We start from the raw sequence: 62093 nt of genomic DNA on the forward strand, positions 1-62093 counted from the left end.
CACTGGAGAACAGATCCCATATAGATTCCGTAGGCTGTACATTATCCATGGACATCTCCAGGCACTGCTGAACACCTCTGCTGCAGCAGGTTCTGTAACTGAGTGCAGCAGCACACTTAGGGAAGTCTTGTCAAGAAAGCTCTGGAAACTGGGATATTTAAACACAATAGCAGGGCCTAACCTTCATGACTGTGGGCACCTATGTGACATCCTCAGCAGTAACTCTCCATGAGAGTAAAGATGTGAAAATAAGCAATCTTAGATTTGGGTAGCAAAGGAAGTTTTATAACATCCATTTTAGTTATTATAGTTCTAATGGAAGTAAGATGGTACCTCTGATATAAATGAAATTATCTGATACCCAGATGGTAAATGGCTGCTCCTGTAAAACACTGGATGTGCTGTTTTCTCATGCCTGTTTCTGATGCCTGGAACTATTTCATCTCTCAGGTCCATGTGGATCTTGCTGTAGCACCAAGGACAGCTGAAATCAACATCACTAAATCCAGCAAAGGTGCAGAATATTACAGTAGTTTTATAGCTGGGATGCCTCCTCATCCAGTTCTGGATAGGGATAAGGAGAAGCCTTTGGAAACAAAGTGAGCTGCTGCTCATGGGACTGCTCAGATTTCAGTTGGGACAAATTGGTAAGTGCTGCTGCCCCACATTTACCTATTTTTTTTTATTTCTTTGGATATCCCCAAGAGAAATGCAAGTATTTTGCATATGGGATGTTTAATCTTATTAACCAGCCAGGCTATTAATAATAACAAAGTAAAAAACTGAGAAGTTAGCTTTTTGTTGCAAAATAGGAAGATAAAACTGTGACATTCCAAGATTTTTGAATGCTCCTATCAAATCCTGAACTAGGTGGAAAAGCCAGTGAACAAAATCCATTAGAGCTGCATTTATTAAATGTCCACTTGTATAAAAAGCTAAAAATAGTGTTTGAGTTTTTCCAATTTTCCTTTGATAACAGTTATTATGATTTTCTGCTTCATCTCAGAAAGTCATTTTGCTGCTGCTGCAGTGTATAATCTGTGTGCCCTTTCTTGGTGCAGCACAAATGACAGAGCACTAATCAGATCAGAACAACAATCACGTCATCTTTGAGTAACTAGCAATAAACTGTTTTTATAAGGAAGAAAGATGAACTATTTTTAGGGTAACTGAACAGAAAACTAGAAAATGATTGTACTCAGTCTTACTCCTCATCATTGCTGTGAATTTCCAAGGCACTGCTTTATCCTGGGCAGCAGGCTAATCCTTGTCATGCATCTTTGTGTAAATGGTCCAGTCAAATAGGATTTCTAAGGTTTGGGTAAAAGTTTTGACTTCAAGTCTATGAAGTCCCCTCTCTCCCTGCCCTGTCTAGTAACTCTCAACCACAGGCTGATTCCTAAGTAACCTAAATGTCCATTTTTGGTGATTATCCCACGTTTTCAGCATGTCTCATATCTCCTTGTCTGTGTTATTTTACTATTGCTGTCAAGCCTTCAGCAAATGCCTCCGTTGGAAGTCCAGGAATGGGACTGCTGTGGCTTTTCCAGCTCTGCAGCCCTGTGCAGGTGCTGTGTGGGGATGATGGCACAGGGCAGGAGGCACAAAGCACCCAGGTGTCTCTGGAGATGGCTGTGCCCACCCCACACAGCCTGGCCTTAGGATCCTGAGTTTCTCCCTGCCAGAGATTCCTTCCCTGCCTCACTAAATCCTGCAGCAATCAGTTCCTGGAGGCAGGGGGTGGTGGCACAGCTCTACCTGTGCCTTCCTTCCACCCTGTGCCAGGGGCACCCTGCTCTTCTCCCTGGCCTGGGGAGGGTCAGTGTGCAGCTGTTGGGAAAAACTACCCCCAGCTATTTGGCAGTGTGGGAGGGCTGGCATGAGGATGTCCTGGGATCTGTGGATGTGAGACCCACTCCTCACACTGTGAGCCCTTTGGAGGCTTCTCAAATAAATGTCATTAAATAACCCATTTTTCCTGTGGCCCAGCCACCAAAAATTTCCTTCTTTCACCTAAAAAATTTTTTAAAAAAAGAATACCATACAGTCAAAATGTAGTTTTGCCAGCTTTTATTTTAGTCCTGTTAACAAATATATTTATTGCAAAGGAAAATCAGGAACTCTATAATTACCATACTCTCTGGATATAGAAACCAGCAGAAGATCTCATAGTTAGGTATCAAAGAAAGCAAAATAACTTCTTTTATATCATGAAAAAATTCATTCTACTTCAGGCAGGAAAAACTATAAAAAACTCCACCAACCTATCTAGGAATCCAGTAAGCCAAAGGAGAACAGCAGGAGTTCTGGTCCCACAGAATTATCTCTGTGCTGCTGATGTGTGAGGGGGGCCAGGAGCTGCTCATCCGGAATGGTGACAATGGTGACGTGTGAGGGACACTCTCAGTCCTCACCTCCATCCCTGTGCCCCTGGCTCAGCCCTGGGGCTCCTCTGAGGGCAGGGACAGCTGCCTGACACTCCCAGCTCAGGGCTGTTCCTGCCAGATGGAGGAACCCCTGGGCCATATCTACATCCAGGGATAACCTCCAGCCCTGGGATGACTCTCTTTGTGTGTGTAGTCCCTTAGGAATTGCACTGTGGAGACAAAACAGCTCAAAACTCCTCCCTGGGGAAATGCTTCCCTTTGCATTTTCACACCAGCAACTTAGAAGATATAAAGGAGGTAAACGTGCAAGAAAAAAACCTTCTGTTAACAACAGCAAAAGATAATGGAAAAGCTCAGAATCCAAGTGATTGTTCTGCAGGCAATCAGCTGAGCTCAACCGTGCAAGGAAAGAATGAGCAGGAGTGTCTGGGGCCAGGCTGACAGCAGCCCTGCTCCTGCTGCCACACTGCCTGGGTAAGGACAATGGGGACAGCAGGGCCAAGCCAGGAGTGCCACAGTTACACAATATCAAGTCGCAGGCCTTGCAAAAATGTAACCTTATCGATTGAGAATAAGAGGCAGAGCAATTAGGTGAGTTTTCTGTGACCCTGCAGAAGGATTTGTTTCCCTTTGATCTCCCAACAGATGGGTGCCATTCCTGGCCTCATAAAGCACGGATTTACGAGCAGGTTCACCCCAGTGCAGCCCTCCCAACAGCTTCTAACCATGGCACATTGTCACTGAGACACTGGAGCAAAAGCTTGCAGAGGGGTTCTTTGCTCTCTCTGTTTACGCTCCAAAACCAAACCATGTACAAAAATTGTAGAATTGATGAAAGCAACAGTATTTAACAAGAGCCTCCCTACTTCATGTGGATATCAGGAGGAAGAATTTATAACACAAGCCTATCTTTACCTCCTTCCTGAATTATCTGGCCAATGGCTGCTTGATTTTGTTGTTTCAGAAAACATTCTCTCTTGCATTCCATTAATTGCTCAAAGTCCTGCCACATTTTCATTTGCTTCATATTTGGCCCGTGACTTTCCCGTACAACTTTCTGTTTCTCTCGTAGTTTCTGTTAAAAAAAAACAAAAATACCAGATTTCTGCAACAGCTTTACACCACAAAAGTTGCTCATATAAGCTGCTTGGAATGACAGATATTTTATATGCTATGGAAATATTGTTTTATTCAAAGTGATAACACTCCCTGCAAGTTCTAAAGGCATTAACACCTGGGACTTAGATCTTTGTATGGATTGACAACTATTTCCATGGCTTTTAACTGTCTAAATATTAGTCTTATCTATTTGAGAACTTCTGCTAAAAATCTGACATCATCTCCATGCAGAACTCTTGCAGTATCAAGGTGCAACCCACAATGGATTCATATCATGAGACTCTAACATGAAATCAATGTTTTACAATTAAACCCCCTCCTAATTATTAACAGAGGCAGCCCAGACCTGTAAAAATCACTCAGACTGACTAAGAAAAGGAAATTAATAAAAGCTGTTTGGTGTGACTTGCTAAGCCCAGCCTCGTCCCTGCTGATCTGAGCTTCAGACAAGATTAAAACTGGACAAGTGCTTTTGTCTGACGCCGCCGATCCCCTGGCCTTTAGCAGCAGTGATAAGGGTGACAGGCTCAGAATTTATTGTCTTCAACAGGTTGCTTTATATACAACAGAAAATCTGAGCTGGCACACTTCGTTATGCCCCTGTTTCAGGGTCTTATCCAAATGGTTTTCAGGGAATGTGCTGTCACATCGAGCTGTTTGCCTATCCCTTACAGCAGCTCATGCTGTTCCCTGCAGGAAATCAAGCCCTGAGGAGGGAGCAGGATCCTCTTCCAGGGTATTAATTACCAATGCCAGCAGTGATGGAATTTTCTTTGTAGGCTGCACAATGCTTTTTATAAAAGACTGACCACAGCCTTTGGGAATAAGCCCTACAAACATATGAGCTGTACAATGGCTGTACAAGGTAAAAATCTCTTTCTTACCTTCCCAAGGTTTTCTTGTTCAAGGATTATTCGCGTATACTGTTCTCTGAAGGAAACATAAAATTATTTTATCATGATTTGGTTCTAGGACAAAATTATGATGCAAACATGGAAAATTATGGAGATATTGGGAGGTTCATAAATGAGATAAAAGAGGAAACACAAATAAACCTTTTTGTCATTGGACATCACATCCCTTGGTATGAAGGATCAGATCTCCTTGTCTCAGCTGTGCAGCTGAGAAAAGTGATACTGGCTAAGGTCTCTTACATTTTTGAAGCAGGCATGGTCACTGCTCCTTCCAGCTTGAGGGCAACAGGGAGACCATGCAGATGAGATCCTGATCCTTTTTGTAATTAATTTATCCTGGTGACATCCTGAGGGGAGCCACGGCCTCACTTGTGCAAGTGTCAGAATTTACAGACCCACAGCCCTTAATTGCTGTGAATGCAGTGTTGGAATGAGTGGGAAAGTCCAGGAATGAGGGGGAATAGCATTTCAGCCAGGCCTGACAAGTCCAGTGAGTGCAGTGGCAATGTTGCACCTTCCTCTCCCAGAAATCTGCCCTCATGTTTCAGGGCTGAGAAGTGTTAATGCTGCCATTCAGCATGGAAAATTCTGGCTGGCCACCTCTGTCTGTACCAAGTGGCCACATCACTCTGCCATACCCAAAGCTGACACATGACCCCTGACAGTAAAATATGCAAACCACAACAGCACTGTCCACAGACAGCACAGGGACTGATTTATCTTCAGCTTTTCTGAAATGTGACAATAGGAAAAAAATAAAAATCTATGCACTGAGGGAACTTGAAAAAAAAAATCAATTATATTTTGGGTGTAATTATTACATTTCTCTGGTGTGAGAGTCAGCTAGTGGAATTCAAAATAACCCAGCTCATATAAGGAGGTTTCCAAAGTGCTCAGGGTAGACGACCTCTGAGAACAGAAATCCTGATTTCCAGAAAGAAATGTCAGCCTTCATGGTGCCAGAGCCTGAAGGTTTCCTGGAGTGTGAGAGCAGCTGTGTGGACCCAAAGCATTGTGTTCCCTTATTCCTTCCCTTTCTCCCAAGTACTCCAGGACTTTGACTGGAGCACTTGAGCCTGGGGCCATCTGGTCCTGTCTCCACAGGAATGGAGCTGGATCACTTTAGGATCTCTTGCTCTTGGACAATTCCAGCCAGAACAGATCAGAGCTGTGCTGAGGATGCTCCAGGTGCTGTGCTGTCCCACTGATCCCAGCAATCCTCACCCAGCTGGAGGTGAGGTTGAAGCTGTTTCTTTGGCCTGGCACACAGCATGTATTCTCACACATTTGGCCTCTAGAACACCCTCCCTTTTTTTCAAAGTAGAGTTTTCAGAGTAATCATCAGAAGATTTTATGTCTTTCCTAGTAAGTTTTTCTTTACTATTTATAATGATGACTGGAAAGAATGTAACTTAATAACTTTGTTAAAACCCCACAACTTTCTATTTTTAGAAAAGAAAATTAACTTTTCACATTCCTAACAAGTGACTCCACGGAACAGAGAGTTTATATTCAATAAAGAGGGTCTGAATTAAGACATTTTTTGTTCAATACGTTGTTAGGAAACTGCAATTCTATTTATGGTTCATTTTTACTCCGTTTACATTCCAGCCCTTGCTGAAAAATACGTTCAGGTTCTAAAGGGATGTCTAGAGAAAAATGTAATGTCTCATTTTATATTTTGCTAAGATCTCTCTATTGAATTTTGCTGCAACTCATTGAAATGAGACAGCTCTGTGACCTCTTAGAAAGGTCAGGACTGCGGCTGGTCCCTGTGGGAGGATAATTTCCACAGTCGGGAGTGAAACGGGGACAGCACAGAGGGGTAACCTTGCCTCTGCTCACATTCCCTCTCCACACCTGGGATTGCATAGCTGGGCTCGTGCTCCATGCCAGCACTGGCCTCTGATGGCTGCTCCGTGTGAATCCCCACATCCTGAGGTTCAATTCCCAAGTGTCTGAGTTGGAATGAACCAACCTGAGCTCCCATTCCCCGTTGTCTGAGCCTGCTGCCTCAGCTGCTCCTCATCTTCATGAATATTCACATCATCTCTAAGGTTTTATCTGTTCAGCCTTCTGTTTAATTGTGCTGTTTCATCTTTCCTTCATTAGATACATGTTTATTTCCTACAGCCTTTCATGATTTTGTGAGATGGAACAAGAGCCTTCTCAGCCTCCATCACCTTCTCTCTCCTCATCCTTCTCTCTCCACAACGTTTGTAGTTTTGTTTCTTTGCTTACTCTTACTTTCCTACACTCTTTACTCCACAGTGTTTGAGCACTCCCATGCCTCACATCCTTGCAGAAGGTCTCTGTGATGGATGTTATTCTGGTCCTTTCCTTCCTGGTGATCTCTGCCTCCTGTTCTAGAACATGGAGATACAGGGCAAGGGGCTTCAGGAAGGGTCTGATGGATTCTCCTGAGAGAATCCCTGGAGTTGTCTCACTGTTTGACACATTTCCCTATCAATGGCCATAAAACTAAGCCAACACAAATTTTAAAACTGTTTTGATAAATGTTTTTGTGCCTGGGAAATACTATGATGGGGAAGCAAAGACCACCTTGTAAAACTACTGACACTAACTGGATTATTTTGTTGACAAAAAGGATCTAAGATTTACTTTTCTGGAAGACAGAACTTCTATTTCATGCAATATTCTGGAAATTTGAAAAACTAATGATGAAGAATAAGCCCTGGATATTCTGACACTTTTACCAGCTGGAAATTATAAATGTTTTGGATTTTCCTGATGCTTAATTTTAAAACAGTTTGTTGACTGTTGCCTGAATTTTGTTTCAGCATTTGCATTGTATTAGAAGATTGAACATACACAAAATTTTCAACAGGATACTTTTACAAAAATATTTAGTTAAGTTACACTTAGTTAAGTGTAAAAAATCTCTATGACGTGGTAACATTTAGACTTCTTAGCACAGATAATGAATCAGAAATATCTCATTCTCAGAAAACATTTCCATCTTTGGCAGGAAAAAATTCTATTTAAAATAGAAAACTACACCAAAAATAATCAGCTGCTCAATTTATAGTATTTCCTGTTTCTCTCCCTGCCAGTCAAAGGCAAGGGGTCCTGAAAAGAGTCATGGGATGAAGGAAGTGGCTTTTTACTGGAGTCAGTGAAACTGAGGGTAAGGATGGAGGTTCATGAGAAGGTGCAGAACCATCCTCAGAGTGTGGGGCTGCCAGTTAAAGCCTCTCCTGGGCTGAGAATCTCCAGTGGGAAGGGCAGATCTCCTGGTATGTCTGAGAGAACTCGAACATTTACAGCAGTATAGGCTGGAATCCGAGATGCTTATTTTTAGATTATTATAGTGTTTCTAAATTTATCAGGTGAACTCCTCCAACCCAAATGCCAATGAGAAAATTCCTGACTTCAGCCTCAGTTTGTGAATCTCCTTCAAGTCACCCCAAAGGGAGAGAATCCTCCCTTGGGGAGTGCCCTGCCCCGCTCACCGAACCGCCCTGCGCCGCTCCTGCGGGTCTGGGGACATGTAGGCCTTCAGTTCCTCCTTGGCACGCTGCAGCTGGATCTCCAGGTTCTGCAAAGAAATGGATCATTTAAAAAGATATATGGGTGTATGTGTTACAATTGCCATTTCATTTCACAGTGCACAGTTTGTGCTCTCACCCTTTTCATGCAGTTAATGTAATGGTAGTTGCTCTCTTCCTGGGCACACTCCTCAAGAAGCCCTTTCACTTCCTGTGGGAAAAGAGTAAGATTCCAAAGGACATGGTGACTGCAAGTTCCCAGGAGATTCCCTGTGTTGCCATATAAACTATGAGATAATAATAATAATATTAACAATAACGACAACAATAATAATAATAATTTGATAATTACTCAAATATATTATTATTATATATTATTGTATGATATTATATAATTTGGGCTTCTCACAAGTCTCTTTTGGAGTGAAAGACAACCGAGTGGTTTTAGATTTGCAGTTTCAGTCACAGTCAGAGATGCAAAATGGCTGTTAACAGGTTTTTATTAATGCCTGACTTCTAACAGACACTTCAGCAGTGCTGCCAAGATTCCTGTTCCTCAGCACAGCTGAAGTGCCAGGCACAATTGTGAACAAGCATTTCCTGGAACACAGCTGCAAAGTGCATGTTAGCAGCTACAGACATGCCAATAGTATGTTAATCACCAATCAATAATTATGTGGAGGAGTCTAGAAATAGCGGGTTCCTTCCATCTCTAAACGGTCCATTCCCAAAAAACCTCATGATCCCAATGGAATTCCTGTGCTCATTCCAGGCTGCACATCATTTCCAATTCCAGAGCTCCGTCACTGTGTGATTTTCAGACCATCAGCTGGAAAACTGAATTCTGCAGTTCAACTCATGTCCAGCTCAGTCAATGGATGTGATTGTCACCACATGGTAGAAAATGACTAAGAGTTGTCTGCCAAGAAGAAAAGCCTCAATTGCTGTTGTAAAATAGTTCCTTTGGAAGGTCCATTTCATACCAGGTCCATCTGGCATGAAGGACCCTACAAAGGAACTTTTAAAGCAGGAAAGTAAATGTCTTTATATCCACCCCACTTTAAAGGTACTCCTTGTTTACCTTGAAGTGTTTTCTTCTGAGGGCAAGGTCTTGAGAAACCAAGCCCAATCAAAATTCACAGGAGTGATGGAGTGAGACAAACAGGAATACAAGACAGTCCCATTTAATGAAGTCTCCACACCACCAGTTTCAGTCACTAATTATCCATTGAATTTGTTGCTAATGCAGTGAAACTGCTAACTGCATATAAAGATTTGTCTTGATCAATTAGTCTTTATTTTATGGTCAAATTCTTCCCTAACAGACACTGTCCAGAGCAGCAGGATTTCAGATCAGAGCTGGATGAAGCAACCTGAGTCCATGTGCTGCTGTTCAGGATCTGAGCCACCCCACACAGCAGCTTCAGGCATGACCTGTGGGTCACACTGACTCACTGACTGGATTTGTACTTTCCACATGCTGAGGGAGGGCAGGAAAACACTGTAGCACAGCATTTGTGGTATATATTTCACATACACAATACAGCACAGCATCTATGCATGTGCAGGAGCCAGCCCCACTTCACCTGCTCCAGCGCCGAGCGATTGGTCTCCAACCCGGCTGCACAACTGTCATACTGGATTTTCTTCTCCTCACATTCTTGAGTTAATTCCTTGGTGAAAAGGACAAAAGGGCACATCAATGAAATCTTCCTTTGACTGGCATGTGACACTCAGCCCCTCACACACCAGCCCCAGCTCCTGGCACGCTCAGGAGTGTGACCCTGGCTGGCACATGGCTGTGGTTACACAGGGAAGCCACCAACCCCCTCACATTCTGGGATCAGAGAGAAGGAAATTCCCTCTGTACCCTGCCAGGGTAACAAGGCTGTGTTTGCAAGAAGAAAGAACAAATAATGATTAAAATAGACATTAAGAAAGGATCAATATAAGTGCTCCCTATGAAAAGCCAGATTTTCACTTGTGCACAACCAACACCTTTGCTGGATTTCATATGCTGACATTTGAATGGAACCATTAAAAGTAGGTTTTTCTGGAAATTTCATTGATAGATAAATGCATCAGTTTATTTAATTCCATGGTATTGAGCCAACTTATGCCAGCTGTAGACCCAAAAGACTTTTTTCCCCAGCTCTCTATAAAATTTTGAGAACAAATGGACAAATTTGTCAGTGCCACAGACTAATGCAGGAACTAGATCAATGTAGCCAACATTTGGATGAGAAGTTATCTGCAGTCCACTCAGAAAGGACAGTGTTGGTTGGGATCACCAGTGCTGAAATACAGAAATAGCTTTGCAACTAATCTGAAACTAACTTGGCTTTGGGTTTGAACTATGACTTTTCACATTTTCCCCTGATGTAGTAATTTTTAAAATTGCTGTAAAGGACTGGATTATGTGCCTGCACTGTCAGCTTTTACAAATCCCAACCTTTAGCACGTTGCCTGCTGCAAACGCTGTTGACACATTCTGCTATTTCCAGCTTGCCCTCAGAGTTGATCATGTCCTTGTAGAGCACTTCAGAGATCTGTAAATTGGATTTATTTGTGGGTTTGACTGGATTTAAACAGAAAGAGAGGGGTATTTCTACAAACCTGGCAGTTCTGACGCAGCTGCCTCAGCTCTTTGATGACAGGAGCAAGGCTTGCCTTCTTCTCTGCCACCATGGCATTCAGTTTCTTCACCTGAGAAAGGGACAAAATAATATTCTTTAACTCTATGACCCTAATTGTACATTTATGTAATTAGTAACGTGACAAGAAAGGGAAGTAAACCAAAACATAAAGAGAAAAAAAGTGTGATGAAACCTTAATTATACAACTGAAGTTCAGGCCTAATTAAGAAAGGGGAAGAGCCCATCTGGCAGTGGGGTCATTCCCACAAATGAGGCAAATTCTGTTCCCATTGTTCCAACTGAGAACATCCCAAAGAAGTCCAGGGCACTGCCCATGTGCCACACACCAAAGAAGGAGTAGGGGAGGTGAAGAGGATGCACAGAGGGGGCTCAGAGAAAGGAAGAAATCCTTAAGAAAACAAATACGTTTGCATAGGTTAAATAAAGCTTGAAAATGCTAAAATTGATATATTTGGACTGAAAATTCAAATTGCATCCACCTTTCTGTTTGAGAGTAATTCTATTTTAGTTGCACCATTTTATTTTAAAAGTGCCCTAAAGAGTTAAAAAGATGCTATTTTGCTTTTTGCTTTCTTATAATAGTTTTAAATTAGAAATTCAAGTTCTTTCTTGCTTTTATGGCTATGTGGGCAGGTAAATTAAAACATGACAGTTCTAAGGGCAATTGAAAACCAGGCTATAAAGAAAAAGACAAGCTGTTTAGTTCTTTAAGCATATTAAGTATCTTTTCAACAAATGCTTAACTCCAGTGATTTACAAACATTTTAGAAAAAGCCTCCATTACAGATTCAAACCATTCATCTCTTTCAAATAATGTGTCAAATAAGAACAAATATGAAACCACTTCTGAAATCACAAAAAAAAAAGTAAAAAAGACAAGAAGATGTGATATCCCTGAAGTTTCTGAAGGGGAGAAAATAAGGATTTGTAGGATTTTAAAGAAAAGAAACGCATATTTTACTAAACTCTCTCAAGATTATCTTTTCAGATGTGTTTGTTAGAAATATTTATATATATATGTATAAACACAGATTAAAGGAACATTACAAACCCAAACAAAAACATTAAATTGGGTTTTATATGCTGAGGAACCAGATACTCAGACTGAGGAAATGCAATAGATTAAAGCTAAAATCACCATTTCAGACATGTTATCTAATGTCTGGCCTTTCACTTCATCCATTTCACTCTTCACTGCAGAGACTCTTTCCAGCTCCTCCTGGGTGTAGCTGTATCCAGAGATTCCTTTCTTCTCCTCAATTGCTTGCTGCAGACACAAACAATAAATGCTGGATGTGAGTCCATTAAGCAAGAAACAGCAAATTCCTTCTTGGAGCCAAATATTGCGAAGAAGTGAAAAGGGTAAGTACGGTAATGAATTTATTTTATTAATCAATGTATTATAATTAATCTAGCTTCCAGAAAAGTAGATTTTATCTCGTGCCTGAACAGCAGGACAATAAAAACCTGCTGTAAATACAATATTTGGTCATCCAATGCTCAATGAACTGAACAGAGAGCTTCCACAGAGTAAAGTGGGCTGGAGGTCAGGCTCAGAAGAAGTTCAATATGTAAAATCTGTCTGCTTGATCAGAAGATGCAGTTAATTATTTTGTAAAGTATTTTTGGTAACAAGAACACAGGGATTGAAAGAAAATACCAGAGAGTGTTCCTGCATTTGGGATGCTTATGGTTATCCACAGCAGAAATCCTTCTGCTGCTGTTCTGGCTTAGGGAAGATTCATCCAGTTTTAAATTTAAACACATTTTTTTCTAAATATTCTGGGGTTAGAATGTTTCCTTCTCGCCTGCTCTTTCTTTAAATACTATTCCTATATATTTTACAGCAGTAACTTGCATCCTATTTGCTGTTGGTCCTTCCCTAAGCCCTTACTACATGTACGGATACCAAAAAAGTAATTCAAGCATCCAGCCTTGCCCTAAGCAGCATTTGTACAGATTTACCATCGCCTTTAAAAAGCAGGGTCAGGCCCCTCAGTCTAAAAAAGAAGCTGCAGACCAGTCCTGATGGACGCAGAGTACAGCAGCCTCAGAGTCAGCAGACAAATATACCTTTTATACCCCAATGGCTCCTTCAGCAGCAGGAGCTGAGGGTGACAGCCACTGGAATAATGCCCGCAGCATCCCCGAGATGCTGAGGCTGTCCGGGGAGGGGAGGGCTGGAGCTCAGGTTACCAGCTGCTGCTGAACGGCCTCGTGCCGCTGCCTCAGGAGCTCCTCAGTCCTCTGCAGGATCCCGTACTCCGCCGTGATTTCTGCCATTTCCAGCCGCTTCTTTTTGTAAAACGCGCTCTTGCTCCGGAGCTTGCTCACGTACTGCTTGAACTGGGGGGGAGAGAGCAGGAACTCGCTTCACTTACAGCAAAGCAGGGCCTTGCCACAGCATAAAATGTGTTTATTTATTAAATAAAATAATTAAATTTAATAAATAAAACATATTTATGTTCTCTTTGTCCTGCTCACGGAAAATGCAGTGTTTAGAACAGAGAGCTGGAATTCAGGATTCCCAGGGTCTATTTATGTTCAGCTCTGCATTCATTCACTGAGTGAGATCAAGGAAAGCAGCTCCACTGATTCTGTCCCAGCTCACTCATTTGCAGGCCTGAGATCACTCCCTTCTGCTCGCCACCATTTGACAGCTGGAAAAGTAAATATTCCTTGCAAAACGTTATGGGAGTCATGGATAATAAAAACTTAATGCAACAGTAATTTGCACTTGTAACAGAGCCCCAGCCCTGCATGGTCACAGACAGCAGCAAAATTGGAAGGGAAGAGGACAAGGGAAAAGATTTTTTTTTTAAATATTCTCAGTAGTTAAAACTTGTTCTCTTTCCTTGACTCCTGCAGACCTAGATAATATCTCTGGCTAAGTTTTCAAACCCAGGAAAATAAAAGCAGAGCCCTTGCATAGAAACAGAGAAATGTAGTATCTATTTGACTCAAAATCTAAAGCAATGGAGAATTTGTATTTTCCTTAAAGACTGAGTAAAACAATAAAAATCCTTACAGTCCAACAGCCTTAGCTAATGTACACCTGGACCGGTGTGTGTTCAATTTGTAACACAAGCACCAGGGGGTGAAACAAACAGGTAAGATTTTTTTTTTTTTGCTTTAATGTTTTCCATGTGTTGTGCAGTCTCGGTTCTTATTCTTGGATTTTACATGAGAGCTAGGAGGTAAATGCCAGTCACAACTCAAAAAATGCATTCAGATCCAGAGAAGGAAAGCAAATAAAATTTATGAGAGTAAATAATGTAAGAACAGGCTTCAGAATACTCCTGGATGAGGAGGTGTTCAGTGTGTGCAGGGAGCACAGACCAGGCAGCCCCAGGAGGAAAATTAATCCCACTCCCACTGATGCAGGTTTGAAATTGAAACGTAAAATAATTTAAATTTCAAAATTTACATTAATTTTTCTTTTTGTGAAATTATCCCTTTCCCTTCTACAGAATAAACCCAAACCCCCAATGTGACCACAAGCTAAGAACCCCCAGAGTAACTGTATGTTCTATAAAAAGTGTCCTGGGCAAAATGCCCACAATGAAATCAACCCTGTTCATCTGCCATCCTGTGCAATATCTAGGCCAAAGCTGCCTCTCTCTTGCTACGCTCCAGAACTATTTTTAAAGCCAAAAGCTATAAACGTTTTTGGTGAAAGAACAAACCCACAAATTACTCAATGTGCTCTATGCAGATTGGCCTCTGTGAGGCTTTGGGATAACATCCTACATCCTGCTACTACCCTGGACAAGGATACTCAAGGTCACCTGAGCCCCTGTCACACTCTCTGGTACATTACTGGCACATTTAATACAGTAGCACTAAATTCATTCCTTTTCACAGCAAAATCAATCACATCCTCTTCATTAATATAAAAGAGACCTCTTTTGTTCCCTTTAATTGTTTGGACAATAACAAGCTTTCTGTGATTTCCAAATGATTACAAAAGTATAAATACAGCCTCTCCAACCAACTGAGCAAAATCTAAGGGGAGCACAGTCATCTGTCTTGATACTTGGGACATTTCATTTGACCAGTGGAATGTAATAAAGAATGAGGTAAAGGATTAAACTTAATATGTGACCACACAGAGCTATCAAATCTGAACTATCTTCTGTCAGTGTATCCCAGGATGAAAAGCAAACTGGAATTCTCTTCACTTTTAAGGTCTTGAAAATAGCTCGAGTGGGAGGTAGGGTATTTGCATATTCAATATTCAAAGCATAATGTATTTTACAATGGAAGTCAAAGGATCTTGTTGATTAATGAACCAATTCCACCACTGTTCTATTATTAGTTGATTAGCTTAGGACTATATAATACAAATTTCATCCCAAATGAACTACAAGTTGCTCACAGTGACAAGTGCTCCTTTTAGGAGGTGGATGTCAGCACAACCTTTGGGTTTTTAAAGCAAACTTAACCTTTCCCACAGCTTTTATTGCAGCAAACAGGGTAAAAGAGATATAAATAACAGTAGGAAAGTGATCATCTGTATAGAAAAATCAATAATTTGGCAAAATGTTCAAAAGACCTGATTTACTCCAAGGGCAGCACAGATTAGCTCCTCAAATTGTCTCTGACTGAAGGCTCCTTTAGATCCAGGGCCAAGTTCTGAGCTGGAGCTCTTAGATTTGACTATACTTAAATCAGCAGCTTGTAGGGATCTTACAGCAAAATAAGGCTTCTTCAGCCTAAAAGTTGAGAGGCATTCCACAGGTTTCCAAAAATTAAAAGAAAATATAAAATACCCATGTTTTCATCTGTGTGAGCATTTCTTCTGAGGCTTTATACAGCTCATGTGTACAGGAGAAATCAATGCCACAAAACACTGCATTTTACTGTGGTGAAAGGTCTTTTCAATAATTTGAATAGTTCGCAGAGAAATAACATTGTTTGGCCACATCACTTTCAAGTTAAGTAACCAAAGGAATCCACTTCTGAGCAGCAGCATTTTCCCATAGACCAAGGCAACTGCTCCCTGTGTCCAAACTCAGCAGGCTCATCCTGTGGAATTCCCATGGATCTGCCCGTGCACTGATGTTCCAGTCAAGGCCATGTCCACCAGTAGCTTTTCTTTCTCAAGCAATTTAACACAAGCAGTTATTTCAGCTTCAAAGATTAAATGACTGGACAAGAACCAAGCTGGCACTGTGGAGCAGTGGAAGCAAACCAGCCTGGAGCCTGTGTCAGCCGAGTCAGAGCCCCTGGAGACACAAAAACCATCCAAGGGAAAGCAAGCAAAGATTCTGCCTTTTCACTTGGCTATTTTTATGGGTGACTGTAACAGAACAAGCATGGAATGCAGATTATGGAACACAATGAATGAAAAGAGGATTTTGATTTCTCATATAACACATAACACAGGTATGCACAATTCCTGGTCAGATTTCCTGGATTATACTCCATTTTTATTGGAAGAATGCAGCAATGCACCTACTTTATGCTTCTCCATTTATCAAAATCTGGAAGAGGTTAGTATCACCAGATTCAGTCTCTCCACACTTAGTGAAGGAATTACTGTAACAGTTCTAAATAAAAATCCAATCATGAAATGGCTTCTCCAGGGGCATCCAGAGCCTGGCAGGTTCCCCTCCAGGAAAGGACATCAGCGTGGTGACCCCATGCCCTCTGTGGTCAGAACTGGGACCAGAGCCCAGCTCCTCTATGCAGCCTTGGATTTTCACTACAGGCTTCTCACCTCATCTCCTTTAACCTCACATTTGCCCCAGGAGAAGTTTTCACAAGATTCTTATTCCATCATTAAAGGAGAAAATGAATAAAGATTGTTTTCTTCAAGGAACAAACTCCACATAAATCTCTCACTTTGGAGTAAAATCTTTTAAAATAGTATTTTATGGATTAATGCAGCAATTTGATTGTGTTATTGTAATCAAAATATTCTTCATATGAAAGTACTACAGAAAATAAAGCAGTAATTGTAAAAAAACACACAACTAAACAAGGTTCCAAATATAAAATTTAACTAAGAAAATTATTTGCATAAGCACAATAATTGCAGAATATCTTAGCTGACTATAATTATTTTCATTAAGAACCAAGGAACAGATGTTTTAATTTCTAACTAGACTAATTAATGGGATACAGACTGTCCAAAGTATTAAAATTCAGTAAGGAAAAGTTCTTGAACATGACAGGTTTTCCATATTTTTTTCCTAAGAGGCTCTAAATTTAAGCTAGTACAGCCAGTGTTGGACAGAGTTAATAACTCAGACACAGAAGGATGAGCTTCTAATAGATAAGAGCAGTAGAGCCTCAGTCTAATAAAATGAAAGTATCCTACAGCCTGCTCATGGCACAGCTCAGCCAGGAAAACTCTTCCTTAGCATTTTCCAGGAGTGCTTGCTTCTGGTCAGGCAAGAAGTATTAAAGCAGCCATTACTAATACTTTGGATCAGTCCAAAGATTTATAATGAAAACCCACTTTCAGTGCTCAGGGAAGATGCACAGATCAATGAGATCCAGGATTCATCCATGGCAGGGTGTGCTGAGGGAGTGGTCAGCTCTGGGAGACTTCCCTGAATCTCTGCATATGTTTGGTTCAGGTGAGAGGGAACCTTCCCCCAGCGAAAATCTGGCAGATTCAGGTGGATCAACAGTTTTTGAGGAACAGTGGCAAGATCTTTGGTCTGAGGCTGCTTTCTCTGTTTGCAAATGGAAACATTGTCTTGTTTTCCCAGGGGCGGGGTAGGCTTGGATGAGCGTTTGTACAGAAAAAAGATCCAATTCCTTAAGTAAATGCATGTGCAAACCTCACACACCTGTGAACAAAGTGGGAGGATTTCCCATGCCCTGTTCTCAAAACCAGACTAATTCCCACTCCTGCAGCTCAGCACAGCTCTGAGATGATTCAGAATCACTGGGAAACTCAGGATTCTTGGGGCCCTGTGCTGAACTCTGCAAAGTACAATGGGCTGTATAAAGGGCTAAAAATATCCCAGCTTTACCTAGGATCACTTGTAATTGAACCATCCAGCATTCCAAGTGTCAACATGTGATTCCCTAATTTTCAGGATCTGACAGCTGCAGTGAGGAACTGCCAACTGTGCCCCCTGCTCACTGCACTTTGATTGAAGTACTTAAAAAGACTTCATAATCCCCGAAGCAGACAATTTATTCCTGCTTTTTTTTTTTGTGTTTGATGTAAATGAATTGGTTACTCCCTGCTGTTTCTCCTGACTTCTGTCCAGGTGTAGAACCTCTCAAATCCAGTGGAATGCTTTTCATGACTATGGAAGAAAGCAAAACACCAGCAGCTAAAAACCTAAGCCAGGCCTGACCTTTTGGTGAATGAAGGACTAAAGCTGGAGATCCAAATACTGCCTTGGGAGCATGAGTTAGGAAGGTGCTGATTCTTCCATTGCCAAGTCTTGGGAGTGCCATGGGATATAACAGGACAGAGCAAAGTGAGACAAAGCAAAGATTAGAAATGCTGGGTATAGGAGAAAAATAATGCTTGATCTGTAACACTTTGATTAAAAAATCCATTTAAATTTAGGACAGAAAAGTTATTTGTTAAAACCCCCTCTTTCTGCCTTTTTAAAAATGGAGGAACTAAATGTCAAAGGAGTGACTGGAAGAGGAAAGTGTAAGGAAGCTTGGCTGTCAGAGTGTGAAGTGAAGGGTGAATGGACAAACTCCTCCTGTCCCCGTGAACTGCAGCACTGGCTCACCACCACATTAATCAACATTTCCTTTGCTATTGCCTCAAAGCTGGAGCAGCAGAGCACTGAACCAGAAATACAAATCCTAAAGCAGAACATACCAGAAACAAACCTGCAGCAGGAGGCTGCCTGGGAGTGAAGAACCCAGACTTCCACTGGGGAAGGAGAACCTGCTCATGCCACTTTTTCTTCATCACCTCTTCCTTGCCAGCCCTGGCTCCTCACACCCCCACCCTGAGGCAGGACTGGCTCTGTGCATTTGCCATTGGCTTTGAGGAGATGCACAATCTCCAGCACCAAGGCCCTGTGCAGCAATTTTGGCAGCAGACATTTACAAAGAATTAAATACCACTGTCTCCACCTTCCAGATGAGGAAACCATGACCTTTGAAACAGAAGTGATCAAAAACCATCAAGAATTCAAATCCTTTCCTAGTCTTTAGGCACAGGAAACACCCTTTTTACTGCTTTGCACTGGTGTCTGTGAGTACCACTGCACTTCACCTAAGGAAGTAATAAACACGAACAGGACATGGATTTATATATTGGCTTCCTTGCCAATACACATTTCCTTGCAGAAAGAATTTTACAAATCAGGAAATGCTTCATATGAAAAGACAAACATTTCTGATTTTAAGCCAGTTTTTTTCCAAATTGCTTAGCCGTTTATCTTTCAGTCTGCAAAATGAAGACTTGAAAATATTTTTAAAAAAGCAAAACTGTTCAAAAGCAGAACATATTTGAACAAAAGGAATGCAGGTCATGTCCAAAAGAGATCTTTCCCTTTTTCTGTCTTGAGCCACTTCCTTGTGTCAGACAATTAACTTGAGTTTTTCATTACTAAGCCTTTTACAAGGTTATGAGGTTTCCTTCCTACCCAGTTCTCAAATTTCTATGGATCAGTTTCTTGTCTCCTGAAGAATAGGCACAATTATTTCTTACCTTACAGTGCCTGTGCAGATAATGTAAAGCATATGTTGCTGTCTTGGTAATACATTCTTGTTGATTAATTAAACACTTCTTCCCATCACATGTCACAAAACAGAAACTGTCAGCTTTCTGCTTTTATTTTTGCTTAAAAACTTGTCAGAGTCTCCACCAATGTGCCCACTGGAGCTGAAAACCTTGGAGTGGAGAGAAACCTAATGCAGTGGGTTCCTTATTATTGCTACCAAGGGAAAAGGTACAGTGTGTGATGGGAAGAGAAACCAACATCTTCATTTTCCACACCTCCCTGAACATCTTCCACCTGAACTCTTCATCCACACTTTCAGACTCCTTTAAAAGTAACTGAATTTGTGGAGCAGCCACGTCCTGTGGGATTAGGAAGGGAGTTCCTTCTGAAAAGGGCGTTCCCTGTATTTAGTATGTAAAAAAGAGCACAAAAACAGAACAAGCAAGCAAGGAGTGTGTGCCTCTGGCTAAATGATGGCAGTGCAAAGACAGTACATGAGAGAATGATATTAAGTCAGAGAATGGTGCAGATAAAATTCTCTTTAGTTTAGTGACTCTGCCTGTAAGTTCCCTTAGCAGGATTCTTCCCATCTGAGAAAAATTACTGGCTGAAGAAAAGTCAATTTATTTTGCTGACAAACCAGTACCAAACTGCAACTCCCTTATTCTTTGCAAACTTCTGAAGCAGAAAAAGCTGCTTTGAGAAGTACAGCTGAAATCTCACTGTGCTTGGGCCACACTGTCTGTGCCAGTCAAAATCAATGTCACAGATGAACTGTGGAGGGTGTGTGAAATTTGGATTTTAAGTAAAACCTTTCGTGGGTAATAAGTACCAAAGGACTAATTGCATCTGCAATAATCACTGCTATTATGCTTTATAATCATACAGACTTTTTATATTATTTATAATCATGTTGACCTTTATGGTTAGTTACTCACCATCAAACCACTGATGATATTGCCATTATTCTGGCTGGAATATTAATTCAGCCCAACACTGAGTCCTTGTATACCTTGCAATGGATTAGGCACAATGTGAATAAGAGAAATTAATAATTTGAAAATAGCTACAAATCCCTACCTCATCCTCAGTCAGGACTTCAGAGCCTTCCAGCTCGTGGGCCTGACTGCTCTTCTGCTCCATCTGCCTCTCCAGGCTGGACATCTCTTCCTTGGCAGCCTGAAGCTCTTCTGCCTTGGCTTCTTTTTTCCGGGAAATTATAGAAGCCTGCAAGATCATTAACGTAAAAATTGCCTTGTTTAATCAGGAGGAAAATGATTTTTAGACAAAATGTATAATTATATACAGCAGGTTAAACCACAACCTCATTGAAGTTGGCTGCAGCAACCCAACTTTCTCCAGTATAGATGAGGTTTCCAGCACAGCCTTTTTGCCCAGATTCAAGCTGATATTTTTTACATCTTAGATTTACATTTCTTCACCTCATATTTTCATTTTCATTGAGGAAAAAGGCAGGCATTTTAGCTGCTCCGCTTCTTCTGCTTAGTCCCTCTTGGTGCATATGTAAGATACACCAACATGGCTTAACTGGAAAGTTATCCAAGATTTCACAAATGTCATAATACAGATTTTTGTAACTCCAACCTACTCCAACCTACAGAAATATGTTACACTAAAGCAGAACCGAGACACTAAATCTTGGCAAATAGCTAGAAGATGATGAATAAAGCAATAAAGTACAGAAATAGTGTCGATTACAGATTATTCCTTCTTTTTTTCTTAGTCTAGAAGATAAAGCACTTTAAAATAATATTTTATACAACAATGAATATTTAGTAGTACCTGAGTTTTGACCAGAACAGATTTGGTAACATAAGTATACATTAGTTCAAGGATTAAAATAAAAAAAATAACATTTTTCTCTTGCCAAAGTATCCTGTTGAAAAATACTCTAAAATAACACATTCATTTAGATGCAGGTGCAGGAATTTGAGGCATGACTGGTTTCTTCAAGTGAAAGGGAAAACTTACAAAAAAATGAAGCCAAAACACAGCAGCTTTCTCACACTCAGCTGAGAGGACCAGCTTTCTCCCTAAATAAATCTCCAGCAGAATTGTGCTGGGGTGGGAGCTCAGCTCTTTGCTGCAAAGGTGTTTGTGGTGACAATCTGGGGAACAACAGAGCTGATTATTTTGTGAAATAGAACCCAGGCCTGGCAGAAGAAAGCAAAGAGCTCCAAAGACTCTGAGCTCCCAGCAGCAACTTCAGCTGCTGCTTGACCAGGAGCTTTCTCCTTGGTCCCAGCATATTCCAGAGCAGGATTTTCTCTCAGGAAGAGCATCTCTTCCAAAATAAAATGGAGTTCCACGTTGCATTTGTGACTGAACTGCAGTACATATCTTATCCCTATTTTTCCCCTCCCACTGATACATTTTCCTTAAGGCTTTTTATTTTTCAAGCCATCATCATGAGCATCACACTGAAGATCTTCCATAAAATTAGCAGTGGTGCAGGCTGCCTGGAAAAGGAATTGCTCAGGTTCCTGTGTAAGCTCTGAAAACCTCCAAATTCAGAAATCCTTTTTATAACTTGGGAATTTACTAAGACTGGACCAGATAGCCTATTTCATAGCAAGATTATTTTGCAGCCTCAGGATGAGAAATCAAAGAATTCCTTCTTAAGAGATGCAAAGGAGAAAAATGGCATTTGGTCAGACACAAGGAAGGCACAGAGCTGCAGCAAGCAGCCCTCATGCTGCCTTGTAGAATCCATCTACAGCTGGAACTTTACCAAAATAGCTCCTGAAAATGCCCCTTCCAGAACTGCTGTGATGCAAGGACAGCAGTCAAAGCATTCACTGACACATCTGACTCAGCCCTAAACATACATATGTTCAACAGCTCTTTATTTTCCTTCTGACTTCCATTATGATGTATTTATATTGATGATACTAGATAAATCACAGGAAAAAAAATCAGCATGTAAATCAATCGGTGACTGATTGTTTTCCTCCTGCTTCTGCTTAAAACACATTTTGTTCTTTCTTACCTGCTGGCGATACATGGAGAATTTACTATCAGTTGGCTCATACTTGATCATCCTTTTCTCAATAAGCTGATTAATTTCTGCATTAACTTCATCTCTCTGCAAGACAGAGTGGAAAACTAAGGAAACAGAGCTTGGTGTCTTTGTCTTCTCCAAGAATTAAATGCTTTTCAACCCAGATTTACAATCTAGCCAGTTCCTCTTTTTAAAACAGAGAAACAGACCCAAAAAGCTCAGTGAGTCATTAAGTATTGGCCAGGAAGAGGCTGTTTTTGGATTTCCAGTTCTGTGCCTTTATGATAAGGCAGAACCGTGATGTTGGCCCTGAAAATGAAGTAAACTGATGCATGTGGAGAGAAAATGCAGTGAGCTGGTACAGAAAATAGAAATTGCCACATACTGAGTGAAAAATGTATTTTTATTGACATGAACTAACATTCCCTTTCATTCAACCATTTAGCAGAAGTTGAAAGGGAAGCAAATAAAGATTAAGTGCCAAAGATTTAATCAACACTTTGTAGGGTCACAGACCATCATATTCCAGGTCTGTGGTGCCTTCTCCTCCTGCCACAAGATGCACTTGACTGTCCTTCGTCCCAAACTGCTGAGCTTCATTCCAGACAAAGTTTCTGGAGCTCTCAGCCACACCAAAGTGCAGATTCCAGCTTTCCCAGTACACTGGGACTCCCACCAGCCATGGAAAACACAGCAACAACAACCTTCCTTTAATTCTCTGCTGCTGATAAGGGAGCAGTGTAAACGTGTGCTGCAATCCCAGGAAGTCAGACCACAACACAGGGACAGTACTGGGAATCACCCTGGAAGTTCTGGGAGCAACATTCATGTGCTTGGAAAACTGAGAATCTTAAATAAATTGCTCAATAGGACTAAAAATACTCCAACACCTGGAAAAAGACTCCAACTCTCCTGTGAATTCTATTCTATTAGTGGTAGAATAGAATTCTCTTGGCTTGAATACGGCATAAAAATTCCTTTCTGTGAATAAATTCCTGGGTTTTATATTATAAAATGCACGGTGGTGCAGTTCAGCTCCTTTTTAAGGCACTGACATAATAAAAAGCTGACTTAAAAAAACAACCAAAGCTGCCTAAGGCCATGCTGTGATAACAGCCATGCGTATGACATGTTTTTATTATCTTTCAAGAAGAAGGTACTTCCAAAATATAACAAATCAAAGGTTGCATCATGGAGAAAGAGGGTAAAACTTAAAGCTTTTTAAAATATTGCGATAAACCCAACAACACTTTTGGAAAAGAAATGTGCAAAACAGGGTTTCAAGCATGTCTGAAAGACATAACTGCAGCCACAAATATTGTTTTGATTAGAGGAACTAATCTAGGAAAGCAGAGGCTGAATCACAGAGTTGGTTTATTATTTCAGCCCATTTATTAATGCTGTCATCCCTTAAGATGGATACTCTGTTTCCTCATTATCTCTATTTCATGGCAAAGCCTGAGTTGGAAATCCCAGGGGTACTAAACACAGCTGGTAAGAGAAGACATTTAGGATTTAGAACTACTCTTCTTCCCTCTAACATTGGTGTAAATCTTCATCATTACCATCAATAGAAATACTAACAATTAGCTTTCTTCCAAATCCTTCCAGGACATAATAATTCGTATTTAATCTTTTATTTAGGATTATGCAAATAGGAAAACTTCATTGAGTTAATATATAAATGTACTTCTGTGGCAATAAACCCCTCTGCACATTCTGGATATATCTGACAAATAAGGGTTTTCTAAGACTATTTGCTTTTAATTTATGAAGAAGTCTGGAAAGGTAAGCCAAGTATTTGATGCCCAAATTTTCTTTGGTCTTAAACACTAAATCAAACAATGCAGGGCTTTTCCAAACACTGAGGAGTTCTGAGCCATTGCACATGGATTAGGGCATCATCTTGTGAGGATAAACCCCTCAGGGAAGGTTCCCTCCATAAGCTCTGGATGTGTCTGGATGGCAGGGAGAGTTTCAAACAAGTGAAATCTGAAGAGAAGAAAAATCAACCTTTAAGTGCTGAATTAACACAATTTCCTCAATAGCACCTAAGGATATGTTTGGGTTTGGGGTTTGGCTTGGGGTTGGTTTGTTTGTGTCTCTTTTGTGGGTATTTAAAAAAACCCACAGAGAGTTTGCACTTAGTGATTGAGACACCTTTGGTTTTCCAACTGAAGGGATGTTTCTTCGGAAATGAAACATTTTCTCCAGGATATGAAGCAGGGATAAGAACACTGCAGAGTCCAGGAAGCTCAGACCATGCTACAGAACACAAATGAGTGTGACCTTGGTCCCTCACCTCACTTTCCAGTGCAGTGAGATCAGCTTGAGTCATGGCTGGCTCTGCAACCACCTTTTGTAAGAAATACACTGAAGTCTTTTTACTTTCCATCTCTCTGGGTATTTTTTCAGTTGCCAGGTAGGAATTGAAATTCATCTCCTCTTCTAGTTTCTTCATTAAACCTTAAAAACAAATTAAATCAGTGAGTATCTATAAAAGCAATGTAGCAGATAATTAAGTTTGATTTCCCAAACACATTAAAGTATTTAGCAGCTGATTACAATAACAACAGCATAACATTTGAGTTTTCTTTTCAGTGCTCAGAGAAAGGGGGAGTTACTTGATTTAAATTTTTAATCTGGATCTTAAACAATATAAGAGGATTTATTATGCACTTGTATCTCTAACATGTAACTATCAGCTCCTTGAGAGATTCTTCTCATTAATAACAAGTAAACCCCATCTCATGTGAAGCTCCAGCTGAATCAGATACAGAATTCAACACACACCACTGATATAAACAGCCATTGAAGCTTTATCTGTAGAAAAATCTTAATTTGGCTTAGCTTGTTGATAGATTTATTATATCCTTGGAGATTCATGCTTTAAATAAACCTTCTTTTTTTCTGTCTGGCTTTTAAAAAGGCCTTAAAATGGGCAAAGTTTAATGTATGCCTACTTTAAGGGTCCTTTACATTGCTGGAACACAGCTTGCCTCCCTTTAACGATTTCTTCTTGAAAGAACATATATTTAATCTCAGGACAGTTTATAGACTGAAAATGCAGAAAATAACAATCCAATGGAAAAAAAAGTAACCCCATTTATAAGCTTTGCTGGACACCAGCCTGATGCACCTACTTCTTACCAGGCTTAGGAGGACTTGGCTCTTTCTAGGCAGAGTAATTCAGGCTCCTTAACAGATCATTTATAAATAAACCCAAGTACTTGCAGATAAGAACAATTCACAGATAAAAATGCAACAGAATAAAAGGAACTATCTATTTAAATTACACTGCACAGTCTCCACTGACAAGAGGCAGTTCAGTGCAGTAATTCCTCAGAGACAACTGTGCCAAGGACTACAAGACTTGGAAGCTGCATGTCAGATTAGAGTGGGAATAGGTATTTCAGAGTATTTTTCATGATCTAGGTGATCCAGGGGTCTTTTTAATTTTCAAACAACTTGCTAGGGTTGGGATTTTGGTTTTCTCCATATTAGGGAGAAGATGGAATTGTGATGAAACTCCAAGGAAAACAAGAAGTTCTCAATCTCCATCTCTTTCATCTACTGCACAAGCAGAGAGAAGTTGAGCAGAGATACAAAAGTGCATCTGATGCTGCTGAAACAGAGATGGGAAAGGATGTAAATGAAAACAGCTTTCGGTTCTCAGGCTAAGAAGCCTGACTGCTGAAGGGAAAGGTCAGAATAAAGTGAAAAAGCTCAAGAAAAGGGGCCCCCATTCTTCTGCTGCTATTTACCTCTAAATCAGTGTCCTGAGAGATCCTCCTGAGCCCTGCTCCCAGCCCACTGTGACAGGAAAGCTGCCAGAAGGGAAATAAGCCATCAGCTCTTGAGAAAACCTCAAGAACTGGGAGAAAAAACAGGCCCTGGGGAAAGCAGCACTGCCAACGAAGTCGAGTCAACGCAAACTAAAATTGAGTGGGAATTCCTCTTTCCCACTTTGTTGATTTCTGTGTTTATGGAAAGCAACACTAGCACAAGACCTTTTCCCCTTCGTGGAGGGGTCATTTATCAAAACAAACAGCCCCCAGATTGGTTTTGGAATGGGAGAGTGGAGTTACTCTGCCTCTGGAACAGCCATTGTACACTTGGCACTGCAGCTGCACCCTGGGAAACACACTGGGACTTACTGGGAGAGGTTTCCCTCCTTTCCTCCAGAAGAACTCAATTCCAATCTTCCTCAGCCCACAACAGAGCTGGGCAGGAGGGACCACATTTTAATGTCTCACTAGAAATCTTCCACCTCTGCAAATGCAGCAGAGCTGCTTCCCACATACCCCTGTGAGCTGAATTATCACCTCAGAGCTGACTGGAACACCTCTCCCAGTCTCATATTTATAACCAAGATCTTTGATGTGAAAACCAATGTGATATCAATTACATTATTCTGATATGAAATATTAATATTTTAATTAAATCAATTTCTTGAGGTTTTTAGCAGCAAAGAAACCTGCATATATAACCTATACTTCATTTCTTGTGCTACTCCAGTTTCTGATAAAAATGTACATGCTTAAATGATTTGTTGTGAATATGACAAGACACTCAGCAAAAAAACCACAAAAGCATTGATGAGAGCAGAGACCTTTTGACTTCATGGGGTATAACCTTGATCACAACCTGATTTATTCCTCAAATAACCTCGGAGCTGCTACCAAGTCCTGTTACCCCTGTCTGGTTCTGTCCTGTGCTGAGTCTTAATGGAGCAACAAAACAAGTTAAAACTTGATTTCTTGATGGGAAAGACATGATGTCAACATCCCTCATGAGTAATAGAATTTATTTCCTGAATACACTGGATATATTTCTCCTCCTATACAACTCAACACATGAGTAGGTAACTACGTAAGAGCTACTTCTGCTGCTTAACAGAAACTTAAAAACCAAAACACAGGACAGCTCCTGGTTTGGGTTGTTTTGTTTTTGTTTTTTTTTTTTTTCAGTGAAAAACATTCTTTTGCAAATTCCCAGGCTAGAGAGGAAAAAAGGCCAGGATACTTCAGATCTTTTCCATTACACATATAAATTCTGTTTTTAATGTTTCAACATTGACTTACGGTTACAAAATCTACACACGTAAGAGGCACAGAAATCTGGCTCTGTGCCCTCAGGTTATTTTAGCAAGCTTCTGCCAACCATGTATTTACATGTGGAGAGCTATTCAGAGCAACTCCTCATGTTTTCCATTCAAATTTTTTTATTATTATTATTATTATTATTATAAAGAGAGGGATGGGAGAAAGAGTTTATTCATGCTTGCTCAGTCACGCAGAATAGAGGCAATTTTCTCTGCATAATTCTGTTAATGGTGCTAAAACTTGATTAACCTTGTGCTTAGAATCCCACTGCTTTTACCTCTACAGGCTGCCAGCTGGGCATCCTGGACCAGAACCACTTGCAACAGGAATTCAGTTTTTCAAAGTGGGGAAAAGAGAGAGGGACACTCATTTCATAGACTCTCTATTAATTTGTTTAATATCACATGGGAAGGCCATGACCAAGTCTAGAACAGACTTCCAGCATCAAATCTTTCCCTTCACTTTCTGCAGCCACAAAGAAAGGGCTGAAATGATTTCCTCCACAGCTTCCAAGAACATCACTTCCACTTTCCCTCTCTTAAACAGAGGCCTGGGACAGGCAAACATTGGCAGATCAATCATCCCTTCCATACATCCTTGAAAAACCAAAAAAGCTTCCTGAATTTGTGATTCTGAGTTCTGCTTTCTGAGTTTCTCATTATTATTAGAGTTCTTTGAAACCTCTCTGACCTTTCAGTGCTCTTCTTGAATGTTGGTTGGCCTGGGGCTGCAGGGCTGGATGTGCCAGAGCCAAACCCAGAGGCAAAGAAACTCTCCTCTGGTATTTTCTCCCAGAAATAAAAGCAGGCAAGGCACCTCATCTATGGCAGTGGGAGCTCCAGCTCTCCCATTTCCATATGTGACCCACAAATTCCTCTCGGGCACTTCTTAGGAAAAGCCCCACATGCCATAAATACATTGTATATACATTATTCCTGGAGGAATATCCTGGAATTTGGCTCTTCCTTAAAATAAATACTGTTGGCATGGGCTTGGATTCCCAAGAGGTTGTGGTCACTTGGAATCATCAGTCTCCTCATTATTCAGCCAGTTCCCTATTTTTATTTCATTAGTGATAATTTGCTATTTTCTTTCAGGAATCTGGTGTAAATTCCAAATAAAAACCAACCAAACACCCATTCCATTTCTCTAAACCTTCCACTAAACCAATTTTAATCCTTTTAACAGACACCACACTGAATTTTTGCTGCCTTGTTTGTTCAAAATGGGGTAGAAGAGTAAATGACCTTAAAAAAAAACAACTACAGCAACACCATCAATCTCACCAACCAGACTTGTATTTTCATCACAGATATCAAATTATCTTAAAAGTGCTTTATCATGACCTTGCATCGATTGGCAGTGACATTATAATAAATAATATCATTTGAAGATGAAATTAAGTGTAATGAAATGAAGTTCCACCTAAGCCAGTCTCCTTTACTAAATACTTCTGTAACTTTAATTGTAATGTGGTCTGCAGTGTTGGAAGAGATCATTTCAACTTGGAATTTTAGGAAAAGATCATTGTGTGGAAGAGAAAAATATTAATTTTTTATACAAATTGGAATATTTAAGTAATAGGTTCCTAAATTTCGGGTTTTCATCAAGAATTAAATAAAATAGGCATCTGTACAAAGCAATGCCTCTTTGACAAATGTCTTTGAAGTTCTCAGTGTTCTAAATCTATTTCTAATATTAACTTAATGAAGTTTATAAATTACACATTTTACTGTTCATCAACAAATCGTTTTAACACATTCTTTTAATCAATATTTTCAAGCTACTCATTCACTTCTTCATATTTCTGCCAATAAAGTAACCAGTAATTTCCTGTAAAATGGACAGGGACCAAGAACTCAGTGATTTGGTTTGTTTCTTCATCTTATCAATTTCTGTTCGTGCAGCAGAGATACTCAAAACAAAATTATGTCAATTTTGCAGAGTGTGAGCTGGGTTATTTAGACCAGAAGCCAGTGTTGATAAAAATACTGTTCATATTCAGTACAAAAAAACACCACAAAAAACCCCTCCACAATATGAAAATTCATGTTACTTAGTGCTACCAGCAGCAAATCCCTCTCTAGCTAAACAATATCCTGAGTAGTACTGGAGTTATTAAACAGGGAAGGACTGAAGTTAATAAACAGGGAAGGAATGTTCTGTGAACCAGCAGCATCACTTCCAGCTGTTCTGTAGCAGCTCATAACAATTAATGATACAATACAAAACCTTCTAAATATGATGTTTCTAAGAGTTAAAATCCTATCAAGCACAAGGCATATTCTCCTGGCACAGCTCAAGCAGGCTGATGCTAATTGCGTGCTAATCATACTCATGAATATGTGCTAGCTGCATTCCTGACAGAGTTCTTTACATTTCTTTAAATATAAAATTAATCATAAAGTGAAGTAATCAAATCCATAAGATAAACAACAAAGCTTCTGCTCATTAGCAACAACTCAGAACTTTTTATCTTGTTTAGGAAGTAAAAACACCCGAATATTAAAAATGCAAGAAGTTTCCTTTAAAGGGAAGGATCTGACTTCCAGTGAAAATCCAGCTGTTGCACTGTCAGCAGACAAGGCTCCAGTGATACCAGGAGGCAGCTGAGGTACCAAACTGCAGCCAAAGGGAATCTTCAAAATGAAATAATCTGTGCTACCTTGTAGACCAACAAAGCTTTTAAAATAAATGGAACCTATTCAGTGCGCTGTGGTCACTTAATTTCAATTATTAAAAAAACCCCACAGTTGGCATTCTGTAATTGCTGCTACAGGCAGTGCCTTTGTAACTGGGGAAGGCAATTACAAAGCTGAGTCCTGAGGTCTTTGTTTGGGCACCATTTCAACACAAGTTTTCTTAAGTAATGACTCCAAGCTTTGATTTGGAACATCTAAATACTTTTTGTTTTTACCCCTGCAAGCAGGACTCAAGATAAGGAAATTAAATATGTTAACTTTATTTTCATCTCGATGATTAAATGACATATTTACTGGCTTTTTATTATGTTACCTTTGCTTCTGTGAACTGAACTCATCAAGTTTCCATTGGCCTTAAAAAAACCCAGGAACTGAAATAGAATTGTTGACACAGCTTTGCTGTATAAACTCTCTGATAGCTACTGCAAAAAAGGAACAGTTATAAAAGCCACTGCAAGTCCCTGAGAGATGGCTCAGATACTCCTTTAGTTCCACTTGTGGTTCACAGGCAGATGAGAATCATTAAAAAAAAAATCAAAGTAAAATTATAAAGTAATAACAGTGCTACAAGGTGGTGACTGGGAAAAGTCCTTTATCTCAGAAGAGCAGCCAAAGCATTTGTGTGATGCAACTGAAATAGTAAATGTTCTTGAAAGAGTAGAACAATGACTTTGGTTTACTAAATTTAAATTTGGAAGTAGTCAGATACTATCATTCTGGAAGTAATTTATACACCATTCTATGGCATGTTTTGCACCACACTAACCTAAGATGCAACAGGAAAAGCTCTACTCACTGTCTGGTTTGGAATCTGCCACCATGTGCTTCATCTCCTTCAGCTGGACCTGGGCTCTCTGCAGCTTCTGCTCTGCATGGAACAACTTTGGAGAGACAATTGGACACACACAGGGTCATTCCTTGGAAATCCATGTGCAAACAACTAAACCAGCAGAGCCCCAGAAGAACCCCAAACACAAGACACGGCAGCTCTAACGTCTGGTGATTTTCTGTTTCACAAGGGAATTTGCCAGACCAAATTTTCAGCACTTGGCCTGGGTTTACTTGATATTCCCTCCTGTTAATTGAGAAGAGTGTTCTTGTTCTCCCAAGTGATATTTTGTCTGATGGCAGAAATTCATCCAACAATTTTCAATCAAAAATACAAGTGGCTTGAGCATTACAACAACAAAAGGCAGCAGGAATCAGGATTGCAGCAGATAACTCTCCTTATCCTGCAATGCAGCTGAGTTGTCACAGCAATCCACTGTCCATCCCAAGAGCAGTGTGGAAAGCTTCCTGCCAAACAAGCCCCTGCTGATTTGCATTTCTGTGACTTAGAGAGATGTGTAGTAAGAACTGGAATTAACTGGACATCACATTCATTTTAGTCATGATCTTACTCAGACTCAATCAAAGACCCAACAGCTTGAGAGGCCACTGATTCCCATTGATCCCACATCCAGAAAAAGGCTGCAATGTAAGAAATCTGAGGACTTATCCCATTTTAATAGTGTTAAAATTCAGGCTACAGAATTTGGTGAGATGGTGTAACAAAATGGCACTGGATTCTATTAAGTATCTTGTTTTGACAACACAGGAGAGGAATAAAACCCACCCTGACACTTGGATGTCAACTGCTCCCAGGGCTTCTAAGGACATAATTTTTCCCAAATTCAGGGGCCTAAATCCCTGACTACATACTGGCCCCACCCAGGAAAAAGATGAGGTACTTGCTGTGTTGCTCAGCCTCTGAAATCTTGGTGCAGATCACAGAGATAGAAATCAAACCAAGGAAACATTTGCTCACTACCATAAATATGAAGAGTTCCCTTTGGGTGCTCCAGCAGTAAGTCACTGAACATTTCCTGGGAATGCTAAAGGATGATGTCAGTGGGAGCTGAGGCAGCCAAGTACCTTCTCTGTGGTGTTCAAAGCTTGCAGGGTCAAACCTCTTCCCTTAAAATGTACATAGATCTTTTAAATGGGATTTAATTTTCCAGGGCTGGGAGAAACTCTCCCAGCTACTGTTGTTCCTGATGTATTTTTAAAATGCACGATTCCCAAACAAAAATCAACAACTCTATTTGAACAGGTATGTTGTTATGCCAGTACCTGACTTTTTTGTTCTTGTTTCTGTTGAGCCAGAGATTCTTCTCTCTCTTTCTCTAAGCGAAGCTGTCTTGCTATTTCAAGCATCCGTTGATGATTTTGTACTGTCTCCACCTACAGCAAGTGGATAAATAGTGCATGCTGCTGTCAGATAGCTGAGAAATACATTCAAGAGATCATATGTCTCACAAGCCCACTTAGCACTTCCCTTCCATACACGTTACTACTCAGAAATGACAGCAAAGTACTGGACTCGAGATTCTTAAAAGCTCTGGATCAAGGCCTGGGGAGATTCCCTGTAGGTCAATTAGTTACTTGATACCTTCCTAGACATACAATGTGTTTATCTTAATCCTTGTTTGCATTCCAAAATCAGAGTTGCAGGCCAAGGATTATGACATTGAAATGTAGGAGTGTTACTTCTCTTATTACCCTCTTCTTAAGACGCTCTACTCTTTTGGCCAGTTGATCTTTCTCCTCTTCCATTGTACTGATGTCCTAAAAAGCAGGAAAAACAGATAAAAAAATGTTAATATATTTCCCCTGTATACTGGATTGAGCTAAACTCTCTTCAAATTATTATGAAAATCAGAATTCTCCCCTGAATATATGGAGGTGGTTATAATTTTATTGATCTATGATCAAACATCCAGGATTTCAATCTCTCTTCTCCCTTATTTCCCCCACAGTTCCCACTCTCTTTATGCTAACATACTTCATCTGCATCCTTGAGTATTAGTGTGAACATTTAAAATAATAGCAGGTGGATTTCTCTAAAATAAAAACAAACAAACACAAACCACCAAGGAACAAATCAGCATGAATTCAGCATCTGATGCAGTCTGACATATGTTCTTCATGTCACCAGCATTACCCACTTCCTGGCAGACCAATTTGCATGAAGCTGCTTATGAGCCATGTCTGCTGCCACTTTTTGTATTAAGGATCTCTTAAAAAAAAAAACACTTTCTAGTGCTGAAACATGTATCTGATTATTATTCTCCTTTAATTCTATTTTACAACAGCAGGGCTCCACAGATTGATAGTTATAAGAGAAAGGAAAAGGAATTTTCCTAATGTAGACCTTATCTCAGCATTTGCTTGGCTCGTCTGTGTGTCCACTGGAAAGCTGTACATAAGCTTAATTATTTTGCTGAAACAGAGCAAATATCTCTACTTAACACTTGAGCCACGTGGGTTCATCATTTCTTTTGACTTAAGCTCTTAATTCATTCAACACCCTCTGGAATTATTAGCCGCTATCAGGAAAGCAAAAGGCTTTGTATCAGTCAGCAGTCAGAGGAAATGGAGTTCTGATATTTGGAAATCATGCTGCACAGAGTCTTGGCAGCCTCGTTGCCCAGTCTGCTCCAGAAAGCTCAGCTCTAAACACAAGCAAGGATTTTGTGTTTGCCAACAGAGAGCAGTGTCAAAAGGCAGCTGCAGTGCCCATCAGCTCTGGCCTCTGTGGCTTTCACACTGTCCACAAAGCCAACAAACATGGAACTGACATGCAAAAAAAACCAACTAAATTAAAAACTGTGGAGTTTTTTTACCCTTCTTATCTCTGCAGTTGATAAACCAGATATTTTGAGCTGCTCGTGCTCTTTATGTAGGTTTTTAAATGCTTCCATGAGTTCTTCATACTGTGAAATGAAATGGAAATTGTGAAGAATGAGCTTTGTGTCTAAGGATTTTCAGATCAACACACTGTTTTACTACTAAGACAGTAAACGTAGACATAGAAATATGGTGAGAACAACATAAAAAGGCATTTTCTCATTGCAAAAGCCTGTCAGCTTATAAAGCAGAAATAAAAAAATCACAGTGTATTATCTTCCACTTGAAGACACAATCAGAACTTCACCATTTTCTCAGTATTTTCACCTTTTGTAATACAGAGTGTATTTGCAAAACAGAAGATAAGATGTCACCCGAGAGGGACAAATTAACAAATTACTCTCTTACTATACATCTGTATGTAACACATATATAAATGCATCAGCCCCAAAAGGAAGAGTTTGCTCTAACAACACTTTGGATGGAAGCAGTGGGGCTTGAGTTTCCAGAGTGGCCCAAGAGCAGAGCTGAGTGAACACGTGAGAAATGGCTGTTCCACGTTGCATAACCCTCAGAACATCCCAGAGATTGATAGATGCAGCTCAGCACTCAGAGACAAGGAGACAGTATGCTACTTCCACACCAGTACTTTGCCCACCAGGAATCTTAAACTGAGAGGCAGTGTGAAAGTCTGTGTGGGTAGAGAAATAACAGGGGACAGCAAGAGTTTAGAAATATGGAGAGGAAATAAATTTAGATTCAACTGGGAGAAACGCGAGCTGAGGTATAAGGAAAGACAATCTCCACAGAAACAGCCCTTCAATGAGATAGAAAAATCTAAAAGGAGAGTATCAAGTCATTTTTTACTTCCTGGAAAGAGCAGTTGATATGAAAGGTGAATACCAAATGACAAGAGCAAAGGCCATTTCAAACAAAGGCATCAGAGCCCTGAGCAGTGAAGCAGCAACTCCATTCTATAAAAACCTGGGGAAGCAGCATCCAGAGCTCTCTGCTCAGTTCTGGTTGGTTCAGTATCAAGCACACACTGACACACTGGAAAGAATTTTAAAAAATAGCAATAAAATGGCTAAGGAGAAGAAGATAAAATCATAAAGAGCTGGATTAAGTGGCAAATAAAGGTGGCATGCACAAGGAATGCACAGGCTGGATGAGAAGGTACAAGTTACAAAACACAGACTCAACTGGCTTCCATGACACCCCTTATGCACTCTGGAAGTCCCTTAATGAAAGGAAATGACAATGAGCAGGTGGTCTCTGAGCAACTGCATTCCCACTGCTGGTGTCCAAGAGTTTTCCTTTGTGTGTCTCTACCTCTGTCAAAGGAGGAGTTCCATAAGACTTTTCCTTGTTGGAACATGAAATTTCAAGGCCAATGGCAGGATTCAAACAAGACAGAGCAGAGTTTGATGGATCATGACAAAAAAAGGTTCTCTCTTTTCCCTTTGGGTGCCCCACATGCACCTGAAATAAGGGACGCACTCAAATGACCAAAAAATGACCCAGGTTCCTACATGGAAAGAGAGATTTTCTGGCACCTGGGAGCAAATCCTGAAGCCTGAATAATTAGATTAATGCCTGAAGTTGCTTATTTCTTAAATTATATATTGCAGGCAATCCAATGTCTAAATCACAACACAGCTGGGAAGGTGGCAGATTTGCTGACTCTACACACCCATAAAACTTGACTGTGTTATAAGGTGTCCAAACTCTCATTTTTGAAATTTCCCTGAAAAGACACCATTGCAAGACTGTATCTAAATAATTCAGGCTAATTGTTTAATTCATTAATATCTAAATATTTGCACTGTCATGTTATATTGCAGTAAGGCATTCTATTACCCCAGCTTCTGTTTTGAAATAATCAGCAGGGTATTAGTTTAATAAGATGGTTCTACTACTGTAATCCCAAAAAGGAACACATCTTACGTAATGGAAATTCTAGAGGTGGATATTTATACACAATAGGACTGTGACATACTGAACAAAACATACAATCTGCATTCCTTTCTCTCTCTGCTACTTCTGCTAAGTTATTTCAAGGTATAAATCCAATATTGTTAGAGGTAACAAAAAAATAAAAGGCTTACTCAAGCCTCAGTCAGACTGTTCAGCTTTGCTGATGCTGAGTTAATAGATCAAGTTACCTCTTACAAACACTCAAATCTACTGTGGTTTTACAGAACAAAAGGCACAGAAAATTGGAAAAAATTAAGTAAATATGTACCTCAGATAATAAACCCAAAACTTTGGTTCACTTCAAGTTTTACATTTCAAACCCACCCAGTCTGACTATCTAAAATCAACATTTAATGCTCACAAAAATAGTGGGAACATAATAAGTAGAAATGTCATCACAGATAATAAGAAATCTTTTCTTTATTCACAAGAAAAAATAAATGGCTAAAGCAGAAGTGGAATAAGGCTCATACAAATATTAGGCATCAAATACTATCAAAGGACTACCATGACTAAAAATACAATTAATGGACAATTAGGAGAGATTGACTTTTGGTCATAACATTTTCTGGACTTGTTTGAAGTGGTGATTTTATAAATATCCAGGTCATATTTCATATAGAAAAAAAAAAACCCAAACCTGTTCAAAAATTAAGAACTTTAAAAATTAAAAGTCTGTCTAAGCCAACATGGCTCTGAACATTATTTGGCACCCAGTGCTTAATTGGCTTAAGGCCTTTTAATTCAATGCTACTTAGTAATACATAATTTCAGGATTATTGGAGGAAAAGTGGTCAAGACATTATGAATCTTTACTTGTCCTTGATTCCAACAAGCTTTTAGCATAGCTCACTTGAACATGTATTCCAGCATTAACTCCCTGATTCATTTATCCCTCCTCCCACTGGCACTTTAATTAATGTAAAATGTTGGCATTCATGAGAAATGGTACCTGTTTGTTGAAGTCAGCCACAGTATCATCCTGTAGGAACTCTGTTGGCACTTCCAGTTTCACCAAGAAACGTGCCAGGTAAGCTCTTGTCCTGAGTTCACTGGTCCTCTGAAGAAGCCAGTGTAAGACAGGATGAATTACAGTTTTGCTTCCAGTAACCAGCCCTTGGCGAAAAGCACTCCTGTATGGAACCAACCAGGAGAAAATGCCAATAAATCTCAAACAAAAGAATGCTGGCTTGGAACAAAAAAAATCTGCAGTGTTTTGATGTTCCTTCTCCACTTGCCTAATGACTTTTGTAATGCTGTTAGAAGAGAAAACGCTCACGATGAGGCTTGGATTTGATTAGCCTGGAAAAAAGAAGGCTGAGGGATTTGCACATTCCAGAACCTGAAGGGAGCAAAAAATACAGATAGAGAGGAACGTTTTACCAGGGCTTTGAGTGCCAGGACAATGGGAATGGCCTCACAGTGACAGAGGGCAGGACTGGATTAGGTATTAGGAAGCAATTCTTCCCTGTGAAGGTGGTGAGGCCCTGGCACAGGGTGCCCAGAGAAACTGTGGCTGCCCCCGGATCCCTGGAAGTGTCCAAGGCCAGGCTGGATGGAGCTCTGGGCCACCTGGGATACTGGAAGGAGTCCCTACTCATGGCAGGGGGTTGGAACTGGTGATCTTTAAGGTCCCTTTCAACCCAACCCATTCTGAGCTGGAAGTCTGCAGTTTAGGCTCCCAATTCTTCTACCTTGAGTCAGGTAAAAACCCCGGAGCACACCAAAAGGATAAAGCCAGCAACGACAACTCCTCATTTCCTGTGACAGCCTCGGGGACGCCAGCAGAGTTGGGGGAGCCCGGGGTTTGAGATTTGGGATCACCTGGCACAGGTGAGATGGGACCGGGCCGGGCGGCGCCCTCTGCCGGCCGGAGCCACCACTGCACCTGCACAGGTGCGGGCAGCGCCCACCTGGAACCCCAAAACATCCACAGGGACACGGGAACAGCACCCACCTGGAACCCCAAAACATCCACAGGGATATGGGAACAGCACCCACCTGGAACCCCAAAACATCCACAAGGATATGGGAATAGTACCTACCTGGAACCCCAAAACATCCACAGGGACACAGGAACAGCACCCACCTGGAACCCCAAAACATCCACAGGGATATGGGAATAGTACCTACCTGGAACCCCAAAACATCCACAGGGACACAGGAACAGCACCCACCTGGAACCCCAAAACATCCACAGGGATATGGGAACAGCACCTACCTGGAGCCACACTGGGATCCCATCCCAACATCCATGGGGGCATTGGACAAGCACTCACCTGAACTAAAGGTCAGTACCATATAACCTAAGAAATATTTTAACATGATTCATAGGCAGAAAGGTACTCACAGGTCTGACAGAGTCCCTGGAGGTTTGTATTTGAGGATTCCAAGGAGATTCAGCATTCTTTTAGCTGTTTGTTCCGGCAGCTCCTCTCTAATGTCAACAGCATGCTAAATGGGTTGTAAAATTAAATATGTAATTATTCTTTATTACTATTCATATAGTAAAAATTATTGTAACTATTATAAAACCTAGATTTAATAATGAATTACTAATAATTAGGACAACACTATATTATTTACTATAATCAATTATTATTTTTAGAAACTTGTTTGTCCAAGTGATGTTAATTATCTGGCAACACTGAAATAATTGACTTTATTAATTTACCAGACAATAGTGAGATGCTCTGTACAGAAAATCCCTTAAATCACCAAACTTCAATTCTCTTCTAATGGATTTTTCTGCAACATGAGTATTCAGGTCGATTTACTGCAGGAATACCTTCTCGTGGGATCTCACATGTGCAGTCACACTGACCACATCCACCCGGGAAGTCAGATATCCTGGCACTCCAAGGCACAGGTATCCACACCCCAGGTGTGTGAATGGGCCCTTCTCATCTCACACACACTTCTGGCAGCCTCCAAAGAGTGGGATATAATTTCCATTGCAGCAGCACAGTCGTGAGGTTCAGTTCTCAATCAGCTCCTGCCCTGGGTGTGTGCACGACAAAGCTTGACTCTGAGTAAACATGACAGTCAGTATGAACCAAGATCTGTAACCCTAATTTCACAGGAAAAACACCGTCATCAGCCTGTGTGGGAAAGGGATGCTGCCGCCCTGCCCCAAGAAATATTTGCTGTTTTGCCAAGAGCACTCAGACGTACAGGCAGGAAGGATTCTTGCCAGGCACGTTTATTTCCTGGAAAATTCATACAAGATATTCTGGTGAAACAGACACGCTGCAGGATTATATTGAGCCAGACACTTAAATAAAAGCAAATTCCAGTGTGAAGCCACCTCAGATCTGAGCACCTCTGAGTGCCCTCCTTACCTTCGAGTCAATCTCCCCCAGAACATCACTGAGCAGCTGCAGCAGCTGCAGCGACTCCAGAGAGTCAAACGAGATCAGATTGTAGTTCTTCCTGAAGGGCTCCTGATTGAGCTTCTCAACAATGAACTGGATTTGGTCACCCATAACTGTGTCCCGGGAAAACCTCTGCAGAGAAGACACAGCAGATGCCGGGGGGATGGCGATGACCATGTCCGGCCGCCACTCAGCACCGGGATCGGGGACTGGCCAGGCCCTGGCGGGGGCTGCGGGATCGACACCGAGCCGGGCCCTGGCGGGGGCTACGGGATCGGGACCGGGCCGGGCCCTGGCGGGGACTGCGGGATCGGGCCGGGCCCTGGCGGGGGCTGCGGGATCGGGATCGGGATCGGGATCGGGACCGGGCCGGGCCCTGGCCGGGAGGCCTCGACCGGAGCCTCGCGCGCGCCGTTACCGTGGGGACAGTTGCCAGGACACGGGCGTGGCGTCACTTCCGGCGTTACCGAACGGCCCCGGGGCCTGGCGGTGAGGGGGCGTGGTCCGGACTGAAGGGGGAGTGTCCGGATTTGGTGAGGCGGGGTCTAGCAGTGAGGGGGCGTGGCCTGGCCGTGAGGGAGCCGGGAGCGCGGCCGGCCCTGGGATCCTCTGGCGGGTCGTGGATCGCTGCCCTCACAGCCGGCTGCGGCAGCGCCGAGCCCGCCGCACTGGGAGCCCTCCCGGTGTCCCCACAGCATGCTCCGGTCAGTCCTTGCCGTTGCGCCCCGCTGGAAAGCGCAGTCCCGTCCCGTCCAGTCCAGTCCCGTTCCCGCCGCAAACAGCCCGGGAATTGCGGCTGAGGCCGCTGACGGGGCGCTGCGGAGGACACGGCACAGGGCGAGTCTCTCGTGGGGCTTCTTCAGAGAACAAGTGCGAGGAGTGGCAGAAATAGGTCCGAGATTCAGCCTCTGGAGGATAAACTTGGCTCTGCGGCTCCTTCTGAGGGAGGTTGTTGTCGCGTGTGTAGGAGATGTACAAACAGATTGCTGCAGTTACCCAATTAAGGTTTCTGGCAGGCTTTGACAGCACAAAGGGATGTCAAGTGTGGCTGATGTACGTGTCAGGTGAATAGTTACTTAATTCCTTTGAAACGGAAGGGTGCAGAGGATCCGTGTGGAACAGGAACAGCCAGTCCTGGGCCCAGGCTTTGTCTGGGGCAAATGGCAAATTTATGTCCTCGAAGCTGAACATCAGTTGTCAGTGTGCCTCAAAGTAGTGATAAATACGTAGTGCATAAATCTGAAACAAAGACAGCAGCTTCAAAAACACCAAATGATCCGAACCAGACTATAAATTAAACTCAAACTTGCTCATGGAATCTCTCAGTCTGCAAGTTTGTTCTCGCAGATCCTTCAAAAGCCATGCTTAGGCCTGAAATAGTTGGATTTTTGAGCCTCTGTTCTATTTCAATTAGGTTCTTGGATAGTCTTAGAATCCCATGTGAGTCCCCAGATGATGGATTAAAATATGCAGTGAATCATGTTAAATTGGTGCCAATTGAAATGCACAGGTTGTAAATCACTGCAGAATTTGACTCAGTAAGTAGCAACCATAAATGCAATACTTTGCAATTCTAAGCACTGCGACTATCTTAGATTAGCACCTATTTTCCTTCTGAGAAACAGAAAATGCTTCATACAATAATTTCATAAAATTTATTGGTCTTCATGGGAAGGCTGAGAAGTGACACTGATTGGTGTCTGAGCCCTTAACTGGTTAAATGAAGTGACTAAAGGGATGGATGGGTGCCTTGTGGTTAGGTATGAGAGCTGTGGCAGAGCCAGGAGCATAATCCAAGTCTCCTGACTCCTGGATTTGAACTTTAAAACCAGATCATGTTTCCTTTGTGCTGTCAGTCCATATAATGACCTTTAGGAATTGTATTCACCTCCAAGTTCCCAGAAGAGATCTGCTTTCCCTTGTCATGCTTTCCTGGTATCACTTACTGTTTCCTCTGATGAGTATTTTGAGCATGTAGAACACAGAGGGAGCAGATGAGAATGGTATTTCTGATGGAGGTGCCTGTGAGTTCCCCATCACTTAATCCTGGAGAAACTGTTTCTGTAAACACTGAGACACATCCTTTCTTCCTCTGTGCTGAGGGGAAGGCAGTTGTGGTGAGGGTGGAGAGGAATCTGGGCTGGGTGCTCTGGGAGGCTGCTGCTCTGAGATTTTTCTTTATATTGAGATTACTCCAGTCCTCACACCTTCCCAGAAGGAAAGGACCATTGCTCTCTTCTCATGTCTCTGTAATGTTAAAGAAGAAGAAGGATGAAAACTTTAGATAATACCAAGATAAGAAGAAAAAGAGACAGTGAGATGGAAACCCATGAAGTCTGATTACTCTGACTCTGGGAAAGGAGACCTCCATGACCAGAAATTGTTAGAACTGGATTGGCTGAACTTGTTGATGTGTTTGAAAGCTCTAGTGATTGGAGGCAGGAGCAAAATCACACATTGGAGTCCAGTTTTGTGGGACTTCCCAGCTTGGGGAAAGTGAGAGAGATCCTGTGTCATCCCTAAAGTTTTATGTTATCATGATCCTTTCTTCCACCAGTTTTGTGCTCTCCATATGTGCAGCCCCCTGGCTGCCCCCCTGCTGCTTGCTATTTACAGTTTGCAGTGGTGTCTGAATATTCAAAATTACTGCCTAAGAGAAAAAAAAATATCAATGTTTAGCTCAGTACCTTGACCTCTTTATCACAAGAGAATCTTCACAGACATGAAAGAGATTATAAACTCTCAGTGCAGCCTTGGGTAAATATTACAGGAAACAGCTGAGGTTTGTTTATGCTTAACTTGTCTTAAGTTATCTTAGTTTGGGTGATGTGCTGAATCAAGTCTTACAGACTGGAGAGCCAGTGTTCCAGTATATTTGTTGTATAATTCTGGGGCATTTTCCACACTCCCAAATTAGTTTGCGTGGAGAGCAATACAGATTTTGAAGGAAAGTTTGACGTGAGAGTTGTTATAAGAGCTCAGCCCTGCAGTTCCATCCAGTTTTCTGGATAGAATTTGTCTTTTATTTAGCTTGGGAAAGGCTTGTGGAAGCTGCTTATTGCAAAGACATCCTGCAGAGGTAACTTGTGGAGGAAAGAGAACAGAAATAAACAGCCCAGAGCTCTCTGGGTCTGCAGGCACAGCTTCGCTGCTCCCTCCTGACTTTCTCCTCCCTTTACAGCCAGGCTGTGCAGATGCTGCTGAGCAAAGTTGTGACAGAACTCGACTACAGAGAGCAGCAAATCCGAGTGGGACGAAACCTGAGCAAATAAGAATCCTGCTCCCCGGTGGAAGAGAGATCACCTTATATGGGAACATCACAGACAGGAGGATGAACGCCCAGCTGGGCTGCTGAGGTCAGATCCCAAACAGATGGAAGATGCTCATGTGAAAACAAGAGCGTTTAGGAAGAGGAGACAATACTTCTGCTTTGCTCAAGCAATTTGACCCCTCCTGTTTGTTTGTTTGTTTCTGTTATTATAAATATTGTGTTAGACCACCTTGGAAAGTGGTTGTGGCTGTGGATCCTCCGAGGTGGGAGTGTGGCATAGGATGTTATTTAACAAGGAGGGTTGGCTGGGCAGAGCTAACTCAGCTTCCTCTAGAAAACACTCACAGTTTTGTTTCTTGCCATGCCATTTGCTTTTGTTTCTTGGCTGAAAAATCCAAAATAACTCCACTGCTTAGTCTCAGGTTCACACCAGTGTTTCTGAGATTAGATCCTGCTCTGTAGAGCCTCCTGTTCAAGGCCAGATGAAATGGCGAGTCACCCCTTGCAGCAGATTCCAAGAACAATAAGATGTTTTAGGAATATGCCATAATTGATTGCCTCTAAAGGGCAAATTTTCCTCTGTGCTGCCAAGCGAGGGCTGTTCTCAGTGATAAGTCTGCTGAACAAAGTCTGCCGAGGTCTGTGGTGTTGCTTTCATTCTCCTGGGAGGGCAGCAGGCCAGGACATTGCGCACACTGATCCCAATCACACCGAGGATCAAGTCTGCAGGAAATCCAAGTGGTTCTGTGCCCACCTTCTGCTACTCAGAGCTGGGTTCCCACTGCCACTTTCCAACAACATTGCTATCCCAAAGTGCTGTTTTACAGGAGGAAAAGGCTGAAATGCTGTCAAAATAGAGGTTATAAATAAAGGAACATTGATCAGTTGCTTTGTATTTCTGCTCTTTAGGTTCTATTTTATCTCCATCCAGAAAAGTCTGTTGTCAAACTGAATTGGTGCAAGTGCTTGTGGCTTGTTTTTCAAAGCAAGCCTTTTATATCACTTTTATGTAATGTAGAAAGTATCTTCTGAACATACAATAGTTTTTCAAACTTGACAGTGCTTTTATGAGTTAGATGAGCTGGGTGACATTGCTGTCAGCTTTAAAACAGAGGTGTCCTTCCTCCTCAACACATTCAATTCATGAGAAAGTAAAAATGTTAGGCCAAGGTTTTTGAAGCAATCATTATGAGGCACAAAAATAGTTACTCTGAAAAATTAAAGTCTAAGTTTTTAAGCTCTTTTAAAGAAAAGCAACATGGACAGGATGCTACCATTTGTGACAGAAAAAGTCAGTCAGAAAAACACAGCATGGGGGAAAATTTTTGGATGTCATCAAGGCCTGTTGCAGATAATTGCTGTTTCTCAAATGGGATCTGAAGGGTCGGGATGTCACCTCATGTTTTCTGTGTCATTTAGGATGTGAAAATAGAAATTCTCTTCTTGTATACATCAATTCAAAGCCAAATGTTGTGAAAGTGAAACCAAGGCAGAGTTTGGTCCAGCTGATGTGTCTCACTCAAAAATTCTTTCACCTACTTGAAAATGTCCATCTGACTTCTATCTTGGAGTGCATTTGTTTCAAGAATGATACAAAGAAGGTAACATGTTTTATTCTTATGGGCTTGTTTGTCTTTTCTGTTTTGTCCAGACAGTTGTCTAGCCACTTCTCACAGACTCTGACAGGAGAGGATGATGTTAACAGCTCCATAAGTACCAGTGTGAAGGAAGTGGCTCACAAAAGCAACAGGATCTGGGACACAGCAGAAAACACTGTAGCAATGCAGGCAAGTCTTCAGTTATTGTCAGTTCAATATTCAGAATTCCAATTTTCTGTCTGCTTTTACATCCTCCTTTAATTTGCTCATGCTGTTAAATTAAGCTTCTAGCTAAAACACTTGATTTCTCAATTTATCACCAGACCCAGATATGAAACTTCATATAAAATTTTGAAGGAAATTACTTCACCCTCAGCCCAAACAATGACAAGCACCGTTGACCCAAGCAAAGGGCTAAATAAGGATTGATGAGGTGTGGCAGGACCATGCTTTGGGTAGTTCCTTCTGCAGCTTCCTCCTATAGAAAGCTGCAACAATCTAAAATGTCAAGTTCCCTATCTTACATTTGAGGAGGACAGGTTGAAACTGTCTCTAAGTGGCAAAAAACCCTTGAGTGAGAGCTTGTTTCTTTACAAGAATTCAAACAGCACCATGTGTGAATTATAATGCAACTATTAAAAACTGTAGAATCCATGGAAAACCTCCCTAAGTGAAAGACATATCTACTTTTTTTTGTCTTGAAAGAAACATTGACAAGATCATGAAATTTTAAGGTACTTCTTCTGCCTAGGCACTTAGAGATCTCATGTATGGAAACTAGCTCTTTCCTTCACAGCCATACTGTTAACACTCATTAAAATACCCAAATAATTGACTTCTACCAAGCTGCCCAGCTATATGATCCTGCAGTGAAGTATGTAGCCTCCAGTCTGTACCATCATGCAGCTGCCATAGAAACAGCTTTAGGTGTCACAGGCTCATCTTGAATTCACTGGAGACATCTGGCTCATTAATTCAAATGTCAAGGAAAATGCATCAACGTAAGAGAGCTTTAATCAGGGACTGAAATTAAATAAAAGCTTCCTCATGTGGGGTTTTCTTCTGCAAAGAAGGAAGATATGGAAGTTCTCTGTGGGTTCATTAAACACACTGAGGTTCCTTCAGTTTCCCCATGGGGTAGATTGGTTGTCTGTGGTTTGTGCTGCAGGCTGGCGTTTGGGGATCCTCCTCAGACCAAAGAGCAGTCTCTTCATCCTCCCTATGTAGATCATGAGAACCTCAATGCTGGCAATCTCAAACAAGAGATAAGAAAACTCTAGGAAAAAGTTCCGTGGAACAATGCTGCTGTGACCTAGAGTAGGATGGAAGGGCCTCGTAGCCATCTTTAGTTGTAACCCCATGACTGTACAATATCCAAGATAAAAATGTTCTATTTCTAGTCTGTAGCAGCCAAAGGGTTTAAAAAATATTTTATTTCAACTTAAATTATGGAATTGATAGCAAAGAAAGCAAATTATAATGAATTTCAGTTCTTCTCAGCCGGCTTTGAAATATATACATAAGAAACTAGGTCAATTAGCACTTTCATTAGCTCATTTAAAAGCCCATATGTATAAAATATAAGATACATATATGTTTCTACATTTATATCTCATCTTCTCCCTAATTTGAGTTTTTTTGCACAAAGAGAACGGTTTTTCCACTGCCAGGTCCCCTCCTGTGCCCACAATGCCTCCTACAGCTCCTTCTGCTGAGGTTTTTCAGCACTTGGGAACAAATTCCATTCCCTTCTCATGTGGACAGAGTTATGATCTGAGAAAGGCTTTGTCCAACAACAGGAAAGCTGCAATTGTTCATACAGTATCCGGGAAAGATATGCATGAGCTTCCTGAGTTAATGAAATCCTAAAGGGTTTGTTATAAAGTTTCAGTGACTGCCAGTCATTTTGAAATGTCACCCTGTGTAGGCTCCTGCTGGGATGTTACAGAGGAAGTTTTGCTTTCAATTACATTGCACAGTTGACACATTCTGCTTTGTTCCCAACCTTACTCTAACATGCCAGGAGTAGGTCACTACAGGCACCAAAATAAGGGATGAGAGGTTTTGTCCAAACCTCAGATGTGTATAGTTTCTTCACAAGTTCCATTGACAAGGAGCAAAAATGGAAGAATCACTAAAAAGCAAAGCTGAATGTTTATTTTCTAGCAGAACAATACCAAGGTCAGAGCCCAGGAAGCTCTGCCATGTGGCTGAGATACTGAGGTAGCAGTGTGGGGCTTTGGTTACACCCATGATTGTCTTCATTGACCAAATTCTTTTGAAAGGTAAATCTCATGAACTACACAGGAGACCTCCTTTTCCTTCCTGTTAGTTATGGCAGGAGCTGAACAATTGCATGTTGGCAAGAAGGTTCTTTTATTTTGGATTGTTCTTTTCTGCCTGAGGCAGGGCACTGCAGTTGGCTGAAGGACTGGTGTTTGTAACACCTTTTTGAGAAGATCTTTGGGTCAGGTTCCAGATGCTCCCCAGTGGATGATGATCAACAGTTTCCCATTAGAGGCTCATTAATTTTTAGTTCTTTAAAAATTAACACACATAATTAATGTCTTGAGTGTTACACAGTGGAACTAATCAGTGACTTTCCTGCCCAGGTAGCATCCAAAAATGTTGATTTGGTTTGCAATTAAGTCTCATTAGTCAACTGGGTTTAGAAGGGTTTTATGAGGCTTCCTTCATGGAAGCTGCACATCATCCAGCTAATGTGCTGCTTGTCATCACAGATCTCTGGTGCAGAGGCATTGCTCAAAATGCAATGATAGGAAAAATATTTCCTGCTTAGGAGCACTGTCCTTTACAAGGATGACTGCTTGGAAGTTTGGGTTTCCCACTTGGAATGGCTCTCTTGATGGAAATTCAAAAACTCCTGATCCTTACCCTTTTAGTAGCTGTGCAGCTCTGGTGTAAATGAGCACGTGTCTGTGGGGACCAGCAGTGAAACTGCCAATTCATGGGGCAGAAATCAGCAGCTGTCAAGTGGTGTAAATTCTTACTACTATTCTATAGCAAGATTTATATCAGAAGCCTCCTGAGTTCATATTTCAGCTGTAGTTAGAGACTCAGATTAGGCTTGGCCCACACAAACAAGTGCAATAAAGAGAGAAAAATTGATACCCAAAACTAAGAAAACCACTCATGTCTTTCTTGCTCTCCTGAGCCACCTAACTCCCTGTTATTCTTAGCAACATATTCCTCCCACTGACAGCTTCCCAGGTAATAGTACAGTGGCATAACATTAACTGATGTATTTAAGTAAAAGAAGTTAGTCAGTTTGATGTTTCTTTTTTGGCCTGCGGTTCTGAGGAGTTCTGAAGATTTCACTGTGCCAATAAGCACAACATTCACTCCCCAAGATTTAATTACACCGTGTAAGTGCAAACATTCCTCAATGCTTTCTGAAGAGTAAGTAGTAGGGTTCTGAAAAAATTGTGTATATTTGCATTCTTTACTCAAAAAGTCTGTGCATTCTGGACTGTATCTGTCTGAGTGACAAATAGGAAGTTTCTATAATTTTTTAGTCTTATTAGTTCTCCAGGAACCAAGGGAAATAAGGAAAGCTTGGGAACACAGCTTCTCAGCATAACTATTTCATCCCATTCAATAGAATTGCTTATTCAGCTATACTGGTTTATATTAGGGTAAAATCACAATAGATTTCTGATTCAAGTAAAGTGAAAGTGAAATTTTGCTGGTGGTAATATCCAAAGAGTAAAGAATTCATCTTAATTCCCAGATCCCTTAGGGGCACATATATCTGGAAGCTACAAACCAAAAAATTTATATGTTGACAGACTGAGCAGATGTAAAACAGGTTCTAGACAGAGATAAGACAGCTCTGAGCAGGTCAGCTCTGAGCACAAAGCTGCCACAGAGAAGTCTTTCTATACCATCGAAAGCAGATGGGAAATAACCTTTACCCTGAAGGCTAGGATAAAACTCTGACCCTGGAAAGAGTTAGGAAAACTCTCAAATAAAACCTGACTGACCTGCAGGCTAAGAGCTGGCCCATAAAACATTTCTCTGGATCCATTCACCACAGAAAAAAAGGGCATTTCATGTGTGTGCAATCAAGAAGATAGAAGAACATACCACAATGTGGTGTTGGGAGTGACTCACTGCCTTCAGAGAATCCAAATCATATATTGGGGAATGGGAAGCAAGATCTCAGTAACTCAAACCACTCAGAGTCTCCCAAACTCAGCTTGCAGTAGGATGTGCAGGAGAGAGAGTGGAATCAATTAAAAGCTTGCTCTGCACTGTTTTGTTGGCATCAAGATGGCAGAGCAGAGCAATAGAGACTGAACTCAAAAAGAAAGGGGGAAAATGAATTTTTCTTTAGATGTTTCTATCTTTGGAATACCTGGAGAGGATAGCAAGCAGAAGAGCTGCTGGCTTTTACACCAGACATATCCTCTTAAACATTTTCCTCTTTTGGTATTTGAACAGGCAACCAACTGTAGAACAAATTTTGAATAGCAATGACAGAGGGATCTGTGAGTATCTGCCACTCCTGCAAGTGACCCTTCAGCTAAGCAAATTCCTATTCAAATTATTTATTTAAATGCAGGCAAACAGGGCTTAGAGATCAGTCAAGCAAACCAGTCAAGAATACAGCCCTTTGAGTCCTGCCAGCAGGTCTGAGACAGAAGGCATATGGGTGTGTTCATCAGAGTTTGGATATTAGTATCATTGAGTGGTGTAGTAGGTCTTCCAGTTTAATATAATGATTTTGGCTGCACTGTTAGCTTTTCATTGTCACATTCAAAGGATCTCTTTGTTCCATGCTCTGTGACTGCTTATTGATCCATAAGCTGATGTGAGCTGTGCACCAGGAAAGTCAGGGTTTTGGTAGAATAAGAAAGTGGAAGTTGGTTAAGGCTCCCATGATTCTTGCCACTCCACTGATAAGAGAATGGAAAATGCTGATGTCCAGAATGCTGAAGTGTGTTCAGGAGTTCAGAGCTGGTCTAGAATAACACAATTTTAAAGCTGTCAGAGCATGGGCACTCTGTGACCAGAGGAAGTATTTTCTTGAGTCAACTAAAAATTGCCGCTTTCCTGTGGTGGGTATGTGCCCGCGGGAGTGCGTGGTGTTGAAACAACTCGTGAGGTGTCGATTCGGTTTTGCTAGGGTGGGTGATGGCAACACAGAAAAACAATCCTCCTCCAGACCTGCTGATCCATCATCATTATTCCTATTGTGCTGTGTCAAGTGCAGAACCCAATGGTGAGGTTCCCTGTTGAAAATTCTCTCTGTGGCTGGATGAAGCAGCAAATGCTGTTTTCTTTAATTTATTTTGGGAATTGTTGCAGAGCCACCCTGTGAAATGTTGTGCTGCTGGCAAGCTGCTGTAGCCAGTCCAATGAGAACAATGAAAATGAAGAATATAAGCTAGAGCTAACCCTTAGACAAGGAGCCTCTTCGCCAGACTGCCAAAAGTGGTGCTGCTGTGGCAAATGCCATCCAGCTTGGAAGCACCATAAGCGGTTCTTGCTGCAAGAAAAAGACAGTGCATCACAATCTGAATTGGTTTCAGCACCTGGTGCTGTCTGACTGCACCCTGAAGAAAGCCAGAAGTCACCTGAAAGCACGACCCTGAAGGAAGGGAGCCCAAAATATGTTATCACCTAAAAAATGTGGTGCTGAGCATTTTTCTGCCCCAGCCGTGTCAGTTTTCTGCCCTGGATTGCAAGGCTCTAGAAAGAGGCCACTGAATGAGTTTGAAGGCCTCATGGTGTGACCAGATCAAACACACTCATTTTAGACGACTCCAGTGACACAAAGCATTTTCTGAAAAGCCCAGTGGCTTCTCTTTGTGTTGTTCTTTTTAGTTTGAACCAAGGAATTGTAATGAAAAGTACTTCTACTGTTTTTATGTAATATTTTCAGGCATTTAATTCATACTCATTGGAATTGTAATTTGGGGCTTTGGCCTCCTGTTTGCTGTTTGCTCTTAGCTTCAAGCAGGCCTTGCCTCTTCCACCTCCTCCCCCTGAACCTGTGTGAGTAGCTTTGTGCTATAATGTGTAAGGCCAGAGTAAATCCAAGGAGCAGCAAATTCAGGGTAAATTAATCTGTGCTCCAACACCTTTTCTGTTCTCTATTTTTGTTCTATTTAGACATCTTCTATTTTTGTAGAAACAGGGTGAGAAGGATTGTAACAGATGTGTTCTGCACTCCTTTCAACAAAGCTTTGTTCTTTCTGAGCTAACCCAGCAGTTTGCCATTTCCATTTCCCACATACATTTTAAGATATATTGCTGGCAGATTATGCCACTTGTATTTATATCTTATATTGAAAAATGCATTAATTGTGTTAATATTCATATTACAGCATGTTATATATCTAGAGTGGGGAAATACTATCGTAAGCATTTATGCATTTCTGTTTTAGCATATGAACCAATTCTCCTTTTGAAAGTCACACTGAATATTCACTCATATTCCCCACTTCTTTTGGTCCTTTCTGTTTTGTCTTTATTTTTTTTTTGTAAAAATGTAAGCATTTTACTAATATATAGGTGAACAAAAGGGTCTTAAGTTCTGTACTGCCTGAAATTCTCACTTCCACTTTGTCAGTTCACTTCATCTCTTCCTGATGATTTACCTGCTCTAATGAGGGTTATAGTGATATTTCTATAATGGGACCATGTTGGGTATCTCAGGACGAGGTGGAGGGTACATGAACTAGGTGGTAGATCCCTGCTTTTATAGCAAAGATCAATTCTGTAAGAGGATAAATAAAGAATTTGGTCATTGTGGATGGGAAGGTGACAGTGTTCAATATGCTCTGCTCTCTTTTGCAGGCAATTGCTTGGTCCTCGCACTAACTTGAGCTATGCCAGGGTAGGTTTAGGTTGAACATTAGGAAGAGTTAGGAAGAATTTCTTCCAGAAAGGGTGATCAAATATTGCAATGGGCTGTACAGGGAGGCGGAGACACCGAGCCTGGAGGTGTTTAAGTAAAGACTGGCGTGGCACTCAGCGCTCTGGTCTATTAGACAACGTTGTGTTCGGTGACAGGTTGGCCACTGTGACCTCAGAGGTGTTTTCCAACCTAATGGGTTCTGCGATTCTGTGAAAACAGCCGTGGAAACTTCATGGCTGACGGCGCCGCTGGCTCCGGGCAATTTGCTCGGAGCCCCGGGGCTGCGGGAGCGCGGGGCGGGCGGCTCGGGGCGCTGTGGGGCTGCGGCAGCCGCGGCTCGGCCCGGGACGGCTCCGTCCCGGCCGCCTTCCCTCCCTTCCCGGCAGCCACCATGGCGCTGTGCGGGGCTCTCCACAGCTTCCTCTTCGAGTACGACACCCCGCGCATCGTGCTGATCCGGAGCCGCAAAGTGGGGCTCATCAACCGAGCGGTGCAGCTCGGCATCCTCGCCTATGTGATCGGGTGAGCGGGCGGCGGGGGCGCGGGTGTCCCGGAGCGGCCGCCCTGAGGGGAAGCCGTGGAGGGACGGAGCCCGCGGGGCTGAGGGCGGGAGCTGTCCCTCCCTCAGGGACCGATTCTGTGAGGGCGGCGCGGGCCGAAGGGCTGAGGGGAGCCCAGAGCTCACCGAGCCGCGACACGGATGTGGTGGCAGCTTTGGCTGGGGCTGTGGACTATCACAGAATATTCTGAGTTGGAAAGGATCCCGCAAGGATCAGGTCCAACGTCTAAGCGAATGGCCCAAAGGCCTCTCAGGAGTGGGACCGTCTCAGGAGTTGATTGTCGGTCCCCCAGCCGGGCATAAAAGCAAATTAGACCCTGCAAACCAGTCTGAAAATAAAAAATATCACCCCGGCAATCAGCCAGAAGATTGCCAATCTGGTGACCCTTTTGTAAGGAAATGCTGTGAAACTGTTCGGAAAGTGACATGGAAAAAGGAGAAATTGCAGCCTGAACTTGTTAATGGTGTTTATATATCTTCTTGGAATCCTTCTCTTTCAGGTGGGTTTTTCTGTGGGAGAAGGGCTACCAGGAAACAGACAGTGTGGTCAGTTCTGTAACTACCAAGGTGAAGGGAGTAACACTGACAAACACATCTCTCCTGGGAGCCAGGATCTGGGATGTAGCTGACTATGTCATCCCTCCTCAGGTATCAGTCACTTTCACATGCAGAGAGAAGGTTTTCTAACAGCTGCTGCTTTGCTGAGGTCCACTGAGAGCTGGAGCAGCTTTGGCTCCAGCGTGGCTATGATATGAGAGAACGAAGCAGCTTTGCTTTGTTGCAGATCATGCTGAGCTTCTGCCCTGGGGAAGATTGTTATAAGAAAAGTGTGTGTGTGCTTGCGTAGAATCATAGAATGGTTTGCGTTTGGAAGCAACCAACATAATCTCTTTCCACCCTTCTGCTGTGGGCTGGGCCACTATCCCAGGTTACTCCAAGCCGGGCCCAAGCTGCCTTGAGTACTTGCACGGATGGGGCAGGCACAGCTTCTCTGGGCAACCTGTGCCAAGGCCTCTTAACCTTCTCAGTGAAGAATTCCTAATACCTAATGTAAATCTCTCCTCTTTTAGTTCAAAACTGTTCCCCCTTACCTATCACTATCTGCCTGTGTAAAAAGTCCCCCTCCCGTCTTTTTATAAGCCCCCTTTGGGTACTCAGATGAGCTCTGAGTTCTCCTTGGAGCTTTTTCCTTCTCTGGGGGTGCACTGATCCTACTGCCCATGGTGCCCACAAAGACTTGCAACAGCACCGGTCCTGGCAGAGGAGGAAGAACTTTGCAGGTGTCAGGAAGAAGCTGCATAAATAACCACGTCATTTTTCTTACTGCTTTCTAAAGCAGACAGCCCCAAGTTAAGTTGTTGGCAGAAGCCACAGGAACAGCCTGCAAGTCACCTGATGCAGAATTGAACAGGAGGCATTGCTGTTGTTACTGATTGACTGTATCTGTGGGGATCTGTGCTGTGTGGGACATACGTGATGGCCTTCAGGCTGGGCAGGCTCAGCCAGGCTGCTGGTCGTGGGTCCCTCTGACTGCTTGACATGTGGTGCAGAAAAAAAGACAGATTTAGCCAGATTTTGGCTGAGTGGTCATATTTGCGTATCAGTGGAGCGGAAGCAGATGACATCAGGAGTTGTACAGATCTGAAAGTAGTGAAAGTAAAATAATGAAAATAGTGCTTCCTGGAGAAACAGGACCAGGCAAACTCCTAACTGATATATTGCAAAAAGAAAGAGTAGGAGTTGTGCTCTGACTTGCAGCTGGAGCTCTATTTCTGTGTCTGCCTTACAACTCCCCTGAGGAGCTGTGTGAGCTCTGTTTTCCTAATGTGAATGAGGAACTTTGGGCCAAGTGGGAGGACAGAGAGAGTTGCCAGTCCCACAGTCCTTCCTCTGGCTAAACACAACAATGCTCGTAGGAATCTGCTCCTTTAGCACTGCACCAGCAGTGTCCAGAGCAAGGCCCCTCTTCTGGGCCAGCTGGGCTCTGTCACACAAAGATGTTTGGTGCAGTGCCTTGGATGCTCTTTGCAGATTGTCACTTGTAAGTTTGCTGCTTGTTTTGCATGCTCAGGGTGAGAACACCGTGTTTGTCATGACCAATGCGATACTCACACTGAACCAGAGCCAAGGCCGCTGCCCGGAGGTAGGTGCAAAATCTGCTTTAATCCTGCCTTGTGTGGGTGGGAGAGTGGGGGAGAGGGTTCTCAGAGTTTTATGTAACTATTGTTCCTCTCCAGCTCCCAGATGATCAAACAAAGTGCGAGGTGAATAACAGCTGTGTTCCAGGATATGTCAGCACCCACAGCAGTGGTAAGAAACCTGCTGCAAAGGCTTCTTTCAGTCTGGGTTGTGGTGCCTCTCTGCCGTGCCTTCCCTGCTGTGAAGGAAGCAGCATTTCACTTCAGTATCCTTTTTCTTCCACATGTAAGAGAACTGAAGGGGAAGCTCAGATTTTTCTTCTGGTGGACTTAGACCAGATGAACTCAGACTGTGTTGGGTGGATTGTGGGTAGATGTGGGCTTTGGTGAGTTAGCAGACAGTGGGAAGCTTTTTCGTGGCCTTCAGTTCCTGAAACAGTATTTCACATGGATGAAGATTTGACTCAGGAAAAGCACCTGATGCTTCTTTCTCTGAAATTACACTTGCAGTGGAAGATAATACGGGTTTTGGTAGTGGCACTTCACCTCTGGGGAAATTGCTTTCACCATGTGGAGTGAGGGGATGTCACAGGTCAAATACTGCCTGGTTTTGCTCAGTAGTACCACCATGCACATGTCTTTCCAGGCATCCAGACTGGGGAGTGTGTTCAATACAACAATAGCATTAAGACGTGTGAAGTCTTTGCGTGGTGCCCTGTGGAGGATGACTACCACATACCCAAGTGAGTGCTCTGTCTTCCAACTCCACAGTGCCCCTCCTGAGAGCAGGTTCATGGTACACAGCCAGTGCTTCTCCCACTGAGATGCCGCTGGGAATAGCTGAAGAGATGAGTACCAAGGATTCTGCAGAGGCTGTTTGTGTTTCCCTATTGTTTTGCAGGCCAGCGTTCCTGCGAGAAGCTGAGAACTTCACCCTTCTGGTGAAGAACAACATTTGGTACCGCAAGTTCAACTTCAGCAAGTAAATAGTGAGAAGGTCATCACACTGGTCTCATGGGCAGTAAAGGGGATGCAACAACTCTCCTCTTTCTGTTCTCCTGTAGGCGAAACATCCTCCCCACTATCAACTCTACCTACCTCAAGAACTGCATCTATGATGCCCAGACAGATCCTTTCTGCCCTATCTTCCGTTTAGGGAAAATAGTTGAAGCTGCAGGGCAGGACTTCCAGGAAATGGCTGTGGAGGTACTTATCAGACCCTTCTCTTGGGCTTCAGAGGAGTGGTAGGGGGTTGTCCCCTCTGCCTCATGGCATGAGCCACAGAACACAGAACAGCTGCAGGATAGCCAGAGGGAGTGCAGTCAGTTCTACTTAACAAATAATTGGCCTTGCTTTGTTTGGGTGGGGTTCTGTAGCAACAGAAAAGACTGTTGGACTGAGCCTGGGATTAGAGCCAGTAAATCAGGTCCTGGTCAGCAGAGAGCCTAATGCTGGGTTGACTGTACACTTGGGCTGCCCATCACCTTCTCTTTTCCACTTGCCAGGGTGGAGTCATGGCACTGCAGATCAACTGGGACTGCAATCTGGACAGAGCAGCTTCCCACTGTGTGCCAAAATATTCCTTCCGGCGCCTCGACAACAAGGACTCTGCCCACACTGTCTCACCTGGCTACAACTTCAGGTAATGTGGATGTGGAGGGCACCTGGTGTCCCTGCAGCTCCATCTGCCACTGGTAGTTGTGGTAGTTTGGGGCTTTTGGTGGTGCTTGGAGAATAACAGAAGAAAACCTGGAGAGCTTTTTCGATGCTGTAAGACAGAGCAGGTGGGATCCTCATTGTGTGCAAACCACAGCAGAGGGGGCAGGTCAGTGAAGCTCCACTGATTGCATCAGAGTGCCTGAGTCATGTTTCTTTTTGGTGGCTGTTTGATCAATGGGATGGGAATGGGGCAACTGACTGTCTCAAGGTGTGCTCATAGGGCAGAATTTGAGGGGACTGAGGTGGGGTTGGGAGACTGAAGCATGTCCTTCACTCTCCTTGGGGGAAAAACCTAGCTAGCCTGTAAAAGTGGTTCTGTCAGTTGAAGACCATATCTGCACCAGGAGAATCCTGGCAATACACCACCACATACACATTCTGGCCAGTACAGCTAAGTCCAGCACTTCCAGCAAAACCCCAGCACAGAGGTGGCAGCTGATTGCATCCAGACTCAAGACTGTAATAATATCGATCAGCCCCCTTGCCAAGGTCCTTGCAGGATTCCTGCTTGTGAGGAAACATGGCTCAGGGCTGTTATTTTTATAATCACAAAATCTCACTTAGCACAGAGGATCTTTGGGTGGAACTTGGATGAATTTGCTGAGGAGCTGTGCAGAGCCCAAATGTGTGTTTGGGAGGTGCCAGGCCGGCAGGTGTTGGGGTGGCAGGACCATCTGGAAAATATCTCAGTTGGATCTGGAATGCTCTTGCTAACTTCAGAGTCTGGTACAGCCCCTTACCAATCATTTCTCTTCCACCTTCTTCTCTGCTTCCTCCTGGCTTAGTCAACTACGTGGCAGAGTAAGTCTCATCTCACTTATTTGTTCTCATCCCTTTTCCTTGTCGTTTGCCTGCTGTCACTCAGTGCGGGACACGGAGCAGTCTTTGTGTGCCGAGCCGAGCCGCGCTCCCGGCCCTGCCCTCTCGCGGCTGCCTGGTCCCCTGCAGCCGCCTGCCCGCCTCTCTCGTGTAGCCGAATTCCTTCCTGCTAGTCCTTCTGCTCCCCTGCTAAAGCTGCTTTCTCCCCTTCCTATGCCTTCAAGTTTCCTCATTTTATGGTGCTCGTTGTCTTGAATTCACCTGCTTTGAGTTTTTCTCCTATATGAGCCTGCCAGCATGAAATCTCCGTCACTTGGGGTTTGTGGCTGCAAGTCTCAATGTTCAGCCCATCCTCTTGGGATGGGGAACACATCTGGATGTTGCATGATCGTATAAACCTCAAAATTTCCAGCTAAGCTGTGACCTGTCTTTTCTGCAGGTTTGCAAAATACTACAAGAATAGTGACGGCACTGATTCACGGACACTTGTCAAAGCTTATGGCATCCGCTTTGATATCATAGTGTTTGGAAAGGTAGGGTGACACTTCCTGGAGGTCTTGTAGGGAGGGCTTTCAGAGATGCTGAAAAGCATGCTCAGGCTTGTGACTATCTTCTAGGCAGGAAAATTTGATGTAATTCCTACCATGATTAACATCGGCTCTGGCTTAGCACTGTTTGGTGTGGTAAGTGACACCGCAGTTGGACTTGATTCTGGATTAATGCCTCAGTTCTGAGGATCACTGCCTTAAACTCTTTCAATCTCCACTAGGCAACAGTGCTGTGTGACATTTTTGTTCTGTATTGCATGAAGAAGAAATACTACTATCGGGAGAAGAAATACAAATATGTGGAGGATTATGAACTGGTAAGCATCAGCAGAGGCAGGGTAAAGGCAAACTTGCTTCCTCCTCTGACTCCACAGAGATTCTGAAACAGGATGTAGAAAGTCCACATCAAATGGGGATTTTGAACCACAATCTTAAGGAAACTTTCTCTTCATCAGAGAAGCTAATTTTTACCTCAAAGCTGTTGCAGGGAAGAGCACTAGAAACAAATGTTGTCATGTTTCCTGGGCAACCACTCTTGGAGAGGAAAATATATGTTCAGGAACTTGTCATGCTCCTACTGCACCTCCTTTTTGGGTTGCAGTCATTGGCATTTGCCTTCTAAGAGCTGTAGGGAACAGCCGTGTTCCCATCAAATCCTTCCTTCTTGGCTTTTGGGGTTCCTGCAGTTGTAAAAAAAATTAAATATGTTGGTATTTTCTGAGACCAGTATGCTGACAGCCAGTTACAGCTTCCTCCAGGGTCCAAATGATCTGTTTGGTCAGTAGGATTTAGTTGGTTGCTTGACTGGTGTTGAGGACAGAGCTCAGCCCTACAGCCCTGTGCTTGGTGGAAAGTGTGGCTGCAGAGGGCAGGTTTCTCTGTCAAGACACCTTGTGCCACTGGAAGAGTAGTCGGAGCAACAGGAAGTAGCTTGCCTGTGCCAAAGATTTTATGTGATTGGAAGGGGGAGAAAGAAGAGTTTCTGGCAGAGAACTATAATCTCTGATCCTTGCAGGGAGCTGGTGAGACGTGAAACAAACTCCTGAGCTCCTGGTGCTACAGGACCAACTGCTGCTCTAAACCGCTGCTGGAAACATTTCTTGACCCTGCCATGAGACCACCCCCTCTTTGCTGGAAGTAGGAAAAAGTAGGAAACCAAAGTGAGAAAGGGACCATCTTCACCACTCTTTACTACTTGGGAGCCAGTCCCAGGGAGAAGAACTGGGTCTGCTCCTTGTCTGCTGTCTTTCCAAGTTATTTGCACTAAGCACAGAGGGAAAATTGTGCTTTATGTCAGACCGCTGCAGTGGCTGAGCCTGGGACAGGGACAGTTGTGGCATCATCCTTTTGCCAGTCTTCCTGTCCCTGAGCTCAGTGACAGCAGAGGGCACAGGACAATAGGCACAGATATGGCCACTGCCAGTTGGTCCCTAACCTTGGGACAGGAGATCATTCCTGTTGTCATTTTTCTTTCCCTGCAGGACTGTGAAGATTAGCTGAGCCTGTAGCTACTATTTAATTAGGTCTCCAAGCTCCAGTGGCCACACACCAAAATAAAGCAGAGTCTTGCTCCACTGTGCTGTGATAAATGGCTTAAAAATTACAGGGTTTTTTTTTCTGTTTTGTCTAATTTTTATGCTATTACTTTAAAATTTACTTTAATAAAATACTACCTTCCCTCTGCCCTCTTGAAGTTCTGCAAGCTGGGTTTTGATTGTTCATTTCTCCCCCCATACCAAGTGTTAGTGGAGAGCTATCAAAGCCAGGGCTCTATGGGCTTTGCCTCTTGATTCTCTCAGCAGAAGTGCTGCTGCAACTACAGCTGCTCTGCCTTGGTTCTCCTGACACCTTGTCCATGTCTGCTGCCTTAAAAGTCTTTTCCTTGAAGAGGATTTAAGTCAGAGACCAAGAGCTTAGGGTCTTTATCTGAGTGCTGGTACCAACTGCTTGGAAGAACAGACCTGTTATTCCCTGACATCCCTCCCATGCTTTTCACCACCACACCAACCCTGTGTGTGGGCTGCTGCAGTTCATGGGTTCACACAATTTGATTGGAGTTGTTGGCTTTTTTATTCACATGGCCTTGAGCACCTCTTGTGCTCACATTGACCCACAAAGTCTGGATCGTCCCTTTTTCTGAACCTTTTCTGGTGTTACAGAGCCCTAGGATCTATTCCATACCTCCAGGCTCCTGGCTGCCTTTCTCCAGGAGCACAGTGGGTAAACCACAGCATTATCCTTTTGTTTTATTCTTTGTGTGCCTGCTGCTATTGAGCACTAAGTTGTGTCCCAGCTCCAAGAGTGCCTTCTAATCTGTGCATGTGAACACTCAGTTTGGATTATACAGTGGCTGGAGCTGCTGTGGTCTCATCCTAGCCCAAATTCCCCAGTAAAGGTAGAGCACCAGACTTCACTAACACAGGAGAATGGTTTCAGATTCCTCTTTCAACAACCAAACTCTCACAGCTTGAGAAAGACCACTCAAACAGAATAATAGTTCCATTTGATCAACTAACTCTGGGTGTGGTTGCATGTCATTTATTTCAACTTGTACAGTGAAGCTTGAACACCTGTGTGGCAAAACACTTAGTTGTTGGTTTATTCTTTCTTCTTAGGTAATATCATTTAAAAGTGGTAAATACACAGTATTTAAACTTGATACACCTGATAAAGTTAAATGCATAATAAAGGGGTAGGAGTGAAACACAAGCCTTGGTCATTAAACAAACAGTATAAAAATGAGGAATAGTTCAGGACCTTAGAAAAGAAACAGATCAACTGCCTGATAGGTAAGAGGGGACCACCGTGGAAAACCACTCAGTTAAGAGGCCTGGTTTCCCCTTAGCACTTTCCTGTGTGCTTTCAGAGCCAAAAAGGCTTAGTACCCAGCGGTAAGCCCACAGTCAGCACCGTGCTTGTTTGGAAGGAAGGGAGTTGGGGAAATCAAGCTATTGCCCAGTTCCAAGGCACAAGCAAAATGTTCACTATAAGGGGAAAGCCAACATTACTACTAAGGAAGAGCAGCTGGGGAACTGAGCAGGTTTATATACACAGTACAGCTTCTCTAACAGATCATTTAGAGATATCTCCCTCACACGGCCATGCTTTATGCTTTCAACAGAGCTGACCAACCAGAAAAATCCAAATCGTGTTTCTTTCAGAAATGTGCATTTGGCTGCAGCCTCACCAGAGCCTGCACTGAGGGACACTCGGTTTGGAGAGCATCTTGGGGTAGTGCTGAGTTCAGCATCCTTTAGAACCAAGCCCATGCAGGCAGTCACACATTGATCAGTGGGAGTATAAGAGGCCGAGAGACTGGCTGGGTATCAGGAAGATGGTACAGCTGTTGAGAAGCTGTATTACACCTGGCAGACCTGTTGGGTTAGTGTAAACTGTCTCACCTGTATTACACCTGGCAGACCTGTTGGGTTAATGTAAACTGTCTCACCTGACAAATCACAACCAGGGATGGGCAGCACAGAGATCTCTACAACACACCTCTAGCAAACACACCACATACCTTACTACGCACTACCTACAAAGAATAGGATCACCTAGCTTTTAACAAATTTTTTTGGCAGGTAAGTCCATTTGCAGGGTTAGAGAACCAGGCTGCCCCACTCACACACATTTCCACAATGAAAAGTCCTGTGTAGGAAAGGGGGAGCAGGCAGCTGTAGCAGTGCTGGCCCCCAAGTTACCTGTTTGGTTTCCCCATAGCTGAAGCTACAGGGCTTTGGCATAGCCTCAGACTAAAATGGGAGGAAAACAGTGCATGTCTTATGGCTCCAAACTCCATAGTATTGCTCCTAAACCACCAACTGGCCTCACTGGCTTTGGAGAGAGGCCAGCAGTACAATGCTTCCATAATAAATTGAAATTTAGGGGGAACATCAAGTGACCAAAAAGCGTAAGGGACTATTTGGGTAAGCATCTGCACCCTTGCTAATGCTGTGCTGGCTTCCAAAAAAGCCAGTCTTAACCAGGAATTACCAGGCCAGGTCTGGCTGCAGCAGGGCCTAGCACCTTGGCACACTGCTGCTTGTGCTGTCCAGGATAAAATAAAGGAAGACAAGGGAACGGTCACTTTCTAAAGGCAGGACATCCATGGCCAGGGTTAACAGGCAGAGATTTTACCATTAATCAAGAAAGACACTTGGCAGTCCCCTAGTGCCTTCTTCCCAAGGCCAAAGAATTACACCTTATCAGTCCCTCACAAGCTTGGGAGACTCAAATCCTCCTCCTCTGTCAGGTACATCAAATGCCTCATTCAAGGTCACAAAACCACATCACACTGAGAAAGGTAAAAAAATCAGACCTTTTCCCCATAGTCCCACGCTCCATCCACAAAACAGCTGTACTTACCGTGACCCCTTTCCTTAGGCAAACCCTGGCTCCTCATTCTCCACCTTTATCCGAGCACAGGGAACTTAGGAAAGTGAGTCTGGATGCCAGAGTCTCTCCCCCCACATGACAGATTGTTATTTTGTACAAGCACCACAAATAATCAGAGTAATCTGACTGAAGGTGAAAGAGCTCTTCGTAAGAAACAATCCATGAACTATATATACACTTAATTTACTAACAAGCCTCTGATCCACAGGCATTTACGAATTACTGGTAACAAACTTGCAAAAAATACATAGCAATGGCCCCAGAATCCAGATTAAGAATTTGGAAAACAAATGTTTCTTTGAAAATTACTAGCTAATTATTAAGATCTTAAATTCTAAGCAAGCCCTAAGTCTAGACTTTAAAAACAGCATAAGTTGTGTTATTTTTAATTGCAGTAAACCATGTAATGTACATGGAAGTGAAGGATTTTACCCTGAATTTTATATTTTATTAGTATATCTACCTAGATCAAGTAAAAGATTTAGAAACAAACTGTTAGTGCTTCTTCTGATGTTTAAAACATTCTAAACACCACCTTTCACTCATATGTCTGCAGCAAAAATAGTTCAAACTGAACTTAAGCCCTTAAATACCTTTTCCTTTCATACACTGAATACCTAACTTACCAAGTTCTGGTCACACCAAGGCCTCTGGAAAGGTGTTAATTACCTGAGGAGGTAATTAACCCCACTTTCTGAACTTCCTGAAGATGCTGTTTCTTACAACTTGGCTCACAAAAGTAGGCATTCTTTAAAAAGCTGAAAAGGTGGGTTTTTGCTTTGTTCCCATGCAGTTAAAAAGGTGTCAATTAAAAACAAACCAGAACGACAAGAAATAGATGCAACAACATTCCTGGTAGGTCGTGAACTCTCAAAGTGCACACATGTGGTTGGTTTTACTGCTGTGTATCCCACTTGGCAAAAGCTTCACCCTTCTGCACGTGCCCACGGCCACAAGATGGGCACCGTGCCCCTGTGGGACGCTGGTGTCAGTCCCTGCAAATTATTTGGCATTAAAACCAGCTAAAAGCAGTTCCAAATGCATTTTCCTTTGGCTGCGGTGGGT

At 42.4% G+C, this 62093-nt stretch overlaps 2 protein-coding genes across 2 annotated transcripts; one reads left to right on the top strand and one right to left on the bottom strand.

Moving 5' to 3' along the window:
- Positions 1-2944: 2944 nt before the first annotated feature.
- On the bottom strand, positions 2945-39206 carry IFT81 (intraflagellar transport 81). Its single transcript, XM_062504466.1, has 18 exons — positions 39063-39206; positions 38072-38175; positions 36674-36854; positions 33741-33830; positions 32617-32682; positions 32188-32298; positions 30872-30956; positions 24571-24734; positions 22257-22352; positions 20327-20473; positions 12783-12932; positions 11725-11853; positions 10546-10635; positions 9516-9602; positions 8069-8140; positions 7894-7979; positions 4391-4436; positions 2945-3462 (listed from the first exon to the last, which is right to left on the bottom strand). Exons 1-18 carry the CDS (start codon positions 39204-39206, stop codon positions 3280-3282), a joined length of 2031 nt encoding a protein of 676 aa, XP_062360450.1. The 3' UTR covers positions 2945-3279.
- A 12035-nt stretch (positions 39207-51241) lies between these two features.
- On the top strand, positions 51242-57016 carry P2RX4 (purinergic receptor P2X 4). Its single transcript, XM_062504220.1, has 11 exons — positions 51242-51372; positions 51910-52057; positions 53481-53552; positions 53647-53719; positions 54194-54290; positions 54449-54529; positions 54612-54753; positions 55053-55189; positions 56525-56618; positions 56703-56768; positions 56855-57016. The coding sequence occupies exons 1-11, from the start codon at positions 51242-51244 to the stop codon at positions 57014-57016; spliced, it is 1203 nt and encodes a 400-aa protein (XP_062360204.1).
- Positions 57017-62093: the final 5077 nt, after the last annotated feature.

Source organism: Cinclus cinclus, chromosome 17 (genome assembly GCF_963662255.1).
Source record: "Cinclus cinclus chromosome 17, bCinCin1.1, whole genome shotgun sequence".
Lineage (NCBI taxonomy): Eukaryota > Metazoa > Chordata > Aves > Passeriformes > Cinclidae > Cinclus > Cinclus cinclus.

Excerpts from the sequence above, each read along its gene's own strand:
- IFT81 (XM_062504466.1), bottom strand. The coding sequence starts at position 39,206 with ATGGGTGACCAAATCCAGTTCATTGTTGAGAAGCTCAATCAGGAGCCC. Across the intron at positions 36,855-38,071 it reads CCAGGGACTCTGTCAGACCT|GAGTGCTTTTCGCCAAGGGC; the intron begins GTGAGTACCTTT and ends GGTTCCATACAG. Across the intron at positions 32,299-32,616 it reads TAGAGCGTCTTAAGAAGAGG|GTGGAGACAGTACAAAATCA; the intron begins GTAATAAGAGAA and ends CACTTGCTGTAG.
- P2RX4 (XM_062504220.1), top strand. The coding sequence starts at position 51,242 with ATGGCGCTGTGCGGGGCTCTCCACAGCTTCCTCTTCGAGTACGACACC. Across the intron at positions 54,291-54,448 it reads GATGACTACCACATACCCAA|GCCAGCGTTCCTGCGAGAAG; the intron begins GTGAGTGCTCTG and ends ATTGTTTTGCAG. Across the intron at positions 56,619-56,702 it reads ATATCATAGTGTTTGGAAAG|GCAGGAAAATTTGATGTAAT; the intron begins GTAGGGTGACAC and ends ACTATCTTCTAG.